This window comes from Arvicanthis niloticus, chromosome 1 (genome assembly GCF_011762505.2).
Source record: "Arvicanthis niloticus isolate mArvNil1 chromosome 1, mArvNil1.pat.X, whole genome shotgun sequence".
Classification (NCBI taxonomy): domain Eukaryota; kingdom Metazoa; phylum Chordata; class Mammalia; order Rodentia; family Muridae; genus Arvicanthis; species Arvicanthis niloticus.
In genome coordinates, this window is record NC_047658.1 from 74,873,166 (window position 1) to 74,934,113 (window position 60,948).

At 37.5% G+C, this 60,948-nt stretch overlaps 4 protein-coding genes and 2 pseudogenes across 6 annotated transcripts in view; all 6 read right to left on the reverse strand.

Annotated features, from left to right (window-relative positions):
• The window catches only part of LOC117698790 (olfactory receptor 2AG1-like), a 3,074-nt gene extending 2,911 nt beyond the window's left edge, over positions 1 to 163 (reverse strand). The window contains exon 1 of the mRNA XM_034490426.2: positions 66 to 163. The gene's annotated coding sequence lies outside the window, so the exon portion shown is untranslated. The remainder of the gene's footprint in view (positions 1 to 65) is intronic.
• An 11,779-nt stretch (positions 164 to 11,942) lies between these two features.
• On the reverse strand, positions 11,943 to 13,434 carry LOC117714882 (olfactory receptor 2AG2-like; annotated as a pseudogene).
• A 5,989-nt stretch (positions 13,435 to 19,423) lies between these two features.
• Positions 19,424 to 21,459, reverse strand: LOC117698744 (olfactory receptor 2AG2-like; annotated as a pseudogene). The gene is made up of 2 exons (XR_013105328.1): positions 20,943 to 21,459; positions 19,424 to 20,528 (listed from the first exon to the last, which is right to left on the reverse strand). The product of XR_013105328.1 is annotated as an olfactory receptor 2AG2-like (transcript).
• Positions 21,460 to 26,901: 5,442 nt separating this feature from the next.
• Positions 26,902 to 32,422, reverse strand: LOC117698860 (olfactory receptor 2AG1-like). 2 transcript variants are annotated; one of them, XM_076940031.1, is made up of 2 exons: positions 31,949 to 32,422; positions 26,902 to 30,737 (listed from the first exon to the last, which is right to left on the reverse strand). In XM_076940031.1, the coding sequence occupies exon 2, from the start codon at positions 30,731 to 30,733 to the stop codon at positions 29,810 to 29,812; it is 924 nt and encodes a 307-aa protein (XP_076796146.1). In that variant the 5' UTR covers positions 30,734 to 30,737; positions 31,949 to 32,422; the 3' UTR covers positions 26,902 to 29,809. The 2 variants fall into 2 exon arrangements, with proteins under 2 accessions (XP_076796146.1, XP_076796139.1); XM_076940024.1 differs by having other exon boundaries at positions 26,902 to 30,742.
• A 17,204-nt stretch (positions 32,423 to 49,626) lies between these two features.
• On the reverse strand, positions 49,627 to 56,298 carry LOC117714955 (olfactory receptor 2AG1-like). Its single transcript, XM_076940042.1, has 2 exons — positions 53,622 to 56,298; positions 49,627 to 52,410 (listed from the first exon to the last, which is right to left on the reverse strand). Exon 2 carries the CDS (start codon positions 52,209 to 52,211, stop codon positions 51,252 to 51,254), a length of 960 nt encoding a protein of 319 aa, XP_076796157.1. The 5' UTR covers positions 52,212 to 52,410; positions 53,622 to 56,298; the 3' UTR covers positions 49,627 to 51,251.
• A 145-nt stretch (positions 56,299 to 56,443) lies between these two features.
• On the reverse strand, positions 56,444 to 60,613 carry LOC117698777 (olfactory receptor 2AG1-like). Its single transcript, XM_034490400.2, has 2 exons — positions 60,072 to 60,613; positions 56,444 to 58,448 (listed from the first exon to the last, which is right to left on the reverse strand). Exon 2 carries the CDS (start codon positions 58,424 to 58,426, stop codon positions 57,476 to 57,478), a length of 951 nt encoding a protein of 316 aa, XP_034346291.1. The 5' UTR covers positions 58,427 to 58,448; positions 60,072 to 60,613; the 3' UTR covers positions 56,444 to 57,475.
• Between the last annotated feature and the right edge of the window lie 335 nt (positions 60,614 to 60,948).

A 60,948-nucleotide genomic window follows, 5' to 3' on the forward strand; every position in this document is an offset into this window, starting at 1 on the left:
AAAAGCAAAATATGAATAGAATAACCAGAAATTAGAAGAGATATCCAAGCCCTGTGCTGACTTACCTGAATGTCTCTGGGTTCTGTTGTAAGCCAGGACCTTATCTTTGAAAAAGCTACTTTGTCTTCTCATCCCATGACCTCTTCTCTGCTTTTCTCTGTGGATAGTTTCAGAAAGACTCCTTTGGAAATACTGGTCTAAGATATAGTAAATTAAATAATTCTCTTGGGTGTTTTCTGGGTTGCTCTTCCTAAGATTTTCTATCACTTAATGAGATTTAAGCCATTAGGTTTATTAATCTCTGACATTCAGGATTCGTCTCCCATAGGCTCACAAGTACTGAGATTATAGGAATTTACTACCTGCTTTTCACAGTGTTTTGTTTAATTCTAGATGAAATATTGTAAATCTATTTTAATTTTTAAAAAAATTATTAATTTTTTTCAGATTTTGAACTGATTCTTCCTTCTCCCACATGCTTTTCCAAATAGTTTCTATGTCACTACCCACCAAACTTCATGATTCATGTTCTTGCTCTCTCCAAACTATTTCCACAAAACAAACAAAAACAAAACAACCAAAAACCCAAAATAAATACTCAACAAAACTGAAAAATCTAGATGAAATGGACGATTTTCTAGACAGATACCACATACCAAAGTTAAATCAAGAGTAGGTAAACTATCTAAACAAGCCAATATCCCATAAAGAAATAAAAGTCATTAAAAATTCCCCTACCAAAAAAAGCCCAGGGACAGATGGATTTAATGCAAAATTCTACCAGACCTTCCAAGAAAACCTAATATAATTGTTCCTCAAAGTATTCCATAAAATAGAAACAGAAGGAACACTACCTAATTCATTCTATGAGGCCAAAATTACTCTAATACCTAAACCTAACAAACCCAACAAAAAAGACAACTTCAGACCAATCTCACTTCTGAATATTGTTGCAAAAATACTCAATAAAACTCTTGCAAACCAAATCCAAGAACACATCAAAACCATCATTAACCATGATCAGGTAGCCTTCATCCCAGGAATGCCAGGTTGGTTCAGAATACAAAAATCCATTAACATAATTCACAATATAAAGAAACTTAAAGAAAAAAATCACATGATCATCTCATTAGATGACAAATACCATTTGACAGAATACAACAACCCTTCATGTTAAATTATTGGAGAGATCAGAAATTCAAGACCCATACCTAAATATAATAAAAGCAATTTACTGCAAACCAACAGCCAATATCAAATTAAATGTAAAGATACTTGAAGCAATCTCACTAAAATTGGGGACAAGACAAGAATGCCCACTTTCGCGTCTATTCAATATAGTACTCAAAGTGCTAGCTAGAACAATGTGGCAACAAAAAGACATCAAGAGGATACAAATTGGCAAAGAATAGCTAAAGGTATCACTATTTGCAGATGATATGATAGTATACATAAGTGACCACAAAATTCTACCAGAGAACTTCTACAGATGATAAACAACTTCAGCAAAGTGGCCAGAAATAAAATTAACTCAAATAAATCATTAGCCTTCATTTATACAAATGATAAACAGACCAAGAAAGAAATTACAGAAACAACTCACTTCACAAGAGCCACAAATAATATACAATATCTTGAGGTAACTCTAACCAAATAAGTGAAAAACATGCATGAAATAACTTCATCTTTTAAGCAAGAAATCAGAGAAGACCTCAGAAAATACAAATAGACCCATATTTATCATTCTTCACAAAACTCAAGTTCTAGGGGATCAAAGTCCTCAACATAAAACAGGATACACTAAAACTAATAGAGTAAAAAGTAGAGTATATCCTTGAACTTATTGGTACAAGAAAAACTTTCCTGTACAAAACATCAATGGCTTAGGCTCTAAGGTCAACAACTGACAAATGGAGCCTCATGAAACTGAAAAGTTTCTGTTAAGGCAAAGTACAGTCTCGATACAACAATAAGCCTATAGAGATCTTCACTAACCCTGCATCTGACAGAGGGTAATATCCAAAATATATAAAGAATGCAAGAAGCTTGTTAATCACAACCCAAGTAACCAAACTAAAAATGGGTACACAGCTAAACAGAGAATTCTCAACAAATGAATCATGAATGTCTGAGAAGCACTTAAAATGTTCAAAGTCCTTGTCATCAGGGAAATGTAAATCAAAACTACTCTGAGATTATATCCTTTAAAAAAAGTTTTATTGGTTATTTTATTTATTTGCATTTCAAATGTTATCCCACCTCCCTGGTTTACTCTCCACAAATCCCCTATCCCACCCCTGCTTCTATGAGGGTGCTCCACCACTTATGGGGAGGTGGGCTGTGAGAAGCATGTGGGTACCTAGTCTAGCGGCTTTAAACCCCAGAGACCCTCAGGGATGGTAGGAGGTTGGCTTTGCTCTGGTTGCTTTTACATAGACACAGCCCTCTACAGCTCTTCCCCAAAAGAGGTTTGTGTCCATCAGTCACATAGCACAGGTAGAGGGTGTGACTACAGGCCAAAGAGTCTCAAGACATCTCCATATTCATGAGATATCTAAAGGCCAGAGGGCATAGCCAATTAAGCATCCCTTCCCAGACACTCCTCCTTGCAAATGGTGTTTAGCCCCAGGTCCACCCTGAGAACTCGAGTTGTAGCTTCATTCATTTTCCGTCATGACAATAAAGATCTTAAGACCATATCTTAAGACCATGGACTACCTCTTCTCTTTGGGGAATTGTGGAGAAGGTCTTCAACTACTGAGCCACCTTCTAACCTCCCACCGCTGACCTCTCTATGTTTGAGCTATGGAGGCCACCAACTCAAGCGAGCTAGCCGAGCCAGCCATGACCAAGAGCCCTCTTCCTGTGGGGCACTGCTAGAGGTCATCTTCTCCCCCTCACTCCTTTGGCTGTATGTCAATCCAGCCCCTATGCCCTCCCCTTGGTCCTTCTGTGGCCTCTCAGCAGAGCCTGAGTGACCAAGGCCTTGAGACCAGTTGGTTCCTGGTAGCCTCCTGGCCTGAGGACCCTCAACCCAAGAGCTCCAGCCCCCGTGGGGTCTCAGACTGTTTTCCCCACCCCTCTTGGGGCAGTGGACACACGGGACCCACAACTCAACCCACAGAACCCATGCGAGCATGCCACAGCCCAACACCCACTCACCCACCCACTGCCACCTCATTGCCCTAACATTCCCCTATGCTGGGGCATCAAGCCTTCAAAGGACCAAGGGCCTTCGCTCTCACTGATGCCAGATAAGGCCATCCTCTCTACATATGCAGCTGGAGCCATGGGTCACTTCATGTATATTCTTTGGTTGGTGGTTTAGTTCCTGGGAGCTCTGGGGGTGGGGGGTGGGGAGTCTAGTTGATGGATATTGTTGTTCTTCCTATGAGGGTCCAAACCCCTTCAGCTCCTTCAGTTCTTCCCCTAGCTTCTCCATTGGGGTCTCCATGTATCAGTTCCATAGTTGGCTGCAAGCACCCACATCTCTATTGGTGAGGCTCTGCCAGAGCCTCTCAGGAGACAGCTATATTGGACTCCTGTCAGCAAGCTCTTTTTGGCATCAAAAATAGTGACCGGGTTTGGTGGCTGCATATGGGATGAATCCCCAGGTGGGGCAGTCTCTGGATGGCCTTTCCTTCAGTATCTGCTCCATTTTTTTGTCCCCATATTTCTTTTAGATAGGGGCAATTCTGGGTTAAAATTTTTGAGAAGGGTGGGCGGCACCATCCCTCAACTGGGGACCCTGCCTAACCTTTCCATTTGGTCTCTATAGGTTCTCTTTCCCCTTTGTTGGATATTTCAGCTAATGTCATCCCTGTTAGATCCTGGGAGCCTCTTGCTTTCTTGCTGTCTGGTACTTTATGTTGGCTCCCCATCCCCCATTGCTACACACCTCTGTTCAATTTCCTGATCCTCTGTACATCTCTCCTGTTTTCTTCTACACCTGATCCTTCCCCCTCCTTTACCACTCTCCCTCCTCTCTCCCTCCCAGGTCCCTCTCTTCCTCTACCTCCTGTGATTATTTTGTTCCTCCTTCTAAGTAGGACTAAAGTGTCCACAGTTTGATCTTTCTTCTTGAGCTTCTTATGGTCTGTAAATTGTATTGTGAGTATTCTGAGCTTTTTTTCTAATATCAACTTATCAGTGAGTATATACCATGTTTGTTCTTTTGTGACTGGGTTACCTCACTCAGGATGATATTTTCTAGTTCCTATCTTACACCAATCATAATGGCTAAGATCAAAAACTGAAGTAATAGCATTAACTGAAGAGTATTTGGAGCAAGAGGAAATGAAGAAAACCTAGCTATACAACCCCTGTGCATATACTTAAAACATGCTCCATCCTTCCCACAAAGACACTTGCTCAACAGTGTTCACAGTAACTTTGTTGTCAATAGCCAGAAACTGGAAGCAACCTAGATTCCCTCAACTAAAGAGTAGATAAAGAAAATATGATACATCTACACTGAAGTAGAAGTTTCTGGCTGTATCACATGATGCAACTTGAAGTGCTGTTCTGCTAAGACCGACTTATGTGGTATTTTGCTGAGGCAAGACCTGTGGGAGGAAATGTGATGGTTACAGAGAATACAGATAGGGCTTATTGGACAGTGAGGGTATGCTTGACTAGCTAGGTTTGAAATGTTTCCTTGGTCTCACATCTTCATCTTCTCTGATCTTTGTTTCATTGAGAGAAGCACAGTAGAGAACTTCTGGCATCCAGGCTGGTCCTGGTGGCTCCTGTTGACTCTTGCAGATTTGGCAATCAAGCAGTTTCTGTTTGATTCATGTTTGTTATCCCAACACTACTGAACTGGAATGCTGGTATCAGGACAAAAGGGATTGGAATCACCCCCAAAGAACTACTTCTAAACAGGTCCACATCCCCTTGTCATGTTTACCATCTGCCCCCTTTTTGGATGGTGGGCTAGAAGAGGAGTTTGAAGCTTTTGAGAGCCCTTATTAAAAGTAGGTTTAAACAATCTAAGTCTACACTGAATGGAGTACTATTCAGTTATTGAAAACAGACATCATTAATTTTGCATGCAAATGGATGAATATAAACTTGAGAATATCATCCTGAGTGAGGTAACCCAGACCTCAAAGGACATGCATGGTGTGTTCTCACTAGTAAGTGAATATTAGCCATAAAATACAGGTACCACACTACACTCCACAAACACAAAGAATCTAAAGTAAAAGGAGGCCTATGTGAGGAAGCTTGAAATTCACTTAGAAGGGGGAATAAAATAGTTGTAAGAGGCACATGAAGGGAGGAAACTGGAAGTGAGGGGGATGGAACAGGGAATGTTAGGTTCCAGATGTGAGGAAAAACAGGAGAGATGGATAGATGGATATGAGAATGAATGGAAATCTGCAACTGATAGGAGTGAGGAGATAGGGGGCATCTCCAGGATGAGACTGAGACCTGGGATAAAGGAAGCACCCAAGAATCAATGGGGGTGACAGTAGCTGTAACTCACAGCATTGGGAATATGGAACTAGAAGACACTTTCGTAGCCAGGCAGGAACCCAAATGGACCGATAGGGGCACTAACCCACCACAAAACTTTTGACCCCTAAATTTATCCTGGCTACAAGAAATGCAGGGATGAAGAATGGAGCAGAGACTGAGGGAATGGCCAACCAATAACCAGCCCAACTAGAGACCCATCTTATGTGCACGCATCAATCACTGACACTACTACTGATACTCCGTTATGACTGCAGACAGGAGCATGCTGTCCTCTGAAAGGATCCACTCAGAAGCTGTCTCAAACAGATTCAGAGACTCACAGCCAAACAGTGGATAGAACTTGGGAACTCTTATGGAAGAGTTGAAAAAAGGATTGCAGGCTTGTAATGAATGGGGACTCCATAGAAAGACCAGCAGTGTCAACCTGGACCCTTGGGGTTCTCAGAGACTGAACAACCAACCAAAGAGCATACACAAGCTAGACTACACCCCCACCCCCTTTGCTGCCCACATATGTAGCAGGTGTGCAGCCCAGTCTTCATGTGGGTCCCGAAGAACTAGAACTGGGACTATCCCAGAAGCAATTGCCTGTCTGTGGGGTATGTTCTAACTAGACTGCCTTGTCTGGTCTCAGCAGGTGAGGCTGTGCCTATCCCCACAGAGACTTGATATAACAGGGTGGGTGGATACCTAAGGAATCCTCCACCCTCTCAAAGGAGAAGGGAGGATGGGGGAAACATTGTGGGAAGGGGTGACCATAAGGAGAAGTAGTGAGTGAGATATAAAGTAAATAAATTTTTTTAAAAAAATTTAAAAAGAATGCTAATGAAACATATCTCTGGTGTTATCATTTTTGTAAGTTTTACATATTTAAAAACACAAATATTTTTGAAGTTTTAAAAAAAATTCTGCCCATTCAGTTATTGAATGTGATTTTGAGTTCACCATGATTCCCTGTATATTATATCATCTAGGAGTCATATTTCTTCTTCTGAAAGGATTTTATTAGGGGGTCTTTGGAGGCCAGTTGTTTATATTTCACTTTTGTTCATTCATTGATAACAGTTCATCTGTGCGCAGATGTTTTGGGAGTAGAGTTTTATTTCCTAAGGACTTTGACACACATCCAAAACTTTCTTCTCTTATTACTGCCATTGATAGGCTATTGTTATCTAAGTGTATTTACATCATGGATGGCATATGTAAACAGAAGCAGTGAACTATTTTACTGAATATTAAACTACTACAACTCTAGATTTGTGTTGACTCTTTTCATTTCCTACTTAATAATCGAAAAGTTGAGCTCTTTTACATGTTGGAGCATCTTCTGGGTATATGTCCAAGAGTGGTATATCTTGATCCTCAGGTAATGGTATGTCCAATTTTCTGAGGAACTGCCAGATTGATTTCCAGAGTGGTTGTACCAGCTTGCAATCCCACCAACAATGGAGGAGTGTTCCTCGATATATGCTCTATTATGTTCATAGCAGCCTTATTTATAATAGCCAGAAGCTGGAAAGAACCCAGATTCCTTCAATGGAAGAATGGATACAAAAATTGTGGTACATTTACACAATGGAGTACTACTCAGCTATTAAAAATAATGAATTCAAGAAATTCTTAGGTAAATGGATGGAACTAGAAATTATCATCGTGAGTGAGTTAACCCAATCACAAAAGAACATACATGGTATTTACTCACTGATAAGTGGATGTTAGCCCAAAAGCTTGGAATAGCCAAGACTCAACACACAGACCACATGAAGCTCATGAAGAAGGAAAACCAAGTGTGGATGCCTCGGTCCTACTTAGAAGGAGTAACAAAAATACTCAAGGGAGTAAATATAGAAACAAAGAAATAAAAGGAATAAATAAATAAATAAAAGTTTGAAGAAACTTGAAAAAAATCATTACCTGTTTCATTTTTATATAAGATACAACTTAACACAATGAAATCAATATTTCATATAGTTTGTAAGTTTTGACAAACCAATAAAGTCATATTATAAACAGAGAACTTAAAATGCCTACAAAGATTTGCCGTATTTCCAAGTGCCCATTTTAAATCATCTTGACTCCTCATGGAGCCTTCACATGATGTGGCTGATCTGTTTTATCACTATTATATCACTGAAGAATTTAGAAAAAAAGTTAATCCTAGAACTGAATTAAACTAAATACATAAAATACAGAAATGTATAGGACATAATAAAACAGTACTAAGACTAAAGATGATACTCAGAGTGAAGGAACAACACAGAACTCTGATTTTAGTAATTTGATACTAATGATATCTGAAATTTATGCTTCTGAGTTACTAGCTAACCTTTGTTTTTTCAACATATTTAGCTGTTTCAACTAAAGGTGCCATTACCCATTTCTTCCTCAATAATTTCAAGTGCCACCATGCATGTCTGAAATGCTCCATGTACACTGCACTTGCTGTACTTCCTTCATTACAATTCAATTGTTGTTGTTTTAACTATAATTGTTATTTTAAAATTTTCTTGGTCACTGATAGTCTTTGACATTTTCAGAATGTCAAATTTATTTTTTAAATAAAATTTAAAGTCAGTTTAATTATTTTTGTAGGTTATTTTGCAACTAGGACTCAGGCATATTGCTTTTTTCTGGTGTGTGTGTGTGTTTCTCTTTCTCATGTGTGTGTATGTGTGTCTGTCTCTCATATGTATTCAGATATGTCTCTCTGTGTGTATCTGTCTTTTCTCTCTCTCTCTCTCTCTCTCTCTCTCTCTCTCTCTCTCTCTCTCTCTCTTTTCACTCTCACAATGCAGTTTTGTACTGTTACAACGATCTTACTATACTATTCCTAGATTCATGGACAATTGTTGACAACCTGCACATGGTATGGTTCACATTTCTAGGAGTTTTGCTTTACTTGGTTTAATTTTGGAGAGAGATCAGACATGAAAGGAATACTTAACACATTAAAAAAGAGTGTATTGTATAATATTAAACATGATGAGTCAAATACAAAAGAAGTTTGGTGATGTCTTTGGGTTTCAGGGCATGTTACTGAAGTTGGTAACTTCTTTATCAAGTTATCATTTAGTGGAATATAAAATGACATGTAGAAAGAGGTGCAGAACTGACAAGGGCATAAAATAGGCTAAAAGAACAGGTCCTAAAGCAGAAGGATTATGGAGTGTATGTTGGGCACCAAGACGAAAAATACAATGGATTTAGATTCAGTAAATTTGGGCAAAGTTTTGGGTGTGAGAGATGGGTACCCATGGGAGCTGTTCGTGGACAGATGTATATGTGATTTGAATGCAAGTAAAGGAGTAGAGTCTGTACCTGACTGCTTTGTTCTAAATGTAATTTTATATAACATCAATGGACAAGTCCCAAAATGTAATTATTTATTGAATGATAATTTGAAAAGTTTGGGGACTATAATGGTATATGTTTTTTTATTGGTTATTTTATTTACATTTCAGATGTTATCCCTTACCCCATTTCTCCCTCCCCACCTGGAACCCCCATTCTATCCCACCTCCTCATGCTTCTATGAGGATGTGCCCCCACATATACCCCCACTCCCACCTTCCCATCCTCAAATTCCCCCACACTTGGCGTCCAGCCTTCACGGGACCAAGGATCTTTTCTCTCACCTATGTCCGACAAGGCCATCCTTCCCTACATATACAGCTGGATAGAGAGGGTAGGGTACTCTAAAAGTGCTTAGGTTTATATGTAAGTCACGTGATCACATTGCTGAAGCTTTTAAAGATGTAGAGTATAAGATTAAGTGTCTTTATAAATGATGAAGAAAAGAAAGATAGCAGAACCGAGGAGACAGCCTTGTATACAGTGTTCTAGCTGCATGTACACTTGCAGGCCAGAAGAATGCACCAGACTTCATTATAGATGTTTATGAGCAACCATGTGGTTGGTGTGAATTGAACTCAGGACGTTCAGCTGAGTTCAATTCAAGAAAACACAAGAAAAATGTCTCGTGTGTTCATTCATTCATGGATGTTAACTCTGAGTCTTTAGATATGTGTATTTCCTTCAAGATGCCCACACGTCAGAAAATTAGTGAGGGGCCATGTGAGGAAAGCAACATTCATGGGAGAGAGAGATATAAAGGAGAGAAGAGAATAACAAAACAGCAGTGGTTAAATGTGGTAGAGAAAGGAGGGTGGAGGAGAAAAGTGAGGAGGGATAACTAACATCGAAGACATGAAAAATCATGAAAAACTACTACTGCAGAATTTTTCTAAAATACAAGCATATACATATATTAGAAAACCTAAATGGAGTTACCCCATAATGGAACAATTAAGAGTTCTCTCATAAGCCCAATGATCTGCCTAGCCAGAGACTATTGATCTCCATTCCTGTGCCAGATATTAAACACTTTCTATTAGACGTCAGAGGTGAACAAATCAAAGAGCCCAATGCTAGGAATGGATTATTTCTATTGAACTTCTTGGCTAGTAAAGTCCCATAGACCTGCAAATATTGCTTGTTATTGCCATTACTCTTAGTTACCCCCACTGAACTTGATAATGGTAACAATTGGTTACTAAAGGCACCACATACTGGGACTCCTAACAGCAGAAGTAGTGGCTTTATTTGACTCTGTTACCTGCCTTTGGATCCCTTTCCCCTAACTGGGCTACCTTGCTTAGCCACAATGGAAGAAGATGCACCTAGGCCTACTGCAACATGATATGCCAAAAGTAAAAATAAATAAGTAGAAATAAATAAATAAAATAATTTAAATGAAAGACACCACATGCTTAGACCATAATACATGGAGATATCATACTGATATTTGTGTGGAAACTTCTTTATTGTCTGTTGGGAGCCGCAGTGCCAAGATGGCGCAGACATCCTGTCCTCCCACTTTTAACCAACTGACTGCGCAGGTGCAAAAGGCAAAAGGCGCGCCAAAGTCATTGCCCATCCCGGGGCGTAATATGGGGTGATGAGTGAACAGCCAATCAGAAGTGAACACGCCACTCTAGGGTATATATAGCAGTGCCATTCCCGGGCTTGGGGTCTTTTCCGCTTTTGCCGTTACAAGAAATAAAGCCTCGTCTGTAGTAACTACCCGATTACTGCCTCCGTGTCCTTTTTCGCTGGCGAAGGGGACACAGAAGAGGTGTGCGCAACAATTGTCTAGCTTTATTAGTGACTGAATGATGAAACAGAAAGAAAGGAATTATCAGCCTAATCCTATGTTGGACTTTGTGGGCTATGATAATGACCCACCTGGTGAGATGAGCCCATTTGTGCAATAGTAGTATGAAAGTCATGAAAGTAACAAAGAACTTTTGATTTGGATTGAAGTCTCACTCCACAAAATTCAACACATATCTGGAACAGTTATTGGAACCAAGAATCTGTATCTCAACAGCTCATATGATGTATGAGGGAACATACTGCTATTATTCTGCTGAAGAGAGAGTATTAAACCATTAAAATGACTTATCCTTCTCTATATAGACCAGCGCAGCTTTCTAGACTCATTGGAGAAGCTTCTCTCTTTGCAAAGAATGGCAATTACCACAGAGACCCATAATTTTCCAAGGTACAGAGAATAGGAGACTATGAAATGATCAACTCTAAATCGGACATTTTTGTAAAACCTCGTCCACCAAAGCCTCAGACATCATTGTGGAATTGTAGGTAGAAAAACTGTAGAAGGCAGAGGCGGTAGATGATTACAAAGAAACAGTGCTTTTCAGAAACAACTGAACAGTTGCACATATGAACTGGCAGTGGTTATGACACATGCACAAGATCTGTGCAAGACAAAACCACATAAAATCTGAGCAATGAGAGTGGTCATTTTTAATAGCAACAGAACAGTTATTTTACAAAAGCATCCAATGTAAAGTCAAATACTACCACTTAAAACTTCAACGAAAGTTTGGCTTCAAGACTGTTAAAATTTATGATGTGACCATCGTTTTCAAGATAATAATCAAAATATTTCTACACTGAAAAATTTTATATGTATTGTATAATCAGATATCACAACAATGGTATAGAATAGATGTTTTATTACAAGGAATTTATAACTTAAAGACCTGGCTCAAAAAGGCAATGTGCAAGTTCTAAGTTATACAAGAAAGGTACATTGGATTTCAACCCCAGTACCCTGACAGAAGACATGAATCTCCTCATCATTGCTATGTAAAACCACCTTACAATATGGAGGAAAACATCTTATTGTGAAGAAGCCTTTTATGTGGATATAACTCACTGAGATATTTAATTGTCTGAATACGAATGAAGTGATTTGTTTAAATACACATAGAAACTGTCTGTGGGTAATTATTTTATAAAATATCTCATAGATAAAAGGTCAAAAAGTACTTAATAAGGTTTGTTTCATTCCCATACTTTTAATTCAACAGATATACATTTTTTTACTGGGTTGATTTGTCCAGAATGATTGTATTCATAGCTGAAATCTGACTTTAAGGAAGAAGTAAGTTTAGAAGGTAGCGATTAGAAAGAACTACATAGAAAGTGGATTGTGCTGGCAATAACTGTCTTCCAAGAATCCTCCTTAAAGCCCCAGTGGCTTCTTCTTTTTTCCTCAGGCTGTATATGAGGGGATTCAGAGCCAGAGTGACAACAGTATAGAAAATAGAGAGGATAGTGTCTTGTTTGGGACTGTGGAATTAACTGGGAAGGACACACATGAGTGAAGAACCCCCATACCACATCCCAACCACAATCAGATGAGAAGAACAGGTGACAAGGGCTTTCTTCCTGCCCTCATTTGAGGGCATGTGGAGTACAGTAAACAGAATTCATATATAGAAAGCCAGAATAATAGCAAGAGGGAGAATCAACACAGAAATACTTGTCAAACAAACCATTAGTTTGTATGTGGAGGTGTCTGCACAGGCCAGCTTCAGCAATGGAGGGATCTCACAGAACAGGTGTCTGATCTGCCGAGATTTACAAAAGGGATACTGCATAGTGTAGATGGTAAATACTAGGGCTATCACTGATGCCAGGATCCATGTAGTACCTACTATGAACCAGCAGAAACTTGGCCTCATGAAGATCATGTAATTTAGAGGATGACAAATGGCTACATACCTGTCATAGGCCATAAAGGCCAGAAGGAGGTCCTCTGCACTACCTAGTGCCAGTTCTAGGAACATATGAAGTGCACACCCTCCAAAGGAGATGCTGTTGTCTCTGAGCAGAAAAACCATTGTAGGCGTGGGAAGAGTAAGGAGAGGAAGAGGAGGAGCAAGGAGAGGAAGAGCTAGGAGACGAGGAGGAATGAGAGAGAGAGAGGGAGAACATAGAGGTGGATGTTTGCTCATCTCTGGCAATGAAAGGTAGTTGGTATATCTAGGTTGGGTGTTGGGTTATGCCTCTGATTGCATGGGCATCTTGTTATTGATTCATTCCCAAAATATATAAAGCCTTTGGATAATCTAAGCATTAGAGTCTTATTTGTATTGAGCCCACATGGTTGGTGGGATGGTCTGGGCAATGCCCAGCCTTGCTGAGACAGCATGGAAGATTGGCAGAGCCATCTCCCATGCTGGAGTTTCATGGGTGGCAGGGCTGGCCATTTCTAACTATGGTGTGCATGTGGTCTCTGGCCACAGAACATGGCAGCTGAGCTCAACAGAGCTGCTGCAGCTTAGATAGTTGGCTTGATGGGCGGCCGTTTTTAAATAATTACTACAACAATCTATGACAGCCATTGGAATAATAACTGATATCAGAAGGAGGTCCATGAGAGACAGCTGTCCAAGTAGGAGATACATGGGCACATGAAGCTGGTCATCCATAGTGATGACCAGGAGCAGCAACCCATTGCTTGTCATAGCTAACATGTACAGGACTGATTGTAGCACAGAGCAGTTCAGGAGAGCCTCTGTCATCCAGAATTCCCACCAAGATGAAGTCATTGCCCAAGGTCAAGTTCCTAAAGTCCATTTTGAGTAATATTGTTAGTTGCCTAGAAACAGAGGAGTCAATTGAATTTTATTATTATAGAACTAGCCTTTATGTTAATACTTTGATATGCCAATAAAATGCCATCTTTTATGCATAAATAAGTTTGCTTGCTAATATCCAAATTTGGCTTTTAATTATATCTTGATAAATGTTCTGAATATGGGTATTGAAATTACTCTTGGAAAGGAGGTACTCACACTAGAATATACTCTTCTCAGAATGCAGAACATATGGATGTCTGAGTACAGCTATACGCAGATGTGCTGTTACAGAAATGTATAGGATGTAGGACAGCATCATACATGGAAGTACTAGTAAGGAGCACACAAAGATACACTAGTAAATTACTGTACATAAATGTCATAGTAGTGCTCCATATACATTTATACTACCAAAGTTCTACATAATGGCATCTTTGCCAAAACTGATGTATTGTTACTGTAGTGTAAAGTGATGTGTATTTACAACAAAGTAGGTGAATGTGGAACTAATCCAGTACAAATTTGGTATTGTAGTTCATACTTTAGCATCTTCTTTGGTCTATGCTTTGAGGATGCACATTTCATTAACTGAGAGAAATATTCATTACCTCAGGTAACTAGAAGCCTCGCTGTTTGAGTACCTTTGTTACATTTCAACTGCATGAAGACTGAGGTTATTTAATACAAAGGAGGTATGTCAGACTCTGGGGGACCTCTAAGGAGACAGCCTTATCAGGCTGCTGTCAGCTTTCCCATCCTGACCTCCCTATCAGCGTCTATTTTTGGTGACTGCCCATGGAATGAATACCCAGGTGGAATGGTCCCCATACAACCCCCTCTTCAGATTCTGTCCCACACTTTGTCTCCATATTTGCTCCCTTGGGTATCTAGTTACTCCTTCTAAGAAAGACCTAGGCATCCTCACTTGTTCTTTCTTCTTCATGAGCTTCATGTCATTTGGTAGTTGAATCTTTGTTGTTTCAAATTTTGGGCTAACCTCCACTTATCAGTGAGTAAATACCATGTATGTTCTTTTGTGATTGGGTTACCTCACTCAGGATGATATTTCTAGTTCCATCCATTTACCTAAGAATTTCTCAAATTCATTATTTTTAATAGCTGAGTAATATTCCATTGTGTAAATGTACCACAGTTTTTGTATCCATTCCTCTGTTGAAGGGCATCTGGGTTCTTTCCAGCTTCTAGCTATTATAAATAAGGCTGCTATGAACATAGTGGAGCATATGTCTTTGTTATTTGTTGGAGCATTTTCTGGGTATATGCCCAGGAGTGGTATAGCTGGGTCCTCAGGTAGTGCTATGTCCAATTTTCTGAGGAAAAAGTAACATTTCAGTAGTACCTAATTGGTTTGTTTTGCTAAGTCAGTTAAGTAGAAAAGGAATTCTTACAATGTCAGGTGCCAGGTCTGTTCTATTCCTTTATTTCATCTACAGATGTTTACTGGAGGTAGATATGAGGACAGCCAAGCAGGTAACAGTCTTTGGTTAGTGTCTTGTGTGTCAAGAGGTCTTTCAATTCTCATATCTGAGAATGAGTAGAAACTTTCTGTTCAATAGGTTTAATGGAAGGAAATCTTCTAGTTCCGTGTCTGTTATCCAACTGGTCTTGAGTCCAGACGCTCAAATTTCTTAATTCCTTCTTTCATTTGGGAGCAAAGATGACAGATATATGAAAGAAGTATGTCCAAAATGAAAGAGACGTCCAAAAGGTTTCACCTAAACATATCTGAGCATAGTGGTAAACAGAGGCTTTGTTGTGGAGCACACTATGTCTCTTGAGCTCTTGGCCTTCTTTTTTCTTTTGCTGCCTTTAGAGGGACTTATCTCCCAGCTGAAATGGCCTCCTCTCAAATGTAAATCTAAGAAAAGGTACATTAATGAATCCTCTTGGGCTGTTTTCTAGCTTATTTTTCTGAATTCTTTGTCTCTGAATCATAGCTCCGAGGCCACAGCTTTCTTTCATCATTGAATGCAGGATCCATCAAGAGAACAAACAAGAAATGGAACAGATAGTCTAGAATAATAATATGGGAACATCATAAAAGTGATCAAAATAAATGATATACTTGTAGGAAAATGTCATAATGAAGCCACTTCTGTATATCATGACTACTTACTATTTACAATTTAAGAAGTAAAATTGTTCTGTAACAAATAACTAAAATCACAATAATTACAGAACTGTATAAAATTACAGATATGGGTTTAAATGTGTTCTCAGAGAAAAAAATGTGACACTCCCAGAAGGTGAGAATTTTTTGCAAAAATGCAAAACTTGAAAATACTACATTAAACTTTTAAAACTGAGAGAAAGTAGACACATACTTAAATATCATAATGGAAAAATGGTGATTCCATGCTAAGACAGAACATCAGACATCAGATGTGATGTCACATCCACAATTCTAATAATCATTGTAGAAAACCCAATACCAGAAAGTGTCAGTTTTATAGTAATTAGTTGACTAGTTATTTAAGGGCTTTTCCTCTATTGAACTTGTGGAGTAGTTTTTCTTATGTGTGTTATTTTTTTATTCTGGAAATATGAATATGAACCATTTGATTTTTTTAAAGTTTAAAATAAAAAACAATGAACCCTCAAGCTGCGTTTCTTAGCATTTACTTGTGTAATTAGTGGCTACTAGGAAACTAAGGAAGAAGAATAAGGAAAAACTGGGTAAGAGATAGGGAATAGCCTGACTCATCTCAATGCTAGCTGTGGTAAGTGCTGCCTGAGTGAATATGTGCATGGCAAGGTAGAAAGGAGAAACAGAATTTGATCAGCTTTGGAAGGACCAAATATGTTAATAGTTGAATGAAGGAAGACCTGATAATAGCATGTCCTTTATTAGCTCCTGCATCTGATAACAGCACACACAAGAAGCACAGGGGGTGTTGGAGAATGGGACTCTCACAGAAACTGTAAGACACCTTTTTTCTTGATAGAGTTTCCACAGAGGTTCATTGTTTATTGCTGAGTTTTCATCCCCATGTATTAGGTCTTTAAGCTCCTAGGCAGGAAAATGTGGGCTAAAAGAAGACCTCAGACCCAAGACCATATGTAATGGTAAGGTGTTTTGACATGCCAAGCCAGGGTATTTGCAATGAAAGATTCAATAAGATCCGGTTTCCAGCTCTGCTTATCCTACTCAAATGGGATTCGGCCTCTTAGTATGGACCTAGGAGTCTATAGTTCTTCTTTGTCACCCCCTTTAGCCATATCTCCCTGCCAATCATGCAGAATTAGTGCTCTATCAAGGACACCACAGCCACTATACATGGCTGGGACCCAGGTAGGCTACCTGTGCCCTCTTTCCTCTCTATCTTTGTTTTTCCAGAGTACTCTTAAACCTGCTTACTGCATGCCTTCCTAGCCCTTCCTCCTAGCCCACCTCCATCTACTTCAGACTCACTGCTATTCATAGAGGGAATCCGGGTACCTCTTCCACCCTTCATGGAGTGATACCTCAACCCCTTTTAAAAGAATTGTGGAGGCATAATCCCTCACCTGACTACTCACCTGCCCATTCAACCAAATCACTGTTGTAATCTGAGACTGATTGGAATCTGTATGCAGAGATACAATCACAACACCAGGTCTGAGAGCAGCTGGAGTCTGAATCCTAAAACCCAGTGACATCCCAATTTGAGAACCAAGCATCATTCTTCTGGTCCACAAACTATCAGATTAGATCAAAGCAACCAAAGAGTGAAACAACCACCCAATAAAAGCAGAGACTAGGTGCCTACTCCACAAATACCATAGTTCCAGATGCCTAAATAACAGTATAAAACACAACGAGAACAACCAAGACAATATATCTCCTCCAGAAGCCAGCAACCTTATTGCAACAATCCCCAAGATGAACAATTGGATTGAAGCACAAAGCAAGGGGTTCAATCTAGCACTTATAAATGTGTTCAAGGCCCTAAAGGGGTTATGAATAAACATCTTAATGAAGACTGAAAACAAACACTTGAATGAAATACTGCAAACAGTTTGTGATGTAATGTAAAATCAGAGTCACAATGAAAACCCGGCCTGTAGTAAAATGTAAAATGAAAATCCCAGGAATTCAATAAAAGACTCATATATTACATGACATGGAAGGGAGAAATTTAAATCCTGAAGACACAGCAGAGTAAGTGGATAGTTCATCCAAAAATATATTAAATCTAAAAATATCCTGGCGCAAAGTGTTCAGGAAATTGGGACAGGGAAAAAGTAGATAATGTATCCAAAAACTATTAAATATAAAAATATCCTGGCACAAAATGTTCAGGAATTTGAGACACATAAAAGACAATAAATAAGAAGAAGAAACTTAGGTCTAAGGCACATGAATTGTTTAAAAAAAATAATAGAATAAAACAGCTCCTTCATTATGAGTGGGACTACATGTCCACTTTCACCCTCCCAGTGCTGTGACCCTATGTGGCTTTAACCTGTTCAGATACTGGACATATTGCCACAGTTTGTGTTCATACGTACATAATTTCCTGTTGTGTCTGAAAGACACTATTTGCTAGGAGTCATGCATCACCTTTGACTCTACATTCTTCACCTTTCCTCTTCTACATAGATCCCTGAGTCTTGTGGGTAAGGTTTAATGGAGACATCCAATGTGTCTTACTTTCTTCACATTGTTCATATTTGTGTCTCTGTGTTAATTCTTATCTACTTCAAGAAGGAGCTTCTCTGATAGAGGTTGAGAAAGGCAGTATGCAATTGAGAATCATTGAATTGCTATTTTCTTTTAGCACAATAATAAGGTTTTCCCCTTGACTCACGAGCTATCTAGTCTTAAGTTCTTATCAACACTATCAGTGTCAGATATGTAGGTTCCACTTATGGAGTGGGGTTTAGATTCAATCAAATTGATTGGTGGCCTCTATGATATTTGTACATAATTTTAATACCAATAAATATAAACAAAATTGTAAAAAAAGATACAAATTATAGCAACAGCACTTCCAGGGGACATGCTACCTTGGAGCATGACACTGTGAAAATATACCTAAAACAAGAATTGGACTCAATCTTACCCAGGAGTAATGACATTAAGCAGTGTTTGGGTTTTCTTGAGCAGACTTTCCTATACACCTTCCCCTCCCCCCATAATCCTACTATTCTACCTTATATAATAGATTGCTACAGGATAGGGGATGTGAGAATGAGAATCTAATCATATTTTAAAATAGATTTTATGCTTGCTTTATCTTATACCTTTAGGTTTATTATTTTTGGTATAACACAGTCTTTTGAAATTTTACATATGTATACAATGACCAATTATAAAACCCCTATTTTCCCCCACCAATTTCCCTACAGATCCTCTCTCCAAAAGAACTTGCTCTGACTTCATGTACTCTTTATGCTTTAATAATCCATTAAGTCCAAGTAGTCCTGTCAACATGTGCATGGGCATGAGGCCATGCCCAGGAACATGGCTAACCAGTGGACAAACTTACGAATAATAATGGCTTTCTCTCTACAGAAGCAATCAACACTATTTTAAATTGTCAAGTAAACAAGGTATACATTTTTTTTTCAAATTTCGATCACTGTAGAGAGGAGGGGGAAGATTTCTCTCCTTTCCTCCAAACCCATGGTATCAGTCAGAACACCCATAAATGCTGTTGCTTACAAAATTGGATATTAGATAAATCAATTGCTGTCAGTATTACATTTAACTGGCTTTATATGATCCAAATTTTTGTAAACCTAAATCATCCCCTCCTAATAATATGAGCCACTGCTTGAAATTATTTTTTATAGTTCTTGCTTGAATGTGATGTAAAATATCAGGGTTCAGTAAAGTGAGTACTTCCCTTTAGAATTTTTATATAAACAGCTTTATTAGAGAATAAAGATGTAGAAGAGAAACCTTAAACAGTGTGAATCTTATCCTATTAACTACCCTGTGAACACAGTGTTCAAAAGTTATTTAATGGATTCTTAAATTACAATCAAAAGATACACACAATCAATCACAAGATACATGTTTTTAGTGCCCAGTTTCTTTTCAAGAGTATTTCAGAGTAGAAGTCTTCTGATGAGGAGGAGTAATTAAATTAGGAAGAGAGAAACTGGAACTACCTTGAATGTATGAGGTGATGGCAATAAGTATTTCCCAGTACTCTCCTCAGAGCACCTGTCACTTCCTTATTCCTTATGCTGTAGATGAGCAGGTTTAGAGCTGGGGTGACAATTGTGTAGAAAACAGAAAGAATATTGTCTTGCTTAGGATTGTGGTAGGAACTTGGTAGGAAATACATGACTGTGAGAGCCCCGTAGTACATGCCTACAACAGTCATGTGTGAAGAGCACGTAACAAGGGCTTTCTTCCTGCTCTCATTTGAGGGCATGTGGAGAACAGTGAACAAAATCCGTGCATAAGAGGAAAAGATGGCAGTAAGAGGGAGAATTAACATGAGCACACCTACCAAATAAACCACAAGCTTATAACTAGAGGTGTCTGCGCAGGCCAATTCCAGCAAGGGAGGGATCTCACAAAAGAGGTGTCTGATATGCCTCGATTTGCAGAAAGAATAATGCATGGTATTGATGGTAAATCCCAGGGCCATCTGGGTTGACAGAATCCATGATGCAGTCACCACGAGCCAACAGATTCTTGGACTCATGAGGATCATGTAGTTCAGGGGATGACAGATGGCCACATACCTGTCATAGGCCATAAAAGCGAGAAGAAGGTCCTCTGCACCACCCAGTACCAATTCTACGAACATCTGAAGGGCACACTCTCCAAAGGAGATAGTGTTGTCTCTCAGAAGAAAATCCATGACAGCTTTTGGAGTAATGACTGATGTTAGGAGGAGGTCAATGAGAGACAGCTGTCCAAGTAGGAGATACATGGGGACATGGAGCCAGGTATCTACTGTGATGACAAGGAGTAGCAGTCCATTGCTGGCCAGTGCCAGTGTGTACAGGAATGTGATTGTGGCACAGAGCAGTTCAGGAAAGTCACTGCCATTCAGGATTCCTACCAAAATGAAGCCACTTCCCAAGGTTGAGTTCTTGAATTCCATTTTGCCCTGTTTCTTTGGTTGCCTAGAAAAAGATACTTTAGTGAAATTTTGTTACTATCGACTCTAGTTTGTTGTATCAGAAAGCTCTTATGACACCAACATGACTCCAACAAGATGAGAGCTTTCATTCTTTATTTCCAAGTTTCTTGCTTTAAATTGTATTTGATAAAAGTTCTGAAGACAAGTATTAATATTACTGACTGGGAAGTGGTACTCAGCTTTAGACTATAACACAGAATCCTTACCAATCCTAATTGATTATCTACTAATATTTTTAAAAATGCTAAAACAGTGAGACTGAAAGGGCAATGGAACCCAGAGCAACAGTGGATCTAGTACTGTAGTTTAAGTCCTTAGGGTTTGCTTTACACTCTACTTATTACCATTGGCTGCTTAGTGGGCTACATGTTACATTAATGAAAGACAAATTCCTTACCTCTGTTAGTGAGAAGCCTAGCTGCCTGCCCACACCAGCTTCCCTTTGGTTGGTTGAAGAAAGTGGCTATTGCAATCCAAATGGGGAGAGCAGGTGTGACTTTTTTCAGTAGTGATTAATTGGTTTGTTTTCAAAGTTTGTGATGTACAACCAGAGCCTATCAAATGTCCCACTCTTTCCTTTCACTTACAGTTGTGTTCTAGAGATAGCAGTGTGGGCATCCACGTAGCCAACAGCCTTTGACTAGTTTCTTATGGAGCAAGATAGTGTCTTTTCTAGTGCCATTCTACAGGGGATTGGTAGAAAGAGCATCTATTTGGTTGCATGGATGAAGCCCCTCTGGCTTCCTGTCACTTTTCAGATTGTACTTGGATCCTGATGCACAGGTTTCTTCTGCTGTCTGTGAGCAAAAATCAAAGTTACAGAAAGGAAGTAGAGATTCAAAGAGTTGATAAAGGGGCCTCTTTGCTCTCCATCTGAATAGCTCTGGGTCCAGAGTAAGCCAGGGCCTTATCCAGAAACACTGTGCATTGTCTTCTGATCCTATACTCTCCTTATCTTTTTCTTCTTTTGTGCTTATCTTCAGAGGGACTTATCTCCCAGCTGAAAATCACCCCCTGGAAATGTTGGCCTAGAAAGTAGTAAGTTAATGAATCTCTTGGGTTTGTTTCCTGGCTTGCTTTCCTGATGTTTTCTTAAGACCTAGGCTTTTATAGATCCCATGCAACCAGAGGAAAAAATACCGATGAGCCATGTTTACATTTCTAGCTTCAAGACCAGCAGGGGTTCCTTGAGAACCTAGTGTAGAAGGTTGGAGAGGACCAACAAGAAATGGAACAGAAAATCAGGAACTCTACTGTGGAGGGATTGTATATCCGCATGCAATACTTGCCTGACAATAAAACCTATCATTTTAAATAACTAATACATACAAATAAAATGTTAGCAGTTAAAGTAGCTTAATATGACAAATAACCAAGCTGAGAAAATTTACTAATACATACAGTATTTCAAATATTTGCTTAGAACTGTTCTCAGAGAAGAGTAAGAGACTCCTAAGCAAATGAGAAGAACTGCTTAACAGGAAAAAATTCACCAAGCTAAATGACTGACCACACTTGAACAGGGTAATAAAAAAGAAATTTAGATTGTGTACTGAAGATAAACATTAAGCATGGAATTGTTATGGTACTCTACAAATTCTAATAATCACAGCAGAGAGAAACTAACACATATTTTCCTCTCATATTAGGGTGGTTTGGGAAAAAAAAAAGAAGGAAATTGCTTGGGAATACATGTGAATTTATTAAGCAAATATGCCAACAGATGAGAGAGGAAAGGACTTGGCTTCCTGCTCAACATCCTGATTTTGCTGCATTCTACTGAACATAACAGAGAGTTTCTGGCAGGCTGGTTTTCTTTCTACTCAGACATGTCTGCAAAGGGGTTACATTAATGAAGATCTCAATCTTTGCCTTCATAATAAAGACAACATAATGTCTTCCCCAAAAGACAAGAAAGACACAGAAACATATGTGTCCAAAACTTATCAATAAATACAGAAGACAAACAAATATAGGACAGAAGATCCTTTTGTTCATTTTAGTTATTTGTAGTTAAAGTTGTAATAAATAGTGACCTTTTATTTTTTGATCTCTGCAAATTGATTTATAAATACATTTTATATAAAATGTTATAAATGAAAAAAATAACAATGCAAACTTAACTTATGAGGTAATATGTTCCAATTGGTATGACAATAACATGACTCTTATGAGTGGGGTGTTACCCACTGATTTCTAATTGGATTTGAGTTCCATACCACGTGATGAGATCCATACCTAGTGCCATAAACTTGTTGAAAGTCAGAAATAATATCTTATACATCCTTGGGAACATTGTCATGATCTGGTATTTGTAGTAGACAAGACTAGGAAGTGATGAATTGAAAGTACATTTATATGTTTGAAATTATCATTAAACAAGAGATGTGATGAGATAAACATTGATTTATTCACATATTCAGGCCTTCTCATCACAAATTTGTAAATGTTATATTAACCTTTCAAGCTAGAAATTATCCAAGGAACATAACTGAGTAAGAAGAAAGGAGTCTATGCCAGTAGCCTGGGAACTTTCACATCCAGAAAGAGACAGGAACTCCTGAAAGTTAATGGACTGAAGAGAAAGAGGAGAAAAACTAGTAACTGAAAGAAAAGGGGAGGGGAATGGTAAAGATAAGAGAGAATGGTCAACAGCATCATTGTTGCTAAAAGATCAAAGGAAAACTATAAAAGAGTACCTAGTCTATATAGTATACAAATTACTTTGGCAATAACAGGCTTATGGAATGAGAACAGGGCTTGTTTGGGATTGAGTACACCCAGCAGATAGAAATTGGATAAAGAAATCCCCTTTGAGAAAGGGTTGTTTCTAGTTTCTGGCTATTACGAATAAAACTGTTATGAACATAGTTGAACAAGTATATGTGTGGGCTGGTGGAGCCTCTTTTTGGGTACATGCACAAAAGTGGTTTAGCTGGGTCTTGAGATAGAACTATTCCAAATTTTCTCAGAAACCACCAAATTGATTCCTAGAGTAGTTGTACATGTTTTTTACTCCTACTAGCAATGGAGTAGTGTTCCCCTTGTTCCACATCTTCACTAGCACATAGTGAAAAATGGAAGAAGAAAATGTGGTTCATTTACATTATTGAGTATGACTCAGCTATCAAAAACAAGAATATCATGTAATTTTGCAGCCAAATGGATGGAACTAGAAAATATCATCCTGAGTGAGGTGATTCAGACCCAAAAGGACATGTATGGTATATACTCACTTAGAAGTGAATATTAGCTATAAAGTCTAGGATAACTATGCTACAATTCACAGACCCAAGGAAATCAAATAACAAGGAGTGTTCAATGAAGGATGCTTGAATCTTTCTCAGAATGTGAAATAAAACAGATATTGGAGGTGGATGGAGACAGGGAACTGGGTAGGAGAGGGAATGAGGAGTTGAATTGGGCAGGAGGATCAAGTATAGGGAGAGCAGAGGAGAGAGAATTAAAATTGGTAGCGGGCCAGGGTGGGGGGCATCTCTAGAATATGTCTGAGACCTGAGATGTGGGGGAGGCCCCAAGAGTCTATTGGGGTGACTCTAGCTGAAACTCTAAGTAGTTGGGGATATGGAGCCTGAAGTGGCCATCTCCTATTGTCAGATGGGATGCCCAGTGGAAGAATAAGGACAGAAACCTATCCACAGAACCTTGAACTCCAAATGTGTTCTGTTTACAAGATTTGCAGGGACAAAGATGGAGCAGAGATGGAAGAAATGACCAACTAATGACTGGCCCAAATTGAGACTAATCCCATGGGCAAGCACCAATCTCTGACACTATTAATGATACTCTAGTATGCTTGCAGACAGGATACTAGCCTAACTGTCCTCTGTGAGGTTCCACCCAAGAGTCAATGCAAAAGACCCATAGCCAAGTATTAGATGAAGCTCAGAGAGTCTTATGGAAGAGTTGGGGGGAACAATTGAGGGTTCATAGGAGGACACAAGGAAGACCAACAGAGTTAACTGAATTGAACCCTTGGTGACTCCCAGAAATTGAACCACGAACCAAAAAGTGAGCATGGGCAGCTTGGTTTTTAGACAGATGCCCCAACAACTAGAGCAGAGGCTGTCCCTGAATCTGTTGTCTACTTGTAGATCCCATTCCCCTAACTGGGTTACCTTCCCTGGCCTCAGTGGGGAAGGATGCTCCTAATCCTGCAGTGACTTGACATGCCAGGGTGGAATGATACCTAGGGGGGCCTCCCCATTCTCAGAGAAGGAGATGGGGAGCTGTATGAGGGGGAAACTTGGAAGAAAAGGAGTGATACTGGTATGTAAATTAATAAATAAATGAAAAAGTACATACATATATAACTTTTAAAAAAATCATTAAACAAAGAAATCCCCTTTGTGTTTGTTTGTTTGTTTGTTTGTTTTATGTAGATACTGAAGAAAGGTTTCAGTATCTGAAAGAGGAGTGTGGGGCAGGTCTTGTCTGTGATGGGCAATCAGTATTGTAATTTGTTCAGTTGTACAGAACAACCAAAGATAATATCTCAGGAGGAAATTATTGTTAAGGAACAAAGTTTGGGGAAGATAAGTAAAATTGCGATAAGTAAAATTACCCTAAGTTGTTTAAGTATAGATAGATGAGGGTGGGTGGGATATTGGGAGAGGGGAAGAGTTTGTGACTGAATGTTCTGTCTTAAGTAAAGTGTGAAACAATGTCATAAGATGAAACCAAAGGTATGACAGTGTGACATATTATAAAAAGGGGAGCATTAGTGAGTTTAGGAAGTACAACAGAATTCATTGCTCTGATAGGCAAGGTTGAGCACTGTAAAAGAATCTGCATTGCAAATTAATTTATAATCTCAACATACTCATAATCATATTGCCACTGCATTTTTACATTGTGGATAATAAAATTAAATATCTTTATAAAAAAACTAACAGTCTGGACGGGAAACCATTGAAGAACATTCTTAAAAATTGTGATAAGAATGTTGCCACAATTGGTGATTTCTGTCAGGGGTGCAGGTAAGGGTTCCAGTGGATGGCCACTGAAAGTCTGACCATGCTCCAGTGAGTATATGGGCAATACAAATTGGACTCCTCTCCTCCTCCTCTTCCTCTTCCTCTTCTTCCTCCTCTTCCTCCTCTTCCTTCTCCTCCTTCCTCTTCCTGTTTCTCCTCCTCCTCTTCTTCCTCTTCCTCCTCCCTTTTTTTCTTTATAGGAAGAGGTCACAATGGTGAGAAGGGAGTGAGCCTGGGAAAACTGGGAACTGAGTGTGATCAGAGTGCATCATGTGAATCTTCCAAATAACTAACAGTGGTGGAGCACACCTCTAATCCCAGCACTGAGGAGACAGAAACAGATGAGGAGGCAGAGGCATGTATATCTCTGTGAGTTCAAGGCCAGCCTTGTTTACAGAGTGAGTTCTAGAGCAGCCAGGCATACACAAGTGATACCTTTTCTCAAAAAGAAAAAGAGATGATGAAGAAGACAAAGATGATGAAAAAGAAGAAAAAGACAACAATGATGAAGAAGAAGAAGAAGAAGAAGAAGAAGAAGAAGAAGAAAAGAAGAAGAAGAAGAAGAAGAAGAAGAAGAAGAAGAAGAAGAAGAAGAAGAAGAAAAAGAAGAAGAAAAAGGAGGAGAAGGAGGAAGAGGAGGAGGAGGAGGAGAAGGAGGAAGAGAAGGAGAAAGAGAAGGAAAGGGAGAAGGAGAGGGAGAAGGAGAGGGAGAAGGAGAGGGAGAAAGGAGGGAGATTCTAGAACTATAGAAGTTCTCTTTTAAATGTGCAACTGTAGTCTAGGAGGTAAGGCAAATGGGAAATAAAAGGATTATTTACAAAGAAGACTAAGAAGAAAGTGGCAACTAAAAAAAAATACCCCCAAATCCACCATTTTTAAAAAGAGTTATTTTTATTTAATATCAGCCAATGCTTTTCTGAATGTATGCATATGCAACATGTGTATGCCTCTTGCTCAGGGAGTCCAAGAGAGGGCATCAGATGCCCTTTAATTGGAGTTACAGCTTACTGTGAGCTGCCTTGTGGGTGCTGGAAACAGAACATGGATCTTCTGTAAAAGTAGCAGGTGCTCTTAACCACTGATCAATCTCTTTAGCTCTATTCTCACCATTTTACACATTAGATTAAATTATAAATTTATAAATTAAATTATAAAAATAAATGTAAATTATAAAACAAACCAGAAATCTCTAAAATACAAAAAGTCTTCCTAAATAAATCATGGAAAATAATAGTTTAAGAATCAAATATCATTAAAAGAAAATATAAAACAAAAATTTTTCCTTGTTTAAAATCTTTTAATTATAAGTATTAAAAAGTTAAATGACAAATTAAAAAGAAATTATTACTATAGCTATAATGAAATCTTTGTTTCCTCAATATTAAAGATTTAAATATAAAAATGAAAAAGCTATCAATTATGCAAATTAAATTAAGAGATCTAAATGTTATAAAGAATACATCAGTAAAACTTCTATGTAAAATTAAATTTAAATGTCTTGCATTTTAGAAAAACATTTTCTTTTAATATAAAGAATACGCAGTTAATTTTAACCTTAATTTAATAACTCTATGCATAAGAAGTATTACATACCTAAGAGAGTGACTTATTAATGTGAACACATACAAACACACACATAATACATCATTACTTATCTAGTAGTGATAATACAGCAAGTTACATTACAAAACATCTGAATGATGTTATACACTACAATTGACAATTTTCAGGGCAATTTTGTCTTAGAACTATTAAGATGGATGATATAATCATTACATTCAAGATATCTAGTTGAAAGTATTTATATGTGTTTTCTTAGTCTTAACAGCGATGCTTTAAAATAAATGTATTACTGGGAATATATAGATTTCAGACCTTGATTCAGAAATACTACTTTCACATTAAAAATTAACAGGAAGATAAGACACACTAGAGTCCAACCCTTGTGTTTTCTCAGAGACCTGAGTTCCTCCACCATTGCTTTGTAAGGCTACCACACAGTCTACCTTACAGTACCTGTAAGTCTGCAATAAGGAGAAAAACACCTCTGTATGCCTCCATCAGATGAAGCAAACTTCTACATGAACACTCCATTAAGTGAGTGCCTGCATCAAAAATAAAAGAATATCCACTAATTGTACATAAGAATTGTCTCTGGGATTTTACATGAACTTGATTTATTTACTTCTATTAATTTTGGAAAGAAATCTTTACTTATTATATCAACTATATAAAATGCATAATAGTGTATAGGTTAGTTTTGTGCTGTTATTTTTTTCATGTAAGTACACATCTGAATAACATTAAAATCAGATTAAATACTTATCTTTTCAAATATTTGTTATTAATTTACAGAGAAAACTTTCTAAATCCTAACTTTTAGGTTCTAAAAGCACTGTACATTATTTTGTGTATTTTCATACTACCATGTAGCATCACATCAGAAGCTATTGCTACTATCTAACTGCAACTCTGTACCCATCGATGATGATCAATACTTTCCTGATCCTGTCCCTCACCATCAACTTTCCCCAGCATCTGGTAAGCATTGTTCTATATTCAGTTTTTATGATAGCAACTCAAAATGATTTTATTTAATATTTTAAAAAATTAGCTATAAGATTTCCTTTGAATTAAACATGAGCATGAAACAATTATCCAATTTTCATAAATACAACACAACCTCCTATACTACAGAATATTATATTAGCAAGAAAATAAGTCACACTGTTTATTCCCGCTATTCTTCCAATTTCAACTTATTTGTCCATTGAAACACTTTTATTAATTCTATTTTTCACTGAATTATGATACTAGATTTTTACATTCTTATACACCTTTCAACTTCATCTTCCTACCTCTTCTCTGCTAAAACATCCTCCCTTCAATATCTTATCTCTCTACCATGTTCTGCCAAACCCCATTGCTTACAATGTGTCTCCCAATGCTCCCTTTCTAGGTTCCTAGCTCCATAAATACTCCAGGTTAAACATATGAACTAAGAATTTAGAGGTATGATCCACAGATGAGAGAACATATGGTCTTTGTTTTTCTGTATCTGTGTTACCTCACTTGGTATAATTATTTTTTACAGTTCCATCAATTTAACTACAATATTCATTATTTCATTTTTCTTTTGAGCTGAACAAACTTCTGCAATATATATATATATCCTAAATTTTGATTATTCATTTATCCATTAATGAATATCTACAGTAATTCCATTTTCTATTATGAATAAAGTGGCAATGAACATAAGTTTTCAAGAGTCTTTATGGTAAGATGTAAGTATATGCCTAGAAGTGCCATAACTGGGTCATATATTAGTTCTATGTCAAGTTTTTGGAGAAATATCTAGACTTATTTCCATAGAGCTACATTCATTAACATTTCCACCTTACTGTATAGTGTCTCTCACATCATGTCCATGGCAGTGTTTGTTGTCATTTTGCAAAGATAGTAATTCTAGCCAGGGATTTATGGATAAAAAACGTCAGAAATTATGCATATTCATGAATAACTATATGATGCTTTTACATGTGTATACATTGTACAATGTTAAAGGTAGATGCACATATTAAGCATGTGGACCCTAGGTGGGTTTTGAGATATTTCAAGATATGTTAGGAAAAATTGGAAAAGCATTGATTATTATCATAAGTATATCAGAAGTATAAATGTTTGGTTCAGTTCAGTTCCCATCACTGAAAATAAAATGAAGAAATGAAAATTTTACATCACACACACACAGTAATCCATGGATGGCATCTGTCAAATCATCCTGAAGACTGATGCTAATTCAACATTCAACAAAACTGTAACTAATTTTTTTTACTAAAACATTATACAAAACTCAAAAATCTTCCCCAATTTATGTTTGAATCACATACTTGAAATATAATCTGATTCTTACTTATTGCAATTATACTTTATTATCTAGAAAAGTTTCCAATTTCCAGTATAAAATCACTTTAGAACATCTAAATGCCATTTACCACCTGGATATATATGTCCAGGTGGTAAATGGCATTTTGTGTCCATATATGACAAATCACCAGATTCTCCAATATCTCCTGAAAAAATTCACAAAACATTTCCAAAAGATCCCATATTTTATTGCCATTCCACATTTTTCTACCAAAAGACATACTTTTAACTCTAGGATTTAGCTGAAACATTTAATTCACACCAAAATTCTGTCTTTCTGAAAGAATTAAATTTAAAAGGTAACTACTAGAGCTACCTAGAGGTTGGGCTGTATTGACAATCATTTCCCCAGGATTCTCTTCAAAGCTCCAGTGACCTCTTTATTCCTCAGGCTGTAAATGAGGGGATTCAGAGCTGGAGTGACAATTGTGTAGAAAACTGAGCTGATATTGTCTTGTTTGGGGCTGTGGAAGGAACTGGGCAGAACATACATGAAGGACGCACCACCATACCACATGCCAACCACAGTCAGGTGGGAAGAGCAGGTGACAAGGGCTTTCTTCCTGCCCTCATTTGAGGGCATATTGAGCACAGTGAACAGAATTAGTGAGTAGGAGGCCAGGATTGCAGTAAGAGGAAGAATTAACACTATAACTCCCATCAAATAAACCATGAGTTCATATGTGGAGGTGTCTGCACAGGCCAGCTTCAGCAATGGGGGTATCTCACAGAAGAGGTGATTGATCTGACGATTTTTGCAGAAGGAATACTGCATGGTATAGATGCTATATCCTAGAGCACTGAGGGAGGCCAGGATCCACGAGGTGGCTATCATGAGCCAGCAGATTTTGTGACTCATTAAGATTGTATAGCTCAGGGGTTGACAAATGGCTACATACCTGTCATAGGCCATAAAGGCTAGAAGGAGGTCCTCTGCACTACCCAGTGCCAGTTCTAGAAACATCTGAAGGGCACAACCTCCAAAGGATATAGTATTGTCTTTGAGGAGAAAATCTGCAACAGCCTTGGGAGTGATGACTGATGTGAGGAGAAGGTCCATGAGAGACAGCTGTCCAAGTAGAAGGTACATGGGCACATGGAGCTGGGCATCCATAGTGATGACCAGGAGCAGCAGTCCATTGCTGGTCAGGGCTAAGAAGTACAGGGCTGTAATTGTGGCGCAGAGTACTTCAGGAGAGCCACTGCCATCCAGAATCCCCACCAAGATGAAGCCACTTCCCATGGTTGAGTTCCAGAGCTCCATTCTGCTTACCTGCTTAGTAATAGATGGCTCAGGATTTGTGAACTTGTACTAAAATGGGCCCTAATTCTGTGACATTAGAAGTCCCTTAGGATTCCCAACATGGCTTCCTATATTTTTATACTAGTGAATAGCTTTGCTTCTTGATTTTTAAATTTCTCATTCTTTTATAATTCTTTTTGAATTTTTGTATATTTTTTGAGAATTTCATACAGGAGAACTGTATTTACTCCCATTCTTTCTCCCCCTCAACAGCTTTCATGTCCCCAATTCTCTCTTAAATTCATGACCTCTTATTCTTTAACTGTTATTGTTATACATGTATGTGAATACACACACACGAGTGCACACATATATCCTCAGTCTATTTAGTGCTGCTCATATGTACATGTTTTTAAGGCTCATTTTCTACATGCCATCAGTCCACATTTATTTGTGGCTAATCACATTGAAATCACATTTTTTCCATGTTAGTTATCTTTCTTGCTCAGTCTCCCATTTTTCATGATCCTCAGAAAGGAATACCAATTCTCTAAAATATGCAGTACTAAATTTAAGAAAATGTAGCTATTAGAGTTAAAATTTTGGAATTAATTTGAACATATTTGTTTTTATCAAATTATTGTATAGCTATAAAGACAAAGGATGTAACATATAAGATCCTTCCATGGAAAACAAGTCTATTTTTTCTCAAAAGATATGATTAAAACAAGTAAAAATAGCTATTTTGTATTGTGCTATAGCCCAATAATCCTATCCAAATACACCCTTTAATGCCAGTGTTCCAATTTCCCTCCTACAAGTCCACAGTAATTGCACTAAGTGGGGACAGGATTGAGAAGACTAGTCTCTCTAGTTTGAAAAATCATATTGGTTCACAGTACCCAGTCTTACAGAGAGTCCAGTAAAGTCAGTAGTGTCATATCTACAGGAACCTGTGATCTTCATGCAATAGCACCACTAAAGCCAACTCAGGGCATGAAATTAAAGATGTGGAAGTCAAATGTCCTTATAGGGATCATTCATCCATATCTTGGAATATGTATATTAACATTTCATTAGTTTCCATTGGCTTCTATGGGAACCATCAATAGAGCCCAAATATCTAGCATATCTGACAAAGTAGCTCAAAGTCTTAGGGTTGGCTTTGGATTCTGTGTTTTGATTAGTCACACTTAGAGACTACACAGTTCAATAAAATAGAAATGAAATTCTTACCTTACCTGTTGAGAAACCTTCTGGTACACTTGGACAGCTTGAAGACAGAGGATGCAGCTTTCTTTGCCAGCATTTAATTAGTTTTGCTGTTAGTGAAGCATCTCCACGTCCATCCAACATCAGGTGCCAGGGTTGTCCCAGTCTTTCCTGTCATCTGCAGATGTATGCTAAATGCAGCAGTGGAGTCAGTCAGGCTGCTAAGTGTCTTTGGGTGATTAAGTATGAAGCAAGATGTTTTTCCTGTTTTTAAGCCTGAGAATTTGTAGAAATTGCTTTCACATAGCAGGTTGAATTTAGGGAGTGTCTCTTTGTGTCAATTTTTGGATTACCTCTGGGTATGGATGCTCATGTTTCTTACTCTTGATGCTTTTTGGTAACACAGACCAAAGTAGCATATAGAAATTTGAAATTAGGAGAGATGTCCAAAGGATGTCATTGAGCCTCACCAAAATATATCTTGGGCCAGAATAAGCTCGTGGTTTCATGAGATTGTGTTTTATGCTCTGAGCTCAAGACCTTTTCTTTCTTTCTTTTTTTCCTTTTTTTTTTTTTTGCCTGTGAATATTCTCAAAGGGGCTTATATCCCAGAAGAAAGGCACCCCTTTGGAAGTGCTGGTTTAGGAAAATAAAAATTAATGAATTCTCTTGGGGTTGTTTCTTGGCATTCCTTTCAGAAGTTCTTCTGTAACTAGAGGAACACTGAGGCCTTTCTCTGAATACAGAATCCAACCTCTTTATCCTCCCAAATGCTGAGTCTATAGGCACACAGTAACGATCTTTTTGATCTTTTCTAGGTTTCTTTGTAATCTTAAGGAAGCTCTGGCAGTCAATGTTTATATTTCTAATGGAGTAGAGTTGTTTGGATATCCTCATGGTCAGTTCTCCAGCTGAGAGACAAGGCTAGTTTCTCAGGTTCTTCAGAACTCTACTTCCCTTAGTACAGTCTCTGATGGATGAATTCCGACTCCCCATGGCTATTCCACATGGAATCTGTAGATATGAGACTCTCTCTCCATTGACATCTGGAGACTTAGGACAGCTTCTATGTCTGTTTATGTCTTGTTAACATTGGAAGTGGTTAAAAAATGCGAGCTCCATTTTCCAAGTATTAGGTGGGAAATTAAAAATAAATCCATATAATTCTGAGTTGTAAAGGAACAATATTAATTGACATTTAAACGTTCCTATAAATTAAAGATAGGCTGTTGATTATGCAAACATACTTGGTTGACAATTGCCTATCAATGGCAGAACTAGATGAAGAGGAGACTGGTTTTTTTTTTTTGAATATTCTTTTTTTTCTTTTTTTTATTAGATATTTTATTTACACTTCAGATGGCATCCCCTTTCCCCATTTCCCCCTCACCCCCCCCTAGGAAACCCCTATCCCAAGCTCCCTTTCCTTTTTGCATTTATACGTTTTTTTTAAAGACTCAGGGTATATTTTCAGTAACTATCATGTTTTCCTTTCTGCTCAAGACCAGGCTCCTACTTGCACATTACATGGTGAGTTCCATGTGAGATATCCCACCTTGCTCTCTCTCTTTCCTCCCCTCCTTGCTACAGTCTCACCACATCACCCTCAAGCTGTTACCCAAGGGGCTCTCAGACAACCTCCCTTTCTTACCCACCAGGCCTGAGATCATCTCCCATGACAGGACTGGAAAATTTCCTTAGAGTGACTCTGCTATCTTCTCTCATTGGTAGACATATTGTCTGGTTGGGTGTTAGCATTCTTTACCAGGTATGAGAGAGCACAACAAGAGTTTGCTCACAGACTATCTTTTTTTTTTTAAATAATTCTTTTTTTATTAGATATTTTATTTACACTTCAGATGGCATCCCCTACTCCCATTCCCCACCACCCCCCTTAGGAAACCCCTATCCCATGCCCCCTTTTCCTTTTTGCATTTATACATTTTTTAAAATAATGTTAATCATAGGCTTTATAAGTTTGGAATTGTTCAATCAGAGGTGTAACCCACTGACCAACCTAGATATAACAACTATCTTTGACTGGTGGAGATACTTGAACCTCTGCCTCCCTGTCTCCCCCCTCTTTCTCTCTTTCTTCACCTAGCTTCTCCTCTCTTTCTTCTTCTCCTCTTCTTACTCCTTTTCTTCCTCTCAGTACTTCTCCTACCTTAGCTCCTCCTACACATCACCCTTCCTGCTAAAATGAAACTTTTCTCTCAAAATACAATTAGAACATAATTATTCCAATTTGTACCAGTGAGGTACAGGATAGTCCTAATACCCAGTCCATCCTTTTTTTGACTAACCAGCTCCTCTGTCATCTATTCTAACTAAAACATGTAGTTCTGAACCTGGCTTTAGGATGAATGTCAGCTGACGACCATCCACTCAAGTCTTTTCTCTTAAGGTCAATAGCTATATGTTTTCAACCCCATCAGAAATCCAGAATGACTGAGTTAACTATAATTGTGGGAAGCACAAATCATAGTTTCTAAAACTTAGCCAATTTATAGAGACCTCTGAACACCTGAACACTCGCTCTACTTCAAAACGTTGGAGCATCTGTTCTTCTGCCTTCTGGCCCAGGATCAACTGACAGACCTTAGTGCTGCAGAATTATTAAGGGCTGATTACTCTGTCTAGGCAGATATAATCAGTCGACTATTCTGCAAGTGTGTCCTTTTCTGGACAGTAATTTGTCTGTAGAAGGAAAGTGGCAATTCTTGCCTAGTGGCTGTCTCACCACAACTGGAGTAACTCCAAGGATGCTCAATTTCTTCTTAGAATTCAATATAGGAAGCTGTCCGGAGCAGACAGGTCTCTAATGAAAATGAACATTAATACTGAAATGTTTGTCATGTCAATTCTAAGGATTTCTGATGTTTTGAAAACCAGCTATCCATGTAAGGTAATCTGGACTGTTGCCTGTTAACTCCACTCAGCTATTTCTAAATAAAACATAGAGAACACCCTTATAATAAACTCCAAGCCATGAATTTGCTATAGTCCCTTAACTCACAGGCTGACCATCTCAAATCAGTTAAAAAAGTTAAAGAAGGACTGGGTCTAAGCTTTGTATTCCTAAATGTGTTATACTGGTACAATGCCTATGGGGGTAACAATATTCATCTCACTCTTATATCACTAAGAAGCTCATGCCAATGAAAATCTTAAAGTTTGTAAACAAAGTAAATTGGTGCCATTTAAGAATTTATATCTTCATCTTGATATTAATTATACAGATTTCTACTAATAGGTTATGGCTATGCAATAAACCCTAGCTAATCCTCTCTATTCCGACAAAACCACTACTTTTCCCTAGAGAGACAGCCCAACATTTACCACCTTAGTCCCCAAGCCCAGGGAATAGGGGCGCTGACTCGTCATTAGCTTCTTCAAGCTGATTATGGGCGTTGAGATATTAGAAGAGGAGTGGGGGGGGGGAGAGCAAGTTGACAATCCTCTGATGCTGTGTCTTCCATGCCTCCAGATGGAATTCCCGGACCTCAGAGGTTTGAGCAGGTCTGCCCAGCTTGCTTGTTGAGTAGATACACCAAGGCTGATCATTCTGCAATATACAATTCTCAAAACAACTTATGCTCTAAGATCAAGAATCGACAAATGGGACCTCATCAAATTGCAAAGCTTCTGTAAGGCAAAGGACACTGTCAACATGACAAAACGGCAACCAACAGATTGGGAAAAGATCATTACCAATCCTACATCCGATAGGGGGCTAATATCGAATATTTACAAAGAACTCAAGAAATTAGACACCAAACAACAAAATAACCCCATTAAAAAATGGGTTACAGAGCTAAACAAAGAATTCTCAACTGAGGAAACTCGAATGGCTGAGAAGCACCTTAAGAAATGTTCAACATCCTTAGTCATCAGGGAAATGCAAATCAAAACAACACTGAGATACCACCTCACACCAGTCAGAATAGCTAAGATCAAAAACTCAGGTGATAGTAGATGCTGGCGAGGATGTGAAGAAAGAGGAACGCTCCTGCATTGTTGGTGGGGTTGCAAGCTGGTACAACCACTTTGGAAGTCAGTCTGGCGGTTCCTCAGAAAATTGGACATAGCACTACCTGAGGACCCATCTATACCACTCCTGGGCATATACCCAGAAAATGCCCCAACAAATAACAAAGGCATATGCTCCACTATGTTCATAGCAGCCTTATTTATAATAGCCAGAAGCTGGAAAGAACCCAGATGCCCTTCAACAGAGGAATGGATACAAAAAAATGTGGTACATTTACACAATGGAATATTACTCAGCTATTAAAAATAATGAATTTGGGAAATTCTTAGGTAAATGTATGGAACTAGAAAATATCATCCTGAATGAGGTAACCCAATCACAAAAGAACACACATGGTATTTACTCACTGATAAGCGGAGATTAGCCCAAAAATCTGAAACAACAAAGATTCAACTACCAGATGACATGAAGCTCATCAAGAAGAAAGAACAAGTAAGGATGCCTAGGTCTTTCTTAGAAGGAGTATCTAAATACCCAAGGGAGCAAATATGGAGACAAAGTGTGGGACAGAATCTGAAGGGGGGGGTTGTAGGGAGACCATTCCATCTGGGTATTCATTCCATGGGCAGTCACCAAAAATAGACGCTGATAGGGATGTCAGGATGGGAAAGCTGACAGCAACCAGATAAGGCTGTCTCCTTAGAGGTCCCCCAGAGTCGGACATACCCAGAGACAGATACCCACAGCTATCCATTAATCTGATCAAAGGTTCCCAATGGAGGAGTTAGAGAGTAAATAGAAGGAACTTTAAGGGCTGGTGGCCCCGTGAGGAGAGCAACAATACCAACCAGCCAGAGCTCCCCAGGGTCTAAACCACCAGCCTAGGAGCACATATGGAGAGACACATGACTCCAGCTGTATATGTAGGGGAGGATGGCCTTGTTGGGCATAGGTGGGAGACAAGATCATTGGTACCCTGAAGGTTGAGCACAGGGGGTGGGGGAATATGAGGGTGGGGAGGGGGGCTGGGAGTAGGTGGGTAAACACCTTCATAGAGGCAGGAGGAGGGGGGACGGGATAAGGGGTTCCTGGGTGGTGGGGGAAATATGGTAAGGGGATAAAATTTGAAATGTAAATATTATATCCAATAAAAGAGGGGAAAAAATAGAAAAGCAGTTAGAACCAACATTCTTAATAAAATGTCAGCCCTCTTTAAAAAAAAAAAAAAACTATCTTGATACTAAAAGTTGTTTTGAGGAAACTGGTTTTAAGTGTTGAGGAAATAAAACTGCTCACATAGATCTCAGAGCACAGCTGAACTGTCATCAGTGGATGAATTTCAATGAAAAGGAAAGATAACTCTCTCCAAAGACTCCCAGTAAAATAATTTTAGTAAGAAGAAAAGTGATGTCAACAGATTTAGTAATAGTCATATTTAACTCCTGAAATCCAATAAATATTTATATTTCTAATCTTAAAGATTTATTGTTTTTAATTATGTGAATTAGCTTGTATCTGTTTGGGCTTATGTTCACATGAATGCAGCTCCATTCAAAGGCCAGAAGTTCCTGAAGCTGGAGTTACAGACAGGTGTGAGCTACCTATATGGGAACTGGGACCAGAGCTCAAGTCCTTTGGAAAACCAGCAAGTACTCTTACTCTGAGCAATGTACCCACATTTATTTTTTAAAAAGTTTAAAGTCATAAAAATGATTACACAGAATGAGTTCATTGTAATATTTGCTGAGGTACAGGAGCAGAGCATAAAATCATAATCATTTATTAATATTACCATTTCTGTTTTGTTTTTTAAAAGTGTAAGTTAAATACAGTAAAATCAGTCTGTTCTTAGTTTACAGCTTTGTAAGTTTTGATGAATGTAATCATGTAATGAACACAAAAGTTAAAAGAACCCAAAAGTTTTTCTAACACCCCCAAGTGTGTGATTGCCCTTTAAAATGTTTTTCATTTATTATTTGAAAATTTTATACATGCAAACATGAAATGTGATCAAATTCACTCCCTGCTTCTTCTCACCACCACTTCAGCAGTACCACCTCCAAATCTGACTCCTAACCGAATTCCACCTTGTTTTTAATAATAACCCATTGAGTCTAATTATTGTTGTCCATATGCGCATGGGGGTTTGAGCATTGGATGAAGAATGAACTGTTTACCAGTTGACACATCCCCAAAGAAAATTGACTCTCCTACCTCTCAGGAGCAATCAACTGCCAATAGCTCAGCATCGAAAGCCTCATGAGCTTTTCCATCATCTATGTTGCAAGCTTTGCTTGGTTGACCTTTTGCAGCTGCTGAGTTCATGAGTGCAATAGCCATATAATATCTGGATGATAGTATTCTGTAGCCCTGCTCTCCTCTGCTTGTGCTTTCATTCTCTCTGCCTTATCTTCTGCTCCTTCTTCTGAGATGATTCCTGGGTTTTGGAAGAAGGAATGAGATACAGATGTCTCATTTGGGACGGATAACTCTACAATCTCTTATCTCTCCACATTGACCTATTATAAGTTTCTATATTAACTGCCATCTGTTTCTCTTAGGAGACTGAAAAATTTATGGGTTTAAAAGTAAATCTTTAGAAGTTGGGTTAAAATTATGTCCATTTAGTTGAACATTAGCTGTGGATTTTTCCAAATAGCCTATGATATATCTGGTATTTTATTTACAGCCTTATCAACCATGACAGGCATATTTCCATGATGTGGGTAGGCCTTAAATCCAAGTAAAAATTGTTGGATACTCCCATAGAATTTGTGCCACTACTGAACCAGTAGAGTCACCATGCCAGGCATGTTATTATAGTTTACAAAGTTAAAGTTTTAATAAGACTAATGGTAACTTTTCTCCCTCAGTAGAATTTATTGATTGATGTCAGTCATAGGTGACATAGTAGAGAGAGAGGCTCACCAGGATGCTAGGCCTTCATTTCCTGAAGGAAGAGAGGGGTTCAGCCTTCTTGGAAAAGACTGACACTCAACTAGTTTTCACCAGTTACTTTATTCAAACATTGTAAAAATTTAATTGGGGTTGGGAAAGATTCTACCTACCAAAGTTATCTTGTCCTTGCTGCCTATGAGAACAGAAACCCCACACAAATTAAGGCCATTTTGACCATGACAAGCTATAATCAAAAGTAAGGACTTTCTGTTTGCCAGGAGTGTCTTAGGATTAAGGTTTGTGTAGTTATATATTTTCATGTAGCACCAAGTACAGATTCTTTAGAGAGACATCACTTCTTCAAGGTTCAAACAATCTCAAAACAATTTTTCAGCCTCCACTGATTGACCCAAGCATAGAAATGACTTTGTTAAAATATTTCACTCAAAGCCAGACACAAAGCCTTTACTATATATTACACTTAAAGCCAGACATCAAGGCTTATGTGTATCACTATAGAATTCACAGTAACCTTCAGAACTTTGAAAGCCAGAGAGTAGGTATGAAACTTTCAGATACATATCAGTTTGATGTCTCCTTGCTCTACCATGAAAATATATGGTGTCTTTAGTAACAGAACTATTAAGTTCTGTAGGGTTACCAATAGCCTTGGCAATAACCTGTAATGTTTGTGAACCCCACCAACCAACAACTCCAAAAAGTTAGCACATTCCTGGAGCTGTTATCTTTATTTGATAGTCTACATTGTCTGAAAAGTCATTGTCCCCATTATATGGTGACTTTAAACCTTTTTCATATGTTTAGGTATACATGTATGTTTTAGGAAGCTTCTGCAGTAGTAACCCTGCTTACACTATTATTCACATTCATCTTTTACACTAGCTATGTTTTAACTCTCTTATTTTAAAAGCTTTCTCCCATGGTCCACTGGTCCACTACTAGTTTCCTTACTTCTGTGGTACTCTAAATACTCATATCCTAGGATTCAAAGTTAGCATTCACATACATTGCTTTTAAAGCAAAACCTCAAACTTTGATTTTTACCAAATGAAGACTCAGGAGCTTTACACTGTGGTGAAAGCCTGCTAGGTCAGAGAGGCAGCAAAAGCCCTCAGCTGACCTTCCTCTTCGACTAATGTCCCAGAAAGAAAAACCCAGTTCTCTTCTACATTCTTTTTAAACGCTTCCAACTGAACATGCCCCCTTTCTACTCCCTGTGAATCTCTGTCCTACTGACTTCTCACTTTCTATGTTTTCCCCCTACATTTACTCCCTACCAACTGGTTGCTTGCTCTACCTCTTGACCTGTGGTTGACTTTATTCAATCCTGTTTACAATAAGCATAAAGCTCTTAGATTAAAGGTGTGTGCTAGGGCCACACCTTATCTAGAGGCAGCAGCACTCCTGAATTAACAGTGTGTGCTATGCTGAGCCATACAACAACTAGAGAAACATTTTTCCAGTATACAATCTCAGGTTTCACAGTGTGAAATATAGCAAATATCTTGTAATATGAGAAAAAAAGTAGCATTTTTTTTCTGGGTCTGAGTGACATCACTCAAAACACCAATGAACATGAATTAACAAGAATTTCTCTAGTGCAAGGCATCATGCTTGGTTATATGGCCAACAGTGGTTTAATTTGATCATGTGTAGACACACTTCTAGCTTTTTGAGGGAACTCACACTAATTTCCATAGTGGCTTGTTTGCACTAGCATCAGTTGGCCGTTATAACTGGGTTAAGATGAAATCTCAAAATTTCAAAAAAAGCCTCCTTTTTTCTTTTTAGTATAAATACTCCATTGTATTTTATAAGTAAGGAAAAAATAGATTTCAAATATTCTCCTCATAAAACAAGCATGTATATGTGATTATAGGCATATAAAGGCATTTTATTTAAGTTTTATAATATATGCATTTATAAATACATCATGCTATTTACTATATATATATATGATGCTTCATTTGTTAATGCAACATTATAATAAAACTTATTTTACAAATTATTGAATGATTGATATATTTACATCTGGACTATAGTATTTATTTCACTGTTAATCAAAATACAATGTGGTATACATCAGATATAGAGAAGTAAATAATTTATTTGACTAAATCAAGAAATTAATTATTTTCTGACAATTGTTCAGTGCTATCCTGTTTTTAAATTTCTAGAAAAAAACTACTTGTTTATTTCATATTCTCATTATATACATACTTTAATTAACATTGCTGTTATTGGCAATAAGGAGGTAAATATTTTATTATGAAATCCTCATTGTAATATTTAATTAATAAAGAACAGAGTGGGCATAGTTTAGTGGTAAAGTATTGTACTATGTGAGATTTTCTTCTTTGAATATTCTCTAAAAGAGCTTTAAAAATATTTATACTTTCAACATTTTAATATTTCAAATATATTATAATCTAAAATCTTATAAATTTGCAATAATACATGTAATTATGAAGATTATAGGTTAGTATCTATGACTTTCTCTTTGTCCCCAACTTACTGAGCTATTCATGTTTATTATTATGTTCTATCTAGCTTTATTTTAGTGTGATAAATTATTAACAAATTTAAATGCTCTCTCTGTCAGTAAATATGTGTAATTTCATTATAATCCTTGATGTGGTACCTTGCTATCTAATCATATTTAAATTTTCTTTTTTTATTATTGAAAATAGGTTTTTTTCTCACACAATATATCCTGACCATAGTTTCCCCTACCTCTACTCCTCCAAGCTCAGCACCCCCCCACTTGCCCTTTTCCTCAGATTCACTTCCCATCCATTTCCCTTCTGAAAAAGAACAGGCCTCAGTGAGACAGCAACCAAACACAACAAAACAAAATCCAATAAGACAAGGCAAAGTCCTCATGTTGAGGCTGGACAAGGCAACCCAATAGGAGGAAAAGAGTCTCAAAAGATTCAGAGACACACCCACTCCCATTGTTAGGAGCCCTACAAAAACAAGCTAACAGCCATAACATGTACACAGAGGACCTGGTGCAGACCCATTTAGGCTCCATGCTTGTCTCTTCAATCTCTGTGAGCCCATATGAGCCCAGCTTATATGATGAGCTAGGTTCCTCTGGTGTCTTTCAGGCTCCTCTGACTCCTACAAGTTTTCTTTTCTCTTTTCCACGGGGTTTCCTGAGCTCCAATGGGAGGGACCCAATGGAGACCTCTAAGATAGACTCTCTGTCCACATAACATCTGGCAATCAGTGTCTGCACCTGCTCCCATCTGCCACTGGAGGACGCTTCTCTGATAACAACTGGACAAGGCACCAACCAATGAGTATATCAGAATATTATTAGGAAATATTTTGCTGATTCTTCTCTTTCGTAAATTTTAGCCCAGTCCTCTTCGGTTCTACCCTAGATCTCTGGGCAACCTAGTCTCTGGTTCTTGGCCACCGAGATGGTATCTGGCATGGGCTCCCTTTCATGGTTTGAGCCTCAAGTTAAAGCAGATATTTTTGGCCACTCCTATAAATTCTGTGCTCCCATTATCCCCCTGTACACTTTGAAAGCAGGATAAATTGCAGTGTAAATGTTTTGTAGTGTCCAAGTCTGTAGGCCTTGAATTTTTAAAACTTACTTTTAATAAGTGTTCTCAAATGCTTTGACACCCCCTTCTATCCCACCATCCAAAGGTAGGAGAGAAACGATGGTAAAAAGGACAAGGGAATGTGGATTGTTTTATAAGTAGTTCCTTGGAGTGATTCCAATCTCCGTTTGTCAGGATACCATCAGTTCAGTTCAGTAGTGTCAGGTAAACAAACATGAATCACCAGAGGTGGCAAGATCTAACAGAAACTCCAGACCTCCACTGAATTGGCACAAGTCAGCAGGAGTCACAAGGAGAAGTTCTCTGCTGTGCCTCTCTCAATACAGTGAAGATCAGCGAAGACAAAGGCATGACACCAATGAAGCATTGTAGATCTAGCTATGCAAGTACACCATCACTGTCAATTGAGTCCTATTAATACTCCCTTCAAACATCACATGTCCTCTCATGAGTTTTGCCTCAGCAAACACCACATGAGGTAGCTTTGTGACATGAATCTGTATTAGCAAAACACCATGTGAGTCTGTATCACCTGACATATCCAGAAACTTCCACATCATATGTCCCATCCTGGAATCCTTGAATCCATTGATCAACATGTCTGGTTTATGCCAATACTAGTTTTTGTTACTAGAGCTCCCTATATAGTACAACTTGAAATCAGGAATAATGATACTCCCAGAAGTTCTCTAATCATGTAGGGACTGTTTTTAGCCATCATGGTTTTGTTTTCCATATGAAGAATTGTCTTTCAAGGTCTGTAAACCTTGTGTTGGAATTTTGATGGTGATTGCATTGAATCTGTAGATTGTTTCTGGTAGGATGGCCATTTTTACTATGTTAATCCTATTGCAAATGGGTATGAGAGATCTTTTTATCTTTTGTTATCTCCTTCAATTTCTTTCTTCAAAGACTTGAGTCTCTTGTCATACAAGTCTTTCATTTGCTTGATGAAGATCACTCCCAAAGCCAGCACTTGGGAGGCAGAGGCAGGCAGATTTCTGAGTTCAAGGCCAGCCTGGTCTACAGAGTGAGTTCCAGTACAGCCAGGGCTACACAGAAAAACCCTGTCTTCAAAAACCAAAAAAAAAAATCACTCCCAAGATATTTAATATTATTGTGGCTATTGTGAAATGTGTTATATACCTGATTTCTTTCTCAGTCCATTATAATTTGTGTAGAGGAGGGCTGCTGATTTCTGTGCATTAATTTTGTATCCAACCACTATGCTGAAGGTGTTTATTATCTGTAGGTATTCTCTGCTAGAACTTTTGGGTTCCTTATGTGTACATCATATCTTCTATAAATACCAATACTTTAATTTCTTTTTTCCAAGTTATATACCCCTTATTTCCTTTAGTTCTTTTATTGCTGTAGGTAGAAGTACTGTATTGAATAGATCTGGAGAGAGTAGACAGCCTTGCCTTGTTCCTGTTTTTAGTGGACTTGTTTTGAGTTTCTCTCTACTTAATATGATGGCTATAGGCTTGCTGTAAATTGCTTTTATTATATTTAGGTATGTCCCTTGTACTCATAATCTCTCCAGTAATTTTATCATGAAAGAGTGTTGAATTTTGTCAAATGCTTTTTATGCATCATTTGAAATAATCATGTGGTTTTTATTCTTTCAGTTTGTTTGTATGATAGATTATATTTACTGATTTTCATATGTTGAACCAGCCCTTGATGGGGTGAAGCATACTCAATCATGGTGGATGATGCTTTTGTGTGTTCTTGGATTTGGTTTGCAAGTATTTTACTGACTATTTTTGCATCTATGTTCATAAAGAATATTGGTCTCTAATTCTTTTTTTTAATATTCAAGGTCTTAGTTTATCCTCTAGTACATGTATTTGTACAAAGTAGGAATGCCTGTACTCTTAGCCTTGTTCTAATTTTTAAAAGTTAAATTATATTATTTATTTACATTCCAGTGTCCCCTCTCCAGTCTACCTTTCCACAGTTCCTCATCCCATTTCTCTCCCCCCCTTACCTCCAAGACAATACTCCCCCCAACCCCTGCCACGGGGCCTCACTATTTCCTGGGGACTCAAGGTTCTTGGGGATTAAGTGCATCTTCTTCCACTGAGGCCAGACCAGGTAGACTGATGCTACATATGTGCCAGGGGCATTGGACAAGCCTATGTATGCTCCTGGTTGGCTCAGTCTCTGGGAGCTCCCTGGTTTAATTCTCTTTCTTGGTTGGGTCTTTATGTATTTGGTTATCAGGGTATCTGTGGTCTCATAAAATGAATTTGGTGATGTTTCTTCTGTTTCTATTTTATGGAAGTATTGGAATGAACTCTTCTACAAAAGTCTTGTTGAATCTGCATTAAAACTGGCTCTGGGTGTTTATTGATTGGAAGTCATTTAATGACTGCTGCTATTTTACTAGGGTTTATAGGTCTATTTAAATTGTTTATCACATCTTGATTTATCTCTGGTAAGTGGTGCCTATCAAGAAAATTGTTCATTTATTTTCTACTTTCCAAATTTTTGGAGTGCAAATGTTTAAAGTATGTCTTGATGATTCTTCAGATCTCCTCCATGTCTGTTGTTATGTCTGTCTTTTTGTTTCCCATTTTACTAATTCTCTGTGTCCTCTAGTTAGTTTCGATAAGGGTTTGTTTATCTTGTTGGTTTTCACAGAAAATTAACTCTTTGTTTTATTGATTCTTTCTATCGTTCTTTTTTATTTTTATTTTATTGTTTCTTGAGTCTGTTTGCTTGATTCTTAGGTTCATTTGCCTGAAATATCTTTTTTCCAATATTTAACCATGAGTTAATGTCTATCTTTGATGTTGATATATGTTTTTTATATGTAGCAGAAAGATGCATCCTGTTTTCACATCCATTCTATTAGTCTGTGTCTTTTTATCAGGAATTTGGGACCATTAATATTGACAGATATCAAGGACTAATGATTATTACTTCCTTTAGTGTTGCTAGTGGTGGTGATGATGCTCTCTCTCTCTCTCTCTCTCTCTCTCTCTCTCTCTCTCTCTTTGGTTTTGATGGTATGAGATTATTTATTTCTTTTGTTTTCATGGGTGTAGTTAACCTCTTTGGGCTGGAATTTTTCTTCTTGAAACTTTTGTACAGCTAGATTTATAGATAACTACTGTTTAAATTTTACTTTATCATGGAATATCTTATTTTCTCCATCTATAGTGATTGAAAGTTTCCTTGGGTATAGTTATATGGGTTGGAATCTGTTACCTCTTAGAATCTGTTCAGGCCCTTCTTGCTTTTAGAGTCTCCATTGAGAAGTTGGATGTAATTATAATGGTTTGGCCTTTATACATTACTTGGTCTTTTCCCCTTGCAGCTTTTAATATTGTTTCTATCTTCTGTATATTTAGTGTTGTATTATGCGGCAAGGGAATTTTTTTTCTACTCTAATCTAGTTGGTGTTCTATATGCTTCTCATCCCTTTACAAGCATTTACAAGTAATTTTTCTATGATTTTGTTAAGATATTTTTTGAATATTTGAGGTGGAATTCTTTTTCTTCTTTTATTCCTGTTGATTCTTAGGTTTGGTTAACTCATAGCGTTACACATTTCTGGATGCTTTTCATCTGGAATTTTTAGACTTAACATGTTCTTAGACTGATTGAAGACCTTCCCTGAACTCCACGTCACCCACCCCCAGACCCAATTCTCAGGGACACCCCTAGGTTTACAACAGAACACCAACTGCAAGTCCCTCTAACTCCTGTCCATGCCTTCTGTGGATCTCACAGGCCATACTCTGACCTTCTTCCCCCTGTGAAAAGCCATCAAAGAAACAGAAACCAAGAAAAACTCCTACCCAACAAAGACAAATCCAGAAATTAGCATCTAGACCTGTAATAACCCCAAACCTAGATGGTTAGACAACAATCAATAACAACTAGGGCAATGTGTCTCCACCAGAGCTCAACTATTCTATCCTACCAAAATTATAATTGTTTGCTTTCTTAGTGTTGTTTTTGCATCCTTTGCATATGCAAGATACTAACCCACTGTCAGAGGTGGAGCTGATAAAATATTTTATTTTGTCATTTTGTTTTTTGTTTGTTTGTTTGTTTTTAAGGCAGTGGCTTCAATCTATTGATGCTATCTCCTTTGACACACAGGTTTTTAATTTTATGAGGTCCTATTTATTTATTGTTTGTCTTAATACCAGCTCCACTAGGATCCTGTTCAGAAAGTCCTTTCCCATGTCTAGAAATTGGTGTGTATTCCTAAATTTCTTAAGATGCAGGATTGGGTTATAAGTTGAAGTTCTTTATTCATTTAGAGTAAACTTTTATGTAGAGTAAGAAAAACATAAGTTTCCTCAAATCTATTCAGCTGATGAATATGACTATTTTTCTGTCAGTCTGATGCTTTATTGTTTTGTTACTATAGATTTATTTCATGTAACCTGAAAACAAGAATGGTAATACCTTCTGTAGTAACTTTATTGTTCAAGACTGCTTGGGTTATCATGGAATTTTTGTTTCAATATAAACATTAAGATTATATGTTTAATCTCTGTGATTAGTTGCATTGGAATTAGTGTGTAGATTGTGTTGACACTGAATATTGTTTTTATAGAGTGATATCTTTTACTTTAAGGTAGCACTGTTCTTGATGATGAGGTGTGTTTCTTAGAGACAACAAAATGATGGATCCTATTTTCTAATCGAATCTGTTAATTTGTGTCTTTTTATTGTGGAATTAAGACCATTAGTATTGAGTTATTATTAGACAGTGTTTATAGTGTGATTTTTTTCAGACCTCTTATGGTTAACTTTTCTGAGATTATTTATCCCTTGTATCTTTTTGGGTGTGTATAATCTCTGCAGACTGAGATATTCCTTCTATTCTCCGTAGAGATGGTTTGGTGAATAAAAATTCCTTAAGTTTGGTCTGATTATGAAATGGTTTTCTTTCTCTTTCTACTCTAATAGGTACTTTTCTGGGTACAGTAAGTAGTCAGGCTACTCTATGTGGCCTTTCAGAGCTTTTAGTATATCATTCTAGGCCCTTTTGATTTTCAAAGTCTCTATTAAAAAGTCAGATTTTATTCTAATGGACCTGCCTTAGTGTGTGAGTTGGTCTTTTTCCCTGGAAGTTTTTAAGATCCTTTCTTTGTTCTGTATATTTAGTGTCTTGACCATGTGGTACTGAGAGTTTCTTTTACATACTAAAATATAGGACAATTGAAACAGATAATGTTGATGTGGCTACATTCTCAATTGTGGTATCTCTATCCTCTTTATGAAGTTATTAATATTTTCTACATCATAAAAACCCAATGTAAATAAGATCATGAGAATATTCAACTCTAAGCTAATTTACAATTTAAGCATTTTTACCATGCTTAGCTTACAACACATAGCACAAAGTATATTGTTATGTTTCCCAAATATATGCTTGATTACTTTTTAATAGATGCTTGATACTTTTGGTCTCAGCTGATAGCCTTGCCCCATACTTTATTTAGAACAGAGTATTCAGCCAACAGAGTTGGCTTTAATCTGTTCAAATCTTCCATCCACCTGCATCTGTACTTAAACAACTTGTGTTGGTTTTCCTCAATATAATTACCTATCAATTGCTAGCCATTGTCCAATTTCATTGGCCTCCTCAAAAATGTATCCCTAAACAATCATTTCTTTTTTTATCATTTCTTTTTAAAGAAATCTGTTTTCTTCTATTGTCTGAAAGATAACTATAAAGTACAAATAAATTCTGATTTCCTCATCATAGATACTGTTCCCCACAACTCCATTTCTTTCCATTACTGCCCTATTTCTTTAGTTTCTTCACATAAAGGAAAAAAAAGAAAGAAAGAAAATGAATTTCTGTGTTTATTTTCTTCTCTGATGATCATCTAGTCACAGGAATTCAATCCCAATCAAGTTCTTTTCTCATTCCATGTGCCTGTTATTGCCAATTCATCATTATGAGCTATATGGAAAGCCCTTTCTTATCCTCCTTTCCCACAATGTCAGCAACATAGACAGTTGATCATTTTCTCTTCCCTTGAAAGTGCTTATTCTATCAGTCCCCAGAAACAGAGAGACACTGCCTTACCTTTCCCTTTTCTCCACTCTCATGCTCTTAAATCCTCTGTCTCTTTCTAGTTGTAGAAGTTTCTCAAGAAATCAATGCATTGACTCTTAAGTGGTAAAAATACTGAGTATACATCACTGTGCGTGCTTAGCCCTAATTGGGATTCATTTTCAAGTTCTGATTCAAAGTCACTCTCAAAACCAGCAAGGATGACAGAACATGGAAAGAGTGAAAGAAGAATTAATGGGCTGTGAAATGCCAGCAGAGGTGCATGCATTGTGGGAGGGAATAGAGTGTAGGTGAAAGTAGAGAGCTGAAATGTGGGGTACAGGAAGGTTCAAGCATCTAGTAAGATGAGGATGGAGAAATGAGGCAGACAGGTAAAGTCTAAGTGTTTTAAAGTGTATATAATGAAGATACACTGGAACCTATAATTTTTCAACTCAAACAATATAACAAGAGTGGATATTACAATACAATGGTGTAAAAAAACAGTGTGTGGAGGGGAATACCAGGAGCCAAAGGTTTAAAAAGGTATGTGGGCAGGGTTGGAGAGGTAAGATAGGAGAAGCTTATTAACAAATAGGATCTATGAAGAAAATTTTATAAACCCCCTTTGTTTCTGAGCTAATTAAAATATACTTCTTTTAAAGGGAGTTTGCACAGAGTTACTCCATATGGGTGAACACTGATGATCACAGAAGACATGGATTATTAATGAAAATTTAAGTTACAAATATAAGTCACTCTCCAGTGTGTTATTATGGTACAAAAACCCCAAGGCATGCAATTCAACATAAACTATTGCTGAAGTTTTTGGTTGCAAACTATAAATAGATGATAGGTTTCTGCTACTGAAAACACTGTAAACTTTGTTTGCACTCTTATATTTTCAATTTCTATGACATCAATGTAAATAGTAATAGCAATAATAATAATAATAATAATAATAATAATAATGTTCATTTCATTTTATAATTTAACCAGTTCTAAGACTATTTATTCTACATTAAAAACAAAGCCTTAGAAGGCATTAATAAATTTCCCAAATCAGTAATATACCATTATATATTACATATTTAATACAGCTGGAAAAACAGTTTCAAACAAATTTTAAATTTATTTTTTAAGTTGAGTTACAAGATAGTAGGTTTCCATATGATTTTTCCATACAGCCTTTATTTTTATCAACACCCCGCCTTTATCCTATGTCTTTTTTACCTTTTATAACTTCATTCCACCCCCAATATTCCCATCTCTACTTTCATACCCTCTATGTTCTGCTACCATCTCTCTTTAAAGCCACCCACACTATAATCTCCTCCACAAACTTTTCTTGCTTCTTCTACGGATGCATCAAGTTAAACATACAAAACTAAATACCCTTCCATGAGATCTATAATGAGATCCACTGCCCACTTCTGGTGTGTTTGAAGGCAATGAGAGTATACTCATATAAAATAAACAAGTCTTAAGAAAATTACTTTTTAGTTGTATCAAGTTGCCTACCAATTTTATTTTCTTTTTTCTTTTAATTTTCTTTTCTTTTTTCTTTTCTTTCTTCTAATTTTGTTTTTCTTTTTAGCTGACTAAATTTTTATTGCTATTCCATCTCTAGCCATTATAAACAGAACAGAATGAATATGAACAAACAAGTGTCTCTACAATTCTTTTCAGTATACTGAAAAGATTTACAGATTCTTTTCAGTATACTCCTAGGAGAATATGGAATGGTCATATGGTAGTTTGAGTTTAGCTTTCTGAGAAACCTCTAGATAGATTTATGAAGGTAGATCACTAGTTTACTCTCTTGCTAACAATGTGCATGTAAACTTCCCCATGCCACTATTTGCTGTTATTTATGTTTTCATAATGGTAATCCTGATTAGGTTTTTCACTGATTAAAAAAAGGCATAAAAACCAAGTCTATACTTGGGGTGCTTTCGGTTATTTTGACATATGTTCAGATTGTATATTTTTTAAAGTATACACACCAAACGTATGAAACATTTACAATTGTTAAGATACTTTGAAACATGATTAGGACAAATGACAACCACAGTTTTATTTTGCTCTTTTTAATATATTATTTACAAGTTACAATTAAAAATGACCATTTCATTACCAATCCCTACAAGAAGAAAAAGAAGGCAGAGGAAAAGGAAGAGGAGAAGGAAAGAGAAGGAGAAGGACTAGGAGAAGAAAGGGATGAGGTATGTTATGTCACACACACACACATCAACACACACATACCACAACATACACACTGAATCCAAGAAAAGTTGTCCATCAGGCTATCCATATAAGCTGGTGCTTAAAGGGAGAGAAAGAGAACATTATGCAGGGCTCTGCCAAGTGGTCGTTAGACAAAACTTTCTATGTTGATTTATATCATACCAAGAATAGTTGGTTTAAAATTTGTGCAAACCTCAAAATTCTCTTCTATTGATCTTAGAGAAACCCACTTAAGATTACTTTCTCTGATTTTTAGGTTCAGTATGGACACAAGACCAAAGTGGTCTTGTCTGACTATCCCCGAAACCCTCAAAAAACAGCTACTCTGGGAAACAGAGACTAACTTTCAAAAACAATGGATAATTTTAAATAGCGTGAACCTATTCTTGTAAAAACCAAAATGATGAGAAGATTCCAAGAACTTTTATTAAGGATACATATTCTCTGCTTCTCTAGAAAAAGAAACACATTCACTTCCTTGGTTTCATTGAGATAATTTCATTTATAACACAAATCTGCTGACACTGAGAAAGAATTAAGTCTAGAAGATGCTTATTAGAAGCCCCTAAAAGTTGACTGTTTAGGCAGAAACCACTTGCCCAAGACCCTCCTCAAGGCCCCAGTGACCTCCTTATTCCTCAGGCTATAAATTATGGGGTTTAGAGCTGGGGTTACTACAGTGTAGAAAACAGAGAGGATGTTCTCTTGTTTGGGACTAAGATAGGAACTGGGTAGGACATACATAACTGTGAGAGCCCCATAGTACAGAGTAACTACTGTCAAGTGGGAAGAACAGGTGACAAGGGCTTTCTTTCTACCTTCATTTGAAGGTTTCTTGAGCACTGTGAAAAGAATTAATATATAGGAAGCCAGGATGGTAGCAAGTGGGGGAATTAGAAAGGCCACACCCATCACATAAACCATGAGTTCATATTTGGAGGTGTCTGCACAAGCCAGCTTCAGCAATGGAGGGATCTCACAAAATAGATGTGTGATCTTATGGGATTTGCAGAAGGGATATTGCATTGTGTGGATGGTATATCCTAGAGCACTTAGGAATCCCAGGATCCATGTTGTGGCTACTCCAAGCCAGCAGATGCTTGGCCTCATCAAAACCATATAATTCAGGGGCTGACAAATAGCCACATATCTGTCATAGGCCATGAAGGCCAGAAGGAGGTCTTCTGCACCACCAAGTGTGAGTGCCAGAAACATCTGAAGGGCACAACCCTCTAATGAGATGGTGTTGTCTTTGAGCAGAAAATCCACGACAGCTTTGGGAATAATAATTGATGTGAGAAAGAAGTCTATGAGAGAGAGCTGCCCAAGCAGAAAGTACATGGGTACATGGAGCTGTGCATCCATGGTGATGACCAGGAGCAGCAGTCCATTGCTGGTCATAGCCAACATGTACAGGGCTGTGATTACAGCACAGAGCAGTTCAGGAGAGTCACTGTCATCCAGAATCCCCATCAAGATGAAGGCACCTCCCAATGTGGAGTTCCAGGACTCCATTCTGTGTCATTTCTTTAGTAGCCAAAATAAGAAGCTTCAACACAATTTTGCTAATATGAATCCTGGTTTTGTAACATCAGAGTTCACTTAGAATGTCCAACAGGACTCCAGTAAAATGACATCTTTTCCACGAGTGAATAGCTTTGCTTCTTGGTTTCTAAATTTCAAGTTGATGATTATATCTTGAAGAAAGATTTATCTAAATGGAGATCATAGATTGCAGTGAACATTTTTAAAATAGGTTATAACATGATGAAAATATAATAATAATAATAATAATAATAATAAGAAGAAGAAGAAGAAGAAGAAGAAGAAGAAGATATAAGATATAACCTGAAAAAGTATCTCTCTATAAAGACCAAATTATGTCTTTTTTATGATTAACAAAATACCCCATCATTTCTTTAGTGTAAATTTGGTTAATAGTTTTAATATTCCAGTTTTCTTTGTGAATAGACATATTTTAAATATTAAGTTCTCAACTGATATAGAGGGGTGGCTTTAATAAATTATGTCCATTGCTTGTCCATATTTCTGGGTTTATTGTTATTCTTTCTTTTCTTTTTATCTTTTGTTTTATTTAAGACAGGGTTTCTATGTGTAACCCTGGCTGTCCTGGAACTCACTCTATAGATCAGATTGGTCTCAAAATCACAGAGGTCTACCTGCTTCTACCTCTCGAATGCTGGCATTAAAGATGTGTGCTCTTCTTTCTATACAGTCCAAGGTGGCCACAAGAACATCTTGCTTCAACCTCGTCAGTGCTGGCATTTTAAGAATGAAACAAATTGTCCAGCTCATTTTCTATATTCTGTAAGTCCACATTTGTTCATAGTCAATCTACTGGATGAATACAAGGTTGTCCACCTTAATTACCCATTTCAAAGCCCCACACTCCCCATTAGCCTGAAAAAGGATTACTGTCTAAACCTTTGGAAAATTGAATTTGAGAAAATATTAAGGGGGGGGTACATTTAAACCTTTAGGATCAATGTGAACATATTTTTTCTATTTTGACAGATTATTGTACAATGCATGTCTGCAAAGATACAGAAATAAAAGATTTCTGCCCTTCATATAAAAGTGGTTCTGTTTATGCTTAGGTAATATGGAGTAAATATTTTGTGCTGTAATCTGTCCAAACAATCCCATCCTAATCCAGCCATTGATCCTAATGTCCATTCTCCCTCCTGTAAGTACAGAACATTTATTTTAGATAGAAGGGGAAGAGAGATTTTAAAAAAGTTTCCTTTCTGTGAAGCTGATATTGTAGTATGGCACCAAAAGCCATGGAGAAGCCAGTATGGGGAGGCTTCTAAGATTGAAAGAAGCCTTGCTGCACATCATGGAACAGGACAGATGAAGCCAACTCAGAGTATGAAGTCAGTTATAGGAGATAAAATTCCTTACCTTAAGTATTAGGAATCCTAGCTTCCTGGACCCTGGCTTCACATTGGATTGTTTGGCAGCTGAGGATATTTCATCTCAAACATTGGAGGGGAGATGTGGTTTCCTTCAACAAGTTTTGGTTTAAATTTTGCTAAATTGGTACAGTATATTACAAATCCACCATGTTAGGTGTCAAGGATGTGTTATTAACTCTTTTCATCTGCAGACATCTCTGGATATGACCATGGGGACAGTCAAGCAGCTAACAGATTTTGGCCAGTGTCCAACACAGCAACAAAATGTTTCTCCTGTTCTCATACTTGAGCAGAATTACTAGAAACTGCCAACTCAAACAACTTGCATGGAATGAGCAGCTGCTCTAGCTTCCTGTCAGTCTTTAGACTGTTTTTGTGTGTCACACTGAGGTTATCATGTTTCTGCTGCCAATATCAAAGTTGTGGTAAGGAAGTAGAAAACTTGATCAAAATCTCTAAGGTCCCTGTCTAGTGCTATTAAACATCCCTGGGGCCAGGGGTACACCAGAGCCTTGTTTTTTTATTCCCAAGAACCCCTCTCTTCATAATTCTATGCATATTTTTAGATGGACTTATATCTTACTTCAAATGACCTCCTTGAAAATGTTTGTCTCTGTAACAAGTTAATGAGTCCTCTTGGGTGTGTTTTCTGGTTTGCCTTTCTTGAGGTGTACTGTCACTAAATGAGCTCTGAGGCTCTAGGTTTCTCTTCCCCTTGAATGTAGGATTCAGTTTCCTTATCCTGCCATCTGGTGAGATTACGGACACACATATACACACAAAGACCTCACCATACTTTCCAACGTTTTTATGTAGTTCTAAATGAAAATCAAAATGGAACTGAATAGAACTACAAAGGTTTCTTTTTGATCATCCTTCTATCCTAGAATATAATGTCCTCTTCTCAGCCTTTGTGGAAAGCTGCTTTCCTTATTTTGCTTCAATTCAGTATGGCTCTTTTAGGTAGTTCTAGATGTGAGATATTTGCATTTTTCACTGGCAATCTATCACAGCTTCTGTATGTGCTCATGTCTTGGTGCCATGAGTGAGGGCTAAAGAAAGAGTTTAATTTCCTTTTATTAAGCAGAAAAATAGAAATAAATCTATTCAGTATTAATAGAAATAAATCTATTCAATATTATAGAGAGTCAATATTAATGAAAATTATTTAACTGCTTTCAGAGACAAAATATTCACTATATAAATACACATAGATGCCATAGCTTATCACTGGCAGTAATAGGGCAATTGAGATATATCTATAAAAATTCTTAGAAAATAAAACTGCATACCTGAGGAGTGGGTAATGGTGGGAGTTATGTAAACAAAGTGCTTCCATATAAATTTCTCCAAAAACATGTTAAATCATCAGTTCTATGTAAGTGTGAACCCTACAGGCTACAATAACCATTCTGGCAAGATATGCCCATTCATGCAATAATTGAAAAATGTCTTTGGAGTAACCAACAGTTTTCTGATTGGATTTAAGGCCTCTGGTAGGTTGAGCATGCTCCAATGGAAGACCACACACTTAAGAGTATCATGGATATTTTGTACTTTTTGACTAATATTCACTTATCAGTGAGCATATACCATGCATATCCTTTTGGGTTGGGGTTACCTCATTCAGGATGATATTTTCTAGTTCCATCAATTTGCCTGCAAAATTCTTGATGTTCTCATTTTTAATATGTGACTAGTATCCCATTGTGTAGATGAACCACATTTTCCGTATTCGTTCTTCAGTTGAGGGACATCTAGGTTGCTTCCAGTTTCTGGAATAAGGCTGCTATGAATGTAGTAGAGCACGTTCTAGTGAGGTGAAACATCTTTTGGGTATACGCTCAGGAACAATATATCTGAGTCTTGAGGTAAAACTATTTCTAATTTTCTGAGGAACCATCAGATGGATTTCCAGAATGGTTGTTCCAGTTTGCAATCCCACAAGCAGTGGATGAGTACTCCTCTTTCTCAACATCCTTGCTATCACCTGAGGATTTGATCTTAGCCATTCTGATGGATGTAAATGGAATTATAAGGTCCTTTTGATTTACATTTCCATGATGACTAAGAATGATGGACATTTCTTTAAGTGCTTCTCATCCATTTGAGATTCCTTTGTTGAGAATTCTCTTTTTATCTCGATATTCTATTTTTTAATTCGGTTATTTGGGTTTTTGAAGATTAACTTCTTGAATTTTTAATATATTGGGGATATTAGCCTTTTATTGGACATAGGGTTAATGAAGATCTTTACTCAATCTTTAGGTTGCTGTTAACAACCACTAGAACAAAAAGAAGTAAACACATACAAGAGAAGTAGAAGGCAGGAAACAGTCAAAATCAGGGCTGAAATTAGAAACAAAGAAAATGATATACAGAATCAACAAAACCAACAGCTGATTCTTCCAGAAAATCAACAAGATAAATAAATCCTTAGCCAAACTAACTAAAAGGCACAGAGACAGTATCCAATTTAACAAAATCAGAAATAAAAAGAGACAAACAACAGAAACTTAGGAAGTTGAAAAAAATCATCTCATCTTACTACAGAAGACTATATTTGACATAACTGGAAAATCTAGATGAAAGATATGATTTTCTAGAGAGATACCATGTACCAAAGTTAAATCAAGATTTGGTAAACTAAACAGTCCCATAACCCCTAAAGAAATAAAAGCAGTCATTAAAAACCTTCCACCCCCACCCCCCAAATCTCAGGGCAAAATGGTTTTAGTGCAGAATTCTACCAGATCTTCAAAGAAGAGCTAATACAAATACTACCCAAACTATTCTACAAAATAAAAATGCAAGGAACACTATCTAATTTATTCTATGAAGAACAGTAACTCCGATACCCAAACTACACAAAGACTCAACAAAGGAATAGAACTTCAGGCCAGTTTCACTTATGACAGTGTTTGTTGCCATTTGTACTCTTAATGATGGCCATTCTTACTTAGGTCTTAAATGATACAAATTCTATAAAATTGTGCATACAAAAAGAGTACCACAAGGTATTTTTGATACATATACACATTACATAATGTTCTTATCAGATAGACACATCATGCATACAGATCTTTTGAAATTATTAATGTATCTCAAGATGTGCTTAGAAAAAATAGAACAGGCCAGTTTGTTCCACCTGTTTGCTCTTAGTATTCACATTATAGAAGCATAAATATTCACTTAAATTTTCATCACTGAAGCATAAGAAGAAAGTAGAAAGGAGGAAGAAAATGATGAGGAAGAAGAAGAGGAATGGAAGAGGAGAATAGGATGAAAAAGAAAAAGGGGGCATGCACACACATACACACAGAGCAAGATATCTGACAGAACATCCACAAAATTTGATTCTTGGAAAGACATTAAAACTTAAACATAGTCAACTTTTACCAACTGGGCTTTAGATAACACTATCAAAAGTAATTTTACCAAGATTAGTTGCTTTAAAATTTGTGCAAAGGTCAAAGCCTGGTCTCACTGATATCACTTAAAAGTATTTTCTCTGGTCTTGGTCTAATATATATTTAAAAGTTCAAGGGTAATGTCCAGGTGGTAATATGTTTAGAACATCTTAATTAAAGGTTACTTTGGAAAAATTAAGGGTTAGGCTTTTAAAACTATAAAAAGTAATTTTAAACACTGTCAATCATATCCTATGAGTACCTTATGAAGAATAGTGTTGAAGGGCATTTAACATGTATAATCAAGTTCCAAGTCTCTAATCAAATGATATATTTTTTAGTGTTATGATTTTTAAGTAGAATTTCATTTATAGCAGAAATCATATAATTTTGTGGATAAATGAGGTTATAAGGCCCCTGCTAGAACAACTTAGAATGTAGAGTGTTCTGGCAATAGGCGTCCTCTCAGGACTCTCCTCAAAGCCCCAGTCACTTCCTTATTCCTCAGACTGTAGATGAGGGGGTTCAGAGCTGGGGTGACAATTGTATAGAAAACAGAGACGATATTGTCTTGTTTGGGGCTGTGAAAGGAACTGGGTAGTACATACATAAAAGAAGTTCCCCCGTACCACATCCCAACTACAGTTAGGTGTGAGGAACAGGTGACAAGGGCTTTCTTTCTACCTTCATGTGAAGGCATGTGGAGCACAGTGAGCAGAATTAGTATATAAGAGGAAAGAATGGCAGCAAGAGGGAGAAGTAGGAAGATCACACCCATCACATAAACCATGAGCTCATATTTGGAGGTGTCTGCACAGGCCAGCTTCAGCAATGGAGGAATCTCACAGAACAGATGTCTGATCTTCCTAGATTTGCAGAAAGGGTATTGCATGGTGTAGATGGTATATCCTACTGCACTAAGAGATGCCAGGGTCCATGATATGAACACTCCAAGCCAGCAGATCCTAGGCTTCATGAAGATCATGTAGTTCAGAGGGTGACAAATAGCCACATACCTGTCATAGGCCATAAAGGCCAGAAGAAGGTCTTCTGCACCACCCAGTGTAAGTTCCAGAAACATCTGAAGGGCACAGCCCCCAAAAGAGATAGTGTTGTCTTTAAGTAGAAAGTCTATAACAGCCTTGGGAGTGATAACTGATGTGAGGAGGAGATCCATAAGAGAGAGCTGCCAGAGCAGAAGGTACATGGGGACATGGAGCCGAGCATCCATGGTGATGACCAAGAGCAATAGTCCATTGCTGATCATGGCCAACATGTACAGGGATGTGAATGTGGCACAGAGCAGTTCAGGAGAGTCACTGTCATCCAGAATTCCAACCAAGATGAAGCCACTCCCAAAAGTAGAGTTCCAAATCTCCATTCTGTGAAGCTTCCTTATCTTCCTAAAAAGAGATGGCTTATTGAAGTTTTGCCAATATGAACCCTAGTTTTATAATATCAGATACCTGCCATGACTCCAGTAACAGACATGATACTCTTTCCCATGAGTAAATAAGTTTACCTCTCAATTTCCAAACTTCTTGCTTTCAATTCTATCTTGATAGTAGACCCATCTAATATATATGATCATATGCTTTTAATAGCAGATATCTAACCATTAGTAGGTGACCTTCTGAAAATATTACTCATAGCATTCTACCTGAAGAAGGATATTTTAAGAAAGGTTAGTTATTTTTCTGTTAAAAGGAAAGCAATACTCTGTCATGCATGCAATTTAGTGTAAGCGTTTGGCTAATGTCCTAGATATCTCAGTAAATTTCCTGCAGAGACACTATTCAAGTGTGAATTTCTGACAGGTACAGAGGCATGATTTCAATGAAGTAGTTTCAGTATTTTTGCTTTGTTCATGTTCCTTTGTTGTTATTGTTTTGTACTTTTTTTTTGACAAGGACTTTTTATGTAGGATGATCACAATCAATAAACCTTTTGACTTGACCTTTTAAATGCCAGAATTTTAAAAATGCACCAAACTGCCCAGCTTATTTTCTGAATTTCATGAGTCCAAATTTATCTGAAGCAAATCCCATTTGAATAGCACACATTTTTCATGTTAGTGATCTCTGTTGCACAGCCCTACATTCCCTGAGATCCTGAGGAAGATTATATCTGATACTAGGCAGTATTGTGTTTGAGAAGGTGTTGATTTTAGAGTTAAAACTTTAGAATTGGTGTGATCATATCTGTTTTAAACAGATTGTTATATCATGTGTGCCAGGGAAGAAACAGAAACAAAACATTAAAAAAAAGACTCTGTTTCTGGGAGAAGTGATGAAAAAGGCATCGAAGAACAGATTTTCTGTTTTGTAACTATCCTCAGTAATCCTATCCAAATACAACCATGGGCTCTGATGTTTGCTCCCTCTGTTACAAGTGCAGAGCATTTGCACTAGATAGAAGGTACAGGGATTCAGAGAAAGAGCTCCTTTTCTGGAAAGCTGTTACTGGTGCATGGTCCCAAAAGCCATGGAGATGTCAATGTGGCCAAGAGTCTAAGATTAACAGGAGCTTGTGTTATATGGCATCCAAATAAATAGACAAAGCTAACTCAGCATCCAGCTTAAGATGTGAAAGTGAGGCATCCTTGTACAAATTATTCATCCATGTCATGTATATTAATGCTTTATTAGTCTCTGGCTTCTCTTGGTGTCATTAGTACCTTAACAGTTAAAATGTGTGAGAATGCAAAATGAGTATCACAATTCAGTTGTTAGTTTGAGGGTGCTCATCATCTATCTGGTGGGTATTGGGAGAAGCCAGGGAAACTACAGAGGATAAAGATAGGTACTGAGAATCCAACAAGGAGGAGGACACATAGACCCAGGAAATGTTCTTAATTTTCAAAGTATCAAAAAGCAGAGAGACTTAAAGGACCATGGATTCGAAGTACTAGGGAGCTTGATTGGCATAGTAATTGAAGATCTTACTGTTTGCTCTACATTGATTTTTGTCTCAAAATGCATAAAGGGAGGTTACACATTTTACGTAAACAGATACAAATTTCTTACCTTGGGAGCTCAAAAGCCAGTACCTAACCACTTCACCTTCCCTTGGGGCTTCTATACAGATGTATACAGATGTATACAGAATACAGATGTAGTTTTTTTTTTCCTCCAGTAGTTTTATATTGGATTAAACTTTGCTAAGTTGGCAAAGTATGTTAAGTGTCCTTCCGATGTGAAGTAGTGCTATTTTATTTCTTCCTCTCATCTACAGAGGTACTCTGAAAATGTCACTGGGAACAGCCAAGCTGTTAACAAACTTTTGGTAGTGTCCTATAAAGCAAGGAAATGGCTTTCCTGTTCTCACACTTGAGAATCGGTAGAAAGAATTTCCACTTGATGAGTTGCATGGACAGAGCTCCTCCAACTTCATGTAAGTTTTCAAACTCTTGAGTCCCTGCTCAGGTGTCTCTAGTCCTGCTACCAGCTGGAAGCAGAGATCAAAGTATCATGAAGCAAGTAGAAATTCAAAAAGATGCTCAAAAGTTCCTGCTGTTTCCAGCTAATGTTCCTAATGGCGGGTGTAAGTCAGCGTCTTGTCTAGGAGCAAGTTGCTTTATTTTCAGGTTCTACAACCTCCTCTCTGCTTTATTCTATGCATATTTTCAGAGGGACTCAAATCCCAGCTGAAATGGAAATGTTGGGTCTAGAAAATAGTGAGTTAATGAATTCTCTTGTGTATGTTTCTTAGCTTGCTTCTTCTGAGGTCTTCTGTCAATAATGAGCTCTGAAGTCCTAAGTCTCTCTCTTTTAGACAATATTCAAATTTCTTATCTTTCCAAATCTGAGGTTATAGACACACAATATTGGCATCACAGCCCAAGTAGCTTACATTTTTCTTTAAGCATAAAGAAATAGTAAAAATGAAGTAGCTCAGGTGCCT

Excerpts from the sequence above, each read along its gene's own strand:
- LOC117698777 (XM_034490400.2), bottom strand. The coding sequence starts at position 58,426 with ATGGAGATTTGGAACTCTACTTTTGGGAGTGGCTTCATCTTGGTTGGA.
- LOC117714955 (XM_076940042.1), bottom strand. The coding sequence starts at position 52,211 with ATGGAGTCCTGGAACTCCACATTGGGAGGTGCCTTCATCTTGATGGGG.
- LOC117698860 (XM_076940024.1), bottom strand. The coding sequence starts at position 32,068 with ATGTTGGATGGACGTGGAGATGCTTCACTAACAGCAAAACTAATTAAA. Across the intron at positions 30,743-31,948 it reads AAGGTTTCTCAACAGGTAAG|GTAAGCAGAATGGAGCTCTG; the intron begins GTAAGAATTTCA and ends ATTACTAAGCAG.